A 72089-nucleotide genomic window follows, 5' to 3' on the forward strand; every position below is an offset into this window, starting at 1 on the left:
TCTGATATTAATTTACTGCCCCCTTAACTGTCAGCCAACTCCTGGGGAAAAGAACCCTTCAATTGTGAACATTAGGGAAGAGACCATCCTTTTAGCCAGACAAATAAATGTGAATGAGAAAAGAAATGGAAAGGGAGAGAAAAGAAAGTGTTTTACTGACAGATGTTGGAGACAGGAGGAAGTTTCAGTCTGTGTGAAGCTCAATCATTCACACAAAGCCCGCGCGCTGATTGGCTGGAGGACGAGAGTCCTTCCGGTCCCACAACTCTTTCCAATTGTCTAAACCTCAGAAGGAAGGTCAGGAGGCGGGCTCTCCCATGCACCTGTGCAACTTCCCCTCTTCCTTGGGACATGCGCAGTCCCGGGCCAGGGGGAGCTCACCGAGTTGCTTCTCGATCTGGCTGCATCCATCAGCCGGTTTTTTGGAAACCTTTGTCTCGAGGAGGTACAGGGGAAAACTGGTGGGGGTGGGGCTTCGGGGCTCCCGTGTCCGCGTGCCGAGCATGCGCACTGAGACCCGAAAACGTCAGTTGAACAGAGTGATTCTTATTGGTTGATTCAGATCCGGTTCTCGTGACGTCACGAAGCGGGCATTGGAAGTGAAACTTCCTCCTGTGTCTCCAACATCTGTGAGTAAAACACTTTCCTTTCTCCCCCTTTCCATTTCTTTTCTCATTCTCGCCTTCAATTGGTCACTTGCAGCAACTGAAGGGAAAGGAAGTGAATCCAGGGAGGGTGCAGACTCTGCAAAGCTCAGTCCAGGTCTCTCTCTCTCTCAAAGACATTGACATCCTTTGTTCCCTCAGCTTGACACATTTATTTGTCTGGCTAAAAGGATGGTCTCTTCCCTAATGTTCACAATTAAAGGCTGGTTTCCCCTGGAGATGGCTCACATTTAAGGGGTCAGTAAATTAATATCAGACAGAGATATGTCTAGTATTTTTAAATGGTACAGATTAGATATATTACTTATGGTCTGTAATAAAGTACATTTATTATTAACTCCAGTTGTGTAATATTGTACTGTAGCTACGTTATATATTTCCAGTCATCTCTTCCCTCAGTGGGTTGTTAGTTTCTGGATTTCTCTTTCACATGGACCAGTGGAGTTTGAGAGTCAATGAATATATTCATTACGAAGTCTTACAACACCAGGTTAAAGTCCAACAGGTTTGTTTCGATGTCACTAGCTTTCGGAGCGCTGCTCCTTCCTCAGGTGAATGAAGAGGTATGTTCCAGAAACACATAGATAGACAAATTCAAAGATGCCAAACAATGCTTGGAATGCGACCATTAGCAGGTGATTAAATCTTTACAGATCCAGAGATGGGGTAACCCCAGGTTAAAGAGGTGTGAATTTAACCTGGGGTTACCCCATCTCTGGATCTGTAAAGATTTAATCACCTGCTAATGGTCGCATTCCTAGTATTGTTTGGCATCTTTGAATTTGTCTATATATGTGTTTCTGGAACATACCTCTTCATTCACCTGAGGAAGGAGCAGCGCTCCGAAAGCTAGTGACATCGAAACAAACCTGTTGGACTTTAACCTGGTGTTGTAAGACTTTGTACTGTGCTCACCCCAGTCCAACGCCGGCATCTCCACATCATGAATATATTCATGGATGAGTTGGACAGATTTTTAATATTTCTTTTGTTATTTTTAAAAACTTTTTAAAATAATGAATGCAACAGACTAACAGAAAAATTGATGGAAAATGGGTACAGTGTAGAACAACTGATATTGCTGCATAAATACAAGCAACACATTGCAGAATTAATTTGTAGCAGGATATTTTAGGGACCAGAGCCGCTATATGAAATGCCAGATCAATTGAACAACCGGTTAACAGAGTGAGTGGGGAAAGAGGGTAAGATTATATAAAAACAGACGGATACCAATGCACACCCCAAAACAGACTAACAGCATAGTTGAATTAAAATAACATAGATGACACAGAATCTCTATAGTGCAGAAGGAGGCTATTCGCTTCTTCAAGTCAGCACTGACCCTCAGAAAATGCACTCACCGAGGCAGACTCCCCGCCCGATTCCCATAATCCGGTGCATTGATCATCGTCAACCCACCTAACCTAACATCTTTGGACACTAAGGGGCAATTTAGCATGACCAATCCACTTAACCTGCACATCTCTGGACTGTGGGAGGAAACCGGAGCACCCAGAGGCAACCCACACAGACACAGGGCGAATGTCCATGTCCACACAGATAGGCACTCAAGGAATCAAACCTGGTTCCCTGGCTCTGTGCTAACCACTGTGCCTCACTGTGCCCTACTCTGGGCTCAGTTGAATTGAATTCACTGATGGAAATCCCTGGAGGAGCAAGTCTGTCAAATTGGAGCACATATATTTGAGACAGGGGTCTCATTATTTAACAAATGCATCAGACTTAGAATGAAGTACAGACATTACAATTGCAATGGGATACATTCTGTAATCAATCTGTGCCAGTTTTGGATAGAGGGAGAACTGATTGGCCTGCTTCCATATCGAGCCTGATGGATGTTGGGTCTATCGTAACCAAATTCCGTGTGAAACTAAGATGAGAGGCCCATTGATAAAGCCTGATATTCCGGAGACACCCACCTTTAGCTCCTGGTGATTGGAGCTTAACTAAGTTGAGGTGAGGTTTATTTTTATTCCAGATAAATGTACTAATCATTCCATTAATTTCCTGAATGACCATGGTTGACAGCAGCATAGGCAGCATCTGCAGAGGGTATGCAGTCTGGGCAACACATTCATTTTAATGAAGGTGATCCTCCCTCGCCATGAAATCGGAAGAGCCGACCACCGGGCAAGGTCCCACCTAATAGTCACCATCAGCTGTGGACAGTTGGCCCCATGTAGCTGTCTGAAAAAGGGTCATTGATATTCCCAGATATTTAAATCCCAAGGGGGGAGCATCTGATTGAGAACTTAGCAAGAGGAGGGGGCTTACCCTGCAACACCCTCCCCCCTCCCCTCACCAGCATGGCCTCTGACTCAGTAAAATTCATCTTATAACCAGAGAAGGCACTAAATCTATCCACAATCGGGTGCAGCTGGTTAAGATGAACATTTTGTGGTTTTTATTTTTATCTCGGTGCCTAATGGTCTTTTTGCCAAAATTGGTCTTTATGGGGGTGGATTGGTTGGTTTAATCGTTTGTGTGGGCAGATAAGGTGGCAAGGATTAGGAAGACGGTGATTCAGAGAGGGCGACAGTCAGGCGGCTTGGCCCTGCTGAACCTGTTATACTATTATTGGGCGGCGAACGCAGAGTACGTGTGGGGTTGGAGCAGGGAAACGGAGGCTTTGTAGGCTTCCATTAAAGGGTAGGTGGGGTTAATGGGTTACAGGGATAGGGTGGAGACACGGGCTTATGTAGGGTGCTCTTTCAAAGAGCCGGTGCAGACTCGATGGGCTGAATGGCCTCCTTCTGCACTGTACGGATTCTATGTTCTATAATTTCAAGGAACTGCTAGGTGGGAGGGGAGGGAGGTGAAGAGTTTGGTTAGGGAGTTGGGGTGGGTTTAGAGGTTTTGTGTTGGTTTTACTTTGTAATGTTATGTGTTGCAAATGTTAAAATCAGAATGAAAATACTTTAAAAAAAATCTATCCACTACTCCAATAATGTCCAGGACTGAAACACTGGGGTTCAACACAAACAGCAGCCCGTCATGTGCACACAGAGTGATCTTGTGCTGCCTCACCCCACCCCCCAGTCCCGATATCAGAGACTCCGATCTGATAGCCTCTGGCATTGGCTCAGTGGACAAGGGGGACAGAGGGCAGCCCTGTCTAGTCCCTCTCTGAAGCTGAAAATTCGATGCCCGCAAACCATTGGTGAGCACCGCCGCTGCCGGTCTGTGATGTAACAATTGAATCCACTCAATATAATCCTCACACAACCCGAAGCCTCGCAGCGGATACACCAGATAATTCCACTCAACTCAAGCAAAAGCTTTTTCTGCATCGAAGGAGATCACCAGCCCATCCAATGCATATTTCTGAACAGCCTGAATCAAATTCAGCAACCTTCCAACGTTGTTACTGGAAAATCTTCCCCGTATAAACCCAGTCTGGTCCTCCCATACGATTGTCGGAAGGATGTCCTCCAGCCTTATCGCCAAAACATAAGATCGCAGTTTCAAGTCAACATTCAAAAGAGAGGGAACTTGTGACGGGGATGTGCAGAGCAGTCACACATCAGGTGGCTCTCCTCCATACAACAGAAAAATAGGCACTGTCGGCCGAATTTAGCCGCAAAATCAGACTTCAACATCCCCTCACCATCAACAATAGTGCGGACAACAAAATGCTAGGAAGCAACAGCTCGAAAGGCTGCAGGGTCACAAACTGCAGCAAGGGACAGGAGCGGCGAGCAAGCGGGTCGGCGGCCCCAATCGACTACGTGGCCCAAATGCTGGGCAATCTGATTGGGAGGGACAGCTTCCCCAAACCGCCAGACATCGACAGGGCATCACCTCGCAATGAACAGGGGAGCCAGCTCATAGGAGGGAGGGGGCGAGGTCAGCAGAGCGCAGGAGAGGGTGAGGAGGAGGCAGCAGGGACACAAGCAGAGCGGGTGTAGGATGGGGGTCAGATCGATCCTGGGTGGGGGGGCCACACACCAGCGGGAAAGCTAGTGCCAGGAAGTACGGGAGAGAGAGGGCCCGTGGCACATCTCCCACTGGGAAGAGAGTGTCTGTGTGTGTGTGTGGGGGGGGGGGGGGGGGGTGAGAAAGAGAGGATAGAGGAGGGGGATACGGTGGGGTGGGGGGCAGAATAGAAGAGGGGGGGATACAGTGGGCTGGGAGGGAGATAGAAGAGGGGGGGGATACGGTCTGATCATGAGCGGGGGAACTTCACACCTGTTTAAGGATCCATTTACTGACAGATCAATCCCAGAACAGGGAAAATGACAGCCATGGTGAGGGAACTGGGAACGTTCATGGAGCAGTTGGGGGCAGTGGATCCCTGGCGGTTCATGGAGCAGACGGGGGCAGTGGATCCCTGGCGGTTCATGGAGCAGACGGGGGCAGTGGATCCCTGGCGATTCTTACACCCGGATGAGAAGGAATTCTCGTTCTTCTCACCAGTACACAAGGTCTACACTCACATCGGCTTCTTTGTTGTGGGGAAATCGGTGCTTCCAGAAATAGTCAGAGCGGAATAATCCATGATTGTAATCTCAGACCACGCTCCACATTACATGGATGTGAGGTTGGAGACGGGACAAACCCAATGCCCCACATGGAGGTTGGACACGGCCCTCTTGGCCGACAAGGTCTGCCAGAAAACATCACCGGCCATCGGCAAGTACATCACTAACAGCCAGAACGGGGAAGTTTCACCTTCCACATTCTGGGAGGCACTGAAGGCTGTGATTCGGGGAAAAATAATCGCCAAAAGGCTCGTAGAGACAGGGAAGAGAGAGCGGTTAGGCAGCAACTGATCAACTCCATTCTGGAGGTTGACAGACGATACTCCGAGGCCCTGACCATAGAGCTTCTGCTGGAGAGGAAGAAGCTGCAAAAGAACTTTGACCTGCTCCCCACCAGGAAAGCAGTGACCAACTCCACCAGGCACGGGGGACCTTTTATGAGCACAGAGAGGGCTAGCCGCCTGCTGGTTCACCAGCTGAGAAAGAAGGCAGCCACGAGGGAAATAGCCCAGGTAAAGGATAACAGAGGCAGACTGGTAGAATAATTTTTATAATTGTCACAAGTAGGCTTACATTAACACAGCAATGAAGTTAGTGTGAAAATACCCTAGTCGCCACACTCCGGCACCTGTTCGGGTACACTGAGGGAGAATTCAGAATGTCCAATTCACCTAACATTATGCCTTTCGGGACTTGTGGGAGGAAACCGGAGCTCCCGGAGGAAACCCGCGCAGACATGGGGAGAACGTGCAGACTCCACACAGACAGTGACGGGAATCGAACCTGGGACCCTGGCGCTGTGAAGCAAAATTGCTGACCACTGTGCTACCGTGCCGCCCAACCATAGCCGTCCCGTAGCCCAACCAAAAAAGGTCAACCAAGCGTTCAAGGCCTTCTACCGGGGACTGTACACCTCCGAGACCCCCCTCCTCCCCGGAGAGAGTTCGGAATCTTCTTGGGCCACAAACTCAACCTGGGCAAAAACAAAGATTTCCCGGTGAGGGGGAGGGGCAGAGCTGGAGGGCCTCCCAGTTAAAATAGCCCAAAACAAATCCCGCTACCTGGAGATCCAGGTTTCCCACGAGTGGACACGGATCCACAAGTGGAAGCTGACCAGTCTGGCGGAGGAAGTCAAATACGTCCCACAGAGATGGGATGGATTCCTGCTTTCCCTGGCGGGGAGGATGCAGATGATCAAGATAAATGTACTGCCCAGGTTCCTCTTCCTGTTTAGATCCTTACCGATCTACATCCCCAAGGCCTTTTTCCATTCAATAGATAAGGTGATTATGGCGTTTGTGCGGAGGGGCAAGAATTCCAAAATCCCTAAAACAGTACTACAATGGAGAAGAAACATGGGAGGCCTGGCCCTCCCGAACTTGCAATACTATCACTGGGCAGCCACGGCCGAAAGAGTGAGGAGATGGGTAAAGGACCCTGACATGGAATGGGTGATGATGGACGAGTCCTCATGTACAGGAATGACCCTCCGGGCCCTCGCCACGGCAACACTCCCATCCCCGCCAGCACCAGTCCAGTGGTGGCAGCTACCCTGAGAACCTGGAACCAGATGTGGCAGCATTTCAGTCTGACCGATGTGTCCTTCATGGCCCCCATCTGCGGCAACCATAGGTTTGCACCAGCCATTCTCAACACCACCTTCAAGAGGTAGAGACAGGACGGGGGAACACTGATGGTTAGGGACTTTTACACGGGAAATAGACTAGCGACCTTAGAGGAGCTGACGGAGAGACTGAACCTACCAAACAGGGATGAGCTCCAGGTCAAACACTTTCTCTGCAAGGAGACACCAGCACACCCAGGAACCCTGAGAAGCACAATGCAAGAGGAGTTACTGGACGCAGACAGTCTGGGGAAGGGAAACTGTGGGGACCTGTACGGACAACTCTTAATAAGGATGCGCTCCTTACTTGACGAAACCCAGGAAAAATGGGCAGAAGAGCGAGGGACGGAAATAGGGTGGGGTCTCTGGAGCGAAGCACTGAACGGGACCAACTCCACCTTCTCCTACGCAAGGCTAAGCTTCATGCAGCTGAATGTTGTGCACAGAGCACACCTGACAAGAACCCAAATGAGCAGGTTCTTCCCGGAGATGGAGGACAAATGTGAATGGTGCCAGCGGGGCCCGGCAAACCATACCCACATGTTCTGGGTATGCCCCAGACTTGTCGAATTCTGGACAGCCTATTTAGAGGCAATGTCCATGGTTATGAAGGTGGAGCCGTGCCCACAAATGGCAGTCTTCGGGGTATCGGACCAGACAGAACTACTCATGGGGAAGAGGGCGGACGCCCTTGCCTTTGGTTCTCTAATCGGCCGCTGGAGAATCCTGCTCGGCTGGCGATTAGCAGCACCACCCACAGCTGCAGACTGGCTGGCAGACCTATCGGGATTTCTCCACCTGGTGAAGATCAAGCTCACCGTCCGAGGGTCAGAGGATGGTTCCCACAAAGTGTGGAGGCCATTCACCAACTTGTTCCAGGACCTGTTTGAAGCCAGCGGCCAATGGAACACTGGGGAGGGAGGTGGGTGTACGGGGGCCAAAGGGATCACAGGGAGCAGGCAGGAAAAGAGGTGGGGGGGGGGCTACTGGGACAAGGTGGGAGAACCAGAAACCAACTGACACAGAGACCAGAGAGCCGAGAACAAAAACACAAGAGGAGGAACCCCCAAGGGAAGGTTTAAAACAGGACAGGGAGTGCGCGGGGTGGAAGGGGGGAGGCCCATCAATGGGTTGGGGGGGGGGGGCACCGTCCACTTGTAAATAATAGATAACTCCCATTGTACAGTGAAGGGCCCATGAAAGGACCCAGAAACAACGAGTGAAGGGGCGGAGGGGAGGGACGGGAGATGGGGGGACCGGCACAAAGGAAATTGACATGCACATTGTAATCGGCAGAGTTACCCTGACTGCTTGGATAGTGTATAATAAGCATTGCCACAAGTCTGTTACTGGATGAAAAAGAGGTGAAAAAAACTTCCCCATCCAATCCCGCCTCAATTTAAAGTGTTCCTCATAATCCAGATGGGTTTCCTGTAATAAAGCGATGTCGACTTTCTCCTTTCGAAAGGAGAGGATATTTTTCCTTCTGATAGGGTGATGGATGCCCCGTACATTCCCTGAGAAAATTTGCAGATTAACTGCCGCCATTAGTTAGGTGACAAGAGAGAACAGGAACAGATTTTCACACCACAATCGTGCGTGCGCCATTACCCCCTCCTCCAACTCACTTTACACCAGAGGCACCAAAGTTTCTCCAAATTGCTCCTTTCACAGATAAAAGCCCCGTCTGTACCAGAGTAGGATAAAGTCAACAACACATAAACCCTCCCATAATAACAAAAATACAAAAGAATCACCACCACAATAGACCCAAGGGGACATTCCTCAATAAGACTGAGGACCCGGAGGATTAACCTCACGGCCAGACTGTCGTTACCCTCAGGAAACCTTCTCCAAAATGAGGAGAAGAGAAGTAACTTTTGTAAATTGTTTTTACAGGATATTAGAAGAGGAGGAATTACAGACAGAAATCTCAAACGTCACGTCTCAATCTGACTGAGTCTCCCAATTCCTTGAAACTGAATATCACCGGACTTTGAATCTAGAAGGAGAAATGTTTGTCTTTTCTGTCGGCTTCAAAACATCAGTGTGACTGGAAAAGCCCCGAGACACACACACCCGAGTGAGAGTGTTCCAGAGCACTGACTGTGGAAAGAGCTTTAACCAGTAACACAGCCTGAAAAAACATCACACCATTCACAGCGGACAGAGACTGTACACGTGTTGTGTGTGGACGAGGCTTCAACTGATCGGCAAACCTGGAGAGACACGAGGATACCCAAAACATGGAGAAACGGTGGAAATGTGGGGACTGTGGGAAGGGATTCAGGGTCCCATCTCAGCTGGAAGTTCATCGGCGCATTCACACTGGGGAGAGGCCGTTCACGTGCTCTGTGTGTGAGAGGGGATTCGCTCAGTTATCCGACCTGCGGAAACATCAGCGAGTTCACACTGGGGAGAGGCCGTTCACCTGCTCTCAGTGTGAAAAGGGATTCACTCAGTTATCCACCCTGCTGACACACCAGCGAGTTCACACTGGGGAGAGGCCGTTCACCTGCTCTCAGTGTGAGAAGAGATTCACTACTTCATCGGGACTGCTGGCACATAAGCGAGTTCACACTGGGGAGAGGCCGTTCACCTGCTCTCAGTGTCAGAAGGGATTCACTCGGTTATCCGTCCTGCAGAGACATCAGCGAGTTCACACTGGGGCGAGGCGGTTCACCTGCTCTAAGTGTCAGAAAGGATTCACTCAGTTATCCGACCTGCGGACACACCAGCGAGTTCACATTGGGGAGAGGCCGTTCACCTGCTCTCAGTGTGAGAAGGGATTCACTACTTCATCCGGCCTGCTGACACACCAGCGACTTCACACTGGGGAGAGGCCGTTCACCTGCTCTCAGTGTGAGAAGGGATTCACTACTTCATCCGGCCTGCTGACACACCAGCGAGTTCACACTGGGGAGAGGCCGTTCACCTGCTCTCAGTGTGAGAAGGGATTCACTACTTCATCCGGCCTGCTGACACACCAGCGAGTTCACACTGGGGAGAAGGCGTTCACCTGCTCTCAGTGTGAGAAGGGATTAACTACTTCATCGGGACTGCTGGCACACCAGCGAGTTCACACTGGGGAGAGGCCGTTCACCTGCTCTCAGTGTGAGAAGGGATTCACTACTTCATCTGGCCTGCTGACACACCAGCGAGTTCACACTAGGGAGAGGCTGTTCACCTGCTCTCAGTGTGAGAAGGGATTCACTACTTCATCCGGCCTGCTGAGACACCAGCGAGTTCACACTGGGGAGAAGGCGTTCACCTGCTCTCAGTGTGAGAAGGGATTCACTACTTCATCGAACCTGCTGACACACCAGCGTGTTCACACTGGGGTGAGGCCGTTCGCCTGCTCTCAGTGTGAGAAGGGATTCACTACTTCATGGAGCCTGCTGGGACACCAGCGGGTTCACACTGGGGAGAGGCCGTTCACCTGTTCTCAGTGTGAGAAGGCATTCATTTGGTTATCCAACCTGCGGAAACACCAGCGAGTTCACACAGGGGAGAAGGCGTTAACCTGCTCTTAGTGAGAGAAGGGATTCAGATATCCATACACCCTGCAGGAACCCTAGTGAGTTAACACCTGGAAGAGGCCATTCACCTGCTCTGAGCAGGGGAGACATTCAATGATCCGTCCCATCTCCGGAGACACTAGCGAGTTAATTCTGGGGAAAGTCCATTCTTCTGCTCTCAATGTGGGGAGGGGGTTTTGTGATTCATCGCACCTAATGTGACTACAACAAGTTCACAATAAATTACAGATGTTGGCTCCGTTGTTATTGGTTCTGCTCTCACTGACATCCAGGACTGCATTCTGTTCATTCTGACATCTGGTGAATGGTGATGATTGGAGGGTTTCTTTCTGCTGGACTGGCCGGTCTAACACCTCTGCCTCCGGTGGGCTGACCATTTTTGAGGTTAGTTGCGATTATCTGGTTCCAGGTTGGCGAGGAGCACAGAATGAAAAGGTGTTTGCACGTTGGAAGATATTTAGTTCCCAAAGCAGCCACGTTGCCATGAAGATGGGCTATGGTGGTTACAGGGTTCTTTTGCCTAATTTATCTGGGTGTTTCTCACAGAAGGAGACTGCCATGGTATGAGGGGCAAGTTGTCTGTGGTAGATTGGGAAATTACAATAAACGTATCACTGAAAGTGGCAACGCAGGTGGATAAGGAGCTAAGAAGGCAGAGGGCATGCTTGTCTTCATTGGTCGGGACATTGAGTATAAAAATTGGCAAGTCATGCAGCCGCTGCACAAAACCTTAGTTAGGCTACACGTGGATATTGCCTACAATTCTGGTCACCACATTACCAAAAGGATGTGGAGACTTTGGAGAGAGTACAGAGGAGGTTTACCAGGATGTTTCCTGGCCTGTAGGTTATTAGCTATGAGGAGAGGTTGGATAAACTCTGATTGTTTTCACTCGAGCGACAGAGTTGAGGGACGACCTGATAAAAGTTTACAAAATTGACTGGCACGGACAGAGTGCAGAGTCAGAAGCTTTTTCCCAGGTTGGAAAAGTCAATTACCAGGTGACAGAGGTTTAAGGTGCGAGAGGCAAAGTTTAGAGGAGATGTGTGAGGGAGTTTTTTTTACACCGAAGGCGGTGAGTGCCTGGAACTCGCTGCCGGAGGAGGTGGTGGAAGCAGGTACGATAGTGACGTTTAAGAGGCATCTTGACGAATACATGAATAGGATGGGAATAGACGGATACAGACCCTGGAAGCACAGAAGGTTTTAGTTTAGACAAACATCATGATCCGAGCAGGCTTGGTGGGCCGAAGGGCCTGTTCCTGTGCTGTACTGTCCTTTATTCTTTGTTGTTCTTTGTATGACGATAGACAATAGACAGGCAACCACTCGCATTTTATTTACATAAAATATAGATTCCTTTAAGAAGCAAAAATTGGACTTCCGGGTGCGGCGATGACCAGCTGAGTCGCACGTTTCGGCAGCTCCCGGTGAAACGGACTTTTGGGCTCTTGATAGGAGCCCCAACGGCAATTTTGACGGCTAAAAACACTGTGCGGTAAACCAGAAGGGAATCCCCCCTGGATACGGATGAAAAAAGGAGGAGAAAGTGGCCGGATTGCAGTGGATCCTTTAGAACAGCGGCAAGGAAGGCAAGCAAAAACCAAGATGGCGTCGGAAGGTGGCAGTTTAACATGGGGCCCTGAACAACAAGAGTTCTTGAAATGCTGTGTGGAAGAGCTCAAAAAGGAAATGAAGAAAGAGCTGTTGGCCCCGATACTACAGGCGATCGAAGGGCTAAAGGAGGAACAAAAGACCCAGGAGCGGGAGCTTCGGGTCGTGAAGGCAAAGGCAGCCGAGAATGAGGACGACATACAGGGCCTGGTGGTGAAGACGGAGACGCATGAGGCACATCAGAAACGATGTGTGGAAAGGTTGGAGGCACTGGAGAACAACGCAAGGAGGAACAACCTGAGGATTCTTGGTCTTCCTGAAGGTGCGGAGGGAGCGGACGTCGGGGCATAAGTGAGCACGATGCTGCACTCGTTAATGGGAGCGGAGGCCCCGGCGGGTCCATTGGAGGTGGAGGGAGCATACCGAGTGATGGCGCGAGGACCGAGAGCAGGAGAAATTCCCAGAGCCATAGTGGTGAGATTCCTCCGTTTTAAGGATAGAGAAATGGTCCTTAGATGGGCAAAGAAAACACGGAGCAGTAAATGGGAGAACGCGGTGATCCGCGTTTATCAAGACTGGAATGCGGAGGTGGCGAGAAGGAGGGCGAGCTTTAATCGGGCCAAGGCGGTGCTTCATAAAAAGAAGATAAAATTTGGAATGCTGCAACCGGCAAGACTGTGGGTCACATATCGAGGGAGGCACCACTACTTTGAGACGGCGGATGAAGCGTGGACTTTTATTGTGGAAGAAAAACTGGAATGAGCGGGTTATTAAAAAGAACGTTTGAACAAAGTGGTGGGGCGAATGTGGGGGGCGAAGAGGGGGGTTAAAAAGGGGGGAAAGAGGAGTTTTATGTACTAATCCTGCGATGTGGTAACTTTTCTCTCTTCCACAGGTGGTGATGGGGGGGAGGAGGGGAGGTGGAGGAGATGGGGCGTTGGCCATTGGGAGCGGGGCCAAGGGAGAAGCGCAGGCTGGGTTCCCGCGCTATGATAATCATGGCGGGAATAGAGAAGCAGGAAGGAGGGGGCGTCGCACGGTGCAGGCCGAGGTCACGGGGGGAAGCCGAGGTCGGCCAGAGTTTGCTGACTTCTGGGAGCAACATGGGGGGAGTAATTACGCTAGCGGGGGATCTAGCGGGGGGGGGGGGTGGGAGGGGGGAATTGCTGGGTTGCTGCTGCTGGGGAGAGGGGGGAGCTGGTATGGGAGGGGATGGGCGGGGGGGCACCGCCTGGGGGAGATACAGCTGCGTGGGAACCGGGTGAGGAGCTGGAAAAAGGGGATGGCTAATCGACAAGGGGGGGTGGGGGGTAGGAAGCCCCCCAACCCGGCTGATCACGTGGAACGTAAGAGGGCTGAACGGGCCGATAAAGAGGGCACGGGTACTCGCACACCTTAAGAAACTTAAGGCAGATGTGGTTATGTTACAGGAAACGCACCTGAAACTGATAGACCAGGTTAGGCTACGCAAAGGATGGTTGGGGCAGGTGTTCCATTCGGGGCTAGATGCGAAAAACAGGGGGGTGGCTATATTAGTGGGGAAGCGGGTAATGTTCGAGGCAAAGACTATAGCGGCGGATAACGGGGGCAGATACGTGATGGTGAGTGGCAAACTACAGGGGGAGACGGTGGTTTTGGTAAACGTATATGCCCCGAACTGGGATGATGCCAATTTTATGAGGCGGATGCTAGGACGCATTCCGGACCTAGAGATGGGAAAGCTGATAATGGGGGGAGATTTTAATACGGTGTTGGAACCAGGGCTGGATAGGTTGAAGTCCAGGACTGGAAGGAGGCCGGCAGCAGCGAAGGTACTTAAAGATTTTATGGCGCAGATGGGAGGTGTAGACCCGTGGAGATTTAGCAGACCTAGGAGTAAGGAGTTCTCGTTTTTCTCCTATGTCCATAAAGTCTACTCGCGAATCGACTTTTTTGTGCTGGGAAGGGCGTTGATCCCGAAGGTGAGGGGGACAGAGTATACGGCTATAGCCATTTCGGATCACGCTCCACACTGGGTGGACTTGGAGATAGGGGAGGAAACAGGAGGGCGCCCACCCTGGAGAATGGACATGGGACTAATGGCAGATGAGGGGGTGTGTCTAAGGGTGAGGGGGTGCATTGAAAAGTACTTGGAACTCAATGATAATGGGGAGGTCCAGTTGGGAGTGGTCTGGGAGGCGCTGAAGGCGGTGGTTAGAGGGGAGCTGATATCAATAAGGGCACATAAAGGGAAGCAGGAGAGTAAGGAACGGGAGCGGTTGCTGCAAGAACTTTTGAGGGTGGACAGACAATATGCGGAAGCACCGGAGGAGGGACTGTACAGGGAAAGGCAAAGGCTACATGTAGAATTTGACTTGCTGACTACGGGCACTGCAGAGGCACAATGGAGGAAGGCACAGGGTGTACAGTACGAATATGGGGAGAAGGCGAGCAGGTTGCTGGCACACCAATTGAGGAAAAGGGGAGCAGCGAGGGAAATAGGGGGAGTGAGGGATGAGGAAGGAGAGATGGAGCGGGGAGCGGAGAGAGTGAATGGAGTGTTCAAGACATTTTATAAAAAATTATATGAAGCTCAACCCCCGGATGGGAGGGAGAGAATGATGGGCTTCTTGGATCGGCTGGAATTTCCCACGGTGGAAGAGCAGGAAAGGGTGGGACTGGGAGCACAGATCGAGGTAGAAGAAGTGGTGAAAGGAATTAGGAGCATGCAGGCGGGAAAGGCCCCGGGACCGGATGGATTCCCAGTCGAATTCTATAGAAAATATGTGGACTTGCTCGCCCCGGTATTGACGAGGACCTTTAATGAGGCAAAGGAAAGGGGACAACTGCCCCCGACTATGTCTGAAGCAATGATATCGCTTCTCTTAAAGAAGGAAAAGGACCCACTACAATGCGGGTCCTATAGACCTATTTCCCTCCTAAATGTAGATGCCAAGATCCTGGCCAAGGTAATGGCAATGAGAATAGAGGAATGTGTCCCGGGGGTGGTCCACGAGGACCAAACTGGGTTTGTGAAGGGGAGACAGCTGAACACGAATATACGGAGGCTGTTAGGGGTAATGATGATGGCCCCACCAGAGGGGGAAACGGAGATAGTAGTGGCGATGGATGCCGAGAAAGCATTTGATAGAGTGGAGTGGGATTATTTGTGGGAGGTGTTGAGGAGATTTGGTTTTGGAGAGGGGTATGTTAGATGGGTGCAGTTGTTGTATAGGGCCCCGATGGCGAGCGTGGTCACGAATGGACGGGGATCTGCATATTTTCGGCTCCATAGAGGGACAAGGCAGGGATGCCCTCTGTCCCCATTATTGTTTGCACTGGCGATTGAGCCCCTGGCGATAGCGTTGAGGGGTTCCAAGAAGTGGAGGGGAGTACTTAGAGGAGGAGAAGAACACCGGGTATCTTTGTATGCGGACGATTTGCTACTATACGTGGCAGACCCGGCGGAGGGGATGCCAGAAATAATGCGGATACTTGGGGAGTTTGGGGATTTTTCAGGGTATAAATTGAACATGGGGAAAAGTGAGTTGTTTGTGGTGCATCCAGGGGAGCAGAGTAGAGAAATAGAGGACCTACCGTTGAGAAAGGTAACAAGGGACTTTCGTTACCTGGGGATCCAGATAGCCAAGAATTGGGGCACATTGCATAGGTTAAATTTAACGCAGTTGGTGGAACAAATGGAGGAGGATTTCAAGAGATGGGATATGGTATCCCTGTCACTGGCAGGGAGGGTGCAGGCGGTTAAGATGGTGGTCCTCCCGAGATTCCTCTTTGTGTTTCAGTGCCTCCCGGTGGTGATCACGAAGGCTTTTTTTAAAAGGATTGAAAAGAGCATCATGGGTTTTGTGTGGGCCGGGAAGACCCCGAGAGTGAGGAAGGGATTCTTTCAGCGTAGCAGGGATAGGGGGGGGGCTGGCACTACCGAGCCTAAGTGAGTATTATTGGGCCGCTAATATTTCAATGGTGAGTAAGTGGATGGGAGAGGAGGAGGGAGCGGCGTGGAAGAGATTAGAGAGGGCGTCCTGTAGGGGGACTAGCCTACAGGCTATGGTGACAGCCCCATTGCCGTTCTCACCGAGGAACTACACCACAAGCCCGGTGGTGGTGGCTACACTGAAGATTTGGGGACAGTGGAGACGGCATAGGGGAAAGACTGGAGCCTTGGGGGGGTCCCCGATAAGAAACAACCATAGGTTTGCCCCGGGGGGAATGGATGGGGGATATGGAATGTGGCAAAGAGCAGGAATAACGCAACTGAAAGATCTGTTTGTGGATGGGAAGTTCGCGAGTCTGGGAGCGCTGACCGAGAAATATGGGTTGCCCCAGGGGAATGCATTCAGGTATATGCAACTGAGGGCTTTTGCGAGGCAACAGGTGAGGGAATTCCCGCAGCTCCCGACACAAGAGGTGCAGGACAGAGTGATCTCAAAGACATGGGTGGGGGATGGTAAGGTGTCAGATATATATAGGGAAATGAGGGACGAGGGGGAGACTATGGTAGATGAACTAAAAGGGAAATGGGAAGAAGAGCTGGGGGAGGAGATCGAGGAGGGGCTGTGGGCAGATGCCCTAAGCAGGGTAAACTCGTCGTCCTCGTGTGCCAGGCTAAGCCTGATTCAGTTTAAGGTATTACACAGGGCGCATATGACTGGAGCACGGCTCAGTAAATTTTTTGGGGTGGAGGATAGGTGTGCGAGGTGCTCGAGAAGCCCAGCGAATCATACCCATATGTTTTGGTCATGCCCGGCACTACAGCGGTTTTGGATGGGGGTGACAAAGGTGCTTTCAAAAGTAGTGGGGGTCCGGGTCGAACCAGGCTGGGGGTTGGCTATATTTGGGGTTGCACTTGAGCCGGGAGTGCAGGAGGCGAGAGAGGCCGATGTTTTGGCCTTTGCGTCTCTAGTAGCCCTGCGCAGGATATTGTTAATGTGGAAAGAAGCCAAGCCCCCGGGGGTGGAGACCTGGATAAATGACATGGCAGGGTTTATAAAGCTAGAGCGGATTAAGTTCGTTCTAAGGGGGTCGTCTCAAGGGTTCACCAGGCGGTGGCAGCCGTTCGTCGAATACCTCGCAGAAAGATAGATGGAATGGGAAAAAGAGGGCAGCAGCAGCAGCCCAGGATCGGGGGGGGGGGGGGGGGGGGGGGGAGAAACCAGAAGGACTCTCAGGGTTGTTAATATATACTGTATAATATGTATAGGTCGTTGCGACAGATAATTATATATTGGACTGTTAAATTATATTTTTGGAGAGTGTTACTTGTGATAAGGCAGTTGCCAATTAGGGTTAGTTTTCATTTTTGTTATTTATTATTTATTCATTTTTGTTTATAAAATAGGTCATTGTTATTTGTGTTGTTATAATATTGTGTAAAGGATGCACAATGTACTGTGTTGGTTGACCTAAAATTTTCAATAAAATATTTATATTAAAAAAAAAAGAAGCAAAAATTAAACAGCAAAATGAAGCTATCGTGGCTAACAAGAAAAGTTAGATTCTATTAAATCAATGGAGGAGACTCAAAGTGGGTAAAATATTAGTGAGCCTGAGGATTGGGAATTTGGTTTAGAATTCAACAAAGGACCAAGAAACTGATAAAGAGAAAATAGAATATGCGAGCAAACTGGGGAAAACATAAAAACCAACAGGAAAAATTCCTACCGGAATGTGAAAAGGAAAAGATTAGCAAAGACCAATGTGGGTCCATTCCAGGCAGAGACAGGAGAGTTTATAATGGGGAATAAGGAAATGGCAGAGAAACTAAACAATGTGTGTTTGTCTTCACGGAGGAAGATACAGAAATCGTCCCCAAAACACCAGAGAACCAAGGGACCAGTGAGCACAAGGGAATGAAAGAGATTAGTATTCGTGAGAAAGTAGTACTGGAGAAATTAATGGTATTGAAAGTTAATAAGTCCCCAAAAGCTGCTGCTCTACATCCCAGAGTGTTGAAAGAGGCGGCTGTGGAGATAGTGGATACATTGGTGATCACCTTTCAGTATTCTTTTGATTCTGGAATGGTTCCTGCAGATTGGAAGGTGGTAAATGTAACCCCAATATTTAAGGAGGGAGAGAGAAAACAGGAACCACAGATCCATTAGCCTGACATCAGTAGGAGGGAAAATGCTACAATCTATTCATAGAATAGAATTTACAGTGCAGAAGGAGGCCATTCGGCCCATCGAGTCTGCACCGGCTCTTGGAAAGAGCACCCTACCCAAGGTCAACACCGCCACCCTATCCCCATAATCCAGTAACCCCACCCAACACTAAGGGCAATTTTGGACACTAAGGGCAATTTATCATGGCCAATCCACCTAACCTTTATAAAGGATGTGATAACAGAGGAATTAGGAGCAGGAGTAGGCCACTCGCCCCCTCGAGCCTGCTCCACCATTCAATAAGTTCACGGCTGATCTGATTGAAACCTCAACTCCACAGAGGCTCCTTAGAAAATACATCTGAGGAGATAGTAATAATATTCTTTATTATTATAATCTTTATTATTGTTACAAATAGGCTTACATTAACACTGCAATGAAGTTACTGTGAAAATCCCCTAGTCACCACACTCCGGCACCTGTTCGGGTACACAGAGGGAGAATTCAGAATGTCCAATTCACCTAACAAACACATCTTTTGGGACTTGTGGGAGGAAACCCACGCAGTTTTGGGGCGAACGTGGAGACTCCGCACAGACAGTGACCCAAGCCGGGAATTGAACCCGGGTCCCTGGAGGTGTGAAGCAACAGTGCTAAGCACCATGTGCCTCCACGCCTCTGTGTCAGTTATGGGGAACAAGGAAATGGCAGAGGAGTTCAAAAATATATATATTTCTATTCTCCTTTTTCACATTTTCTGCCAAATTTACACCCACCAACAATAAACAATCAGCAACAAATATGTCTATCCCCATAACAATAACAACAATCCCATCCTCCCACCAACCAACAAACATCAGCCCGCATGTTTACATAAACAAATGACAAAAAGGAATCAGGGATTACCCGTAGTCACCCTTAATACACACTGTCCCCCCCCCACCCACCCCCCCAACTAATGTTCGATGTTATCCAGTTTTTGAAAATGCATAATGAATAATGCCCATTAATTGTAGAACCCCTCCATCCTTCCCCTCAGTTCAAACTTAACCTTTTCAAGGGTCCAGTATTCCAACAGGTCCCCCCGCCATGCCAGGGCACAGGGTGGAGAGGCTGTTCTCCATCCCAGCAGGATCCGTCTTCGGGCGATCAACGAGACGAAAGCTACAATATCTGCCTCTGCCCCCGTTTCCAACCCTTGCTGATTTGACACCCCGAATATGGCCTCCCGGAGACCAGGGTCCAGTTTCACGTGCACCACCTCGGAAATTACCCTAAAAACCTCCTTCCGGTACTTCTCTAGCTTTGGACAGGACCAAAACATATGAACGTGATTAGCCCCCCCGCCCGCAACATTCACACACATCTACTCCTTCAAATTATTGCCTCATCCTCGCCCTCGTGAGGTGTGCTCTGTATACCACCTTCAGCTGTATCAGCCCCAACCTCGCACATGAGGTGGAAGCATTTACTCTCCGGAGCACCTCACACCAGAACCCCTCATCTATAATAACCTCTCCCAACTCTTCCTCCCACTTTGCTTTGATCTCTTCCAGTGGTACCTTATCCTCTTCCAAAATAGCTCCATACACCGCTTACACTGCCCCCTTCTCCAGTCCCCTTGTCGTCAGCACCTCCTCCAGCAATGTGGAGGCCGGTTCCTCCGGGAAGCTCTGTATCTCCTTCCTGGCAAAATCTCGAACCTGCAAGTATCTAAACATTTCTCCCCGCTCCAGCCCATACTTCGCTTCCAGCTCCCTCAATCCTGCAAACCGACCCCGAAGAAACAAATCTTTTAGAGTCTTAATCCCCTTCTCTTCCCATTTCCGAAAACTTCCATCCCACCTCCCTGGCTCAAATCTGTGGTTCCCCCGAATCGGCATTTCCCTTGACCCTGCCCCCAACCCGAAGTGTTGGCGAAACTGCCTCCAGATTTTCAATGAAGCTATTATTACCAGACTTCCTGAGTATTTACCCGGAGCTATCGGGAGCGGCGCTGTTGCTAGTGCTTTCAGTCCCGACCCCCTGCACAAACTTTCCTCCATTCTGACCCACTGGGAATCAACCCCTCTGACCCAGCTCCGCACCTTCTCCACATTCGCTGCCCAGTAGTAGTACATCAGGTTCGGGATAACCAAACTCTCTGCCTGTCTTCCCCTCTGTATCAGCACCTTTCTCACTCTGGCCGCCTTCCCTCCCCATATGAACGAGGTAATCCTTCCCTCAATCTCCCTGAAAGAAGCCTTTGGCAGGAAAATCGGTAGGCATTGAAAAATAAACAGAAATCGCAGCAAAACATTCATTTTAACCACCTGTACCCGACCCGCCAGTGACAGAGGGAGACCATCCCACCTTGCCAGATCAGCTTTCACTCTCCCCACCAAACTAGTGATATTGTACCTGCAAAGCCTCCCCCACTCCCGGGCAACCTGCACCGCCAGATACCTAAAGTGAATCCCTGCCCTACGGAATGAATGGCAGAGGAGTTAAAACAGATTTTTTTGCATCAGTCTTTATGGTGCAAGATACTTTGACTATCCCATTAATACTAAAGAATACAAATGGAGCAATTAAATACCATCACTGGAGAAGTTGTATTGGACAAACTAATGGGATAAGATCAGTCTCTTGGATGGCTGCAGCCTAGGATCCTAAAAGAAATGGCTACAGGGATAGTGGATGCATTGATTGTAATTTTCCAAAAATCCTTGGATTCTGGAGAAGTACCAGAGGATTGGAAAACTGCCCATATGACAACCCCTGATTCAAAATGGGAGGGAGGCAAAAAACGAGACACTATAGGACGATTAGCCTAACATTTATTATTGAAAAAATGTTGGAATCAATTATTAGGAAGTAATAGGAGCACATTGAGAAAATCATTATCTAATCAAGCAGAGTCAGCATGGCTTTTGTGAAAGGGAAACCATGTCTGACAATTTTATCGGAGTGTTTCGAGGAAGTCTCAACCAGAGTGAATAGAGGGGGACCAGTAGATGTGTTGTATTTAAACTTCCAGAAGGCCTTTGACAAGGTACCTCACAAACCGTTAAGTCATGAGATAAGAACCCATGGTGTTGGAGGTAGTATATTGACATGGATAGAGAATTGGTTAATGAGCAGGAAACAGCGAGTGGGAATAAGGGGTTCTTTTTCAGATTGGTGACCTGTAACCAGTGGGGTTCCACAGGGGTCAGTGCTGGGATCGCAACTGTGTACAATTTATATTAATGACTTGGGGGAAGGAAGTGAATGTACTGTGCCCAAATTTGCAGACAACACAAAATAGATGGAAAGGCAAGTTGCGAGGGGGATTCAAACAGTTTGCAAAGAGATATTGAGAGGTTAAGCAAGTGGACAAAATGTTGCCACATGGAGCATAATGTGGGAAAATGTGAAGTTCATTTTGGAAGGGAGAACAAAAGAACAGTATTTAAATGGAGAAAAACTTCAGAAAGCTGCAGCACAAAGGGACTTGGGGGAACTTGTGCACGGAACACAGAAAGCTAGCAGACAGGTGCAGCAGGTAATCAGGAAGGCTAATGGAATGTTGGCCCTGATTTCAAGGGTGTTGGAGTATAAGAGTCGGGAAGTCTTGCTGCAGCTGTACAAGGTGCTGGTAGAGACCACATCTGGAGAACTGAGAGCAGTTTTGGTCCCCTTATTTAAGGAAAGATATTATTTTATTGGAGGCTGTTTAGAGAAGGTTCACGAGGATGATCCCCATTATGGAGGGATTGTGTTATGAGCAAAGGTTAAACAGGTTGGGACTCTACTCATTGGAATTTAGAAGAATGAGAGGTGATCTCATTGAAACATCCAGGATTCTTAAGGGGTTTGACAGGGTAAATGCTGAGAGGATGTTTCCCTCATGGGAGTGTTGACCAGAGGGCATAGTCATAGAATAAAGAGATGTCAATTTAAGACTGAGCTGAGGAGGAGTTTCTTCTGAGAATCTTTGGAACTGAATTGTGGGGACAGAGTCCTTGTGTATATTTAAGGCTGAGATAGATTCTTTTTTTTAGTTTAAAAAAAAATGTAAATTTAGAGTGCCCAATTCATTTTTTTCCAATTAAGGGGAAATTTAGTGTGGCCAATCCACCTACCCTGCACATCTTTGGGTTGTGGGGGCGAAACCCACGCAAACATGGGGAGAATGTGCAAACTCCACACTGACCGTGACCCAGAGCCGGGATCGAACCTGGGAACATCGTGAGGCAGCAGTGCTAACCACTGCGCCACTGTGCTGCCTGGCTGAGATAGATTCTTGATCAGTCAGGGAACCGAGGATTACGGGGAAAGGGCAGGAAAGTGAACGTGAGGAATGTTAGTTTCAGACATGATCCTATTGAAATGTGCAGCAGGCTGGAAGGGCCGAATGGCCTACTCCTATTCCTTATGGTCTTAGTGTGGTCTTATTCCCACCTATCCCTGATAAACTTTCACCCCTTGATTTTCAAGAATCTATCCAGGTCTGCCTTAAAAATATTCAAAGACTCCGTTTCCACTGCCCTTTGAGGAAGAAAGTTCCAAAGACTCCCAACCCTCAGAGAAAAAAGTTCTCCGCCTTAAATGGGGCAAGTTATTGGTTTTGTAGTGACCACAATTTCTAGATTCTCCCACAAGAAGAAACATCCTTTCCACATCCATCCTGTCAAGGCCCCTCAAGATCTTACACGGTTCAATCAAGTCACCTAAACTCCATCGTACACAAGCCCAGCCTGTCCAATCATTCCTCATAAGACCAGCCTCCAATGCCAGGTATGAGTCCAGTAAAACTTCTCTGATCTGCTTCCAACACATTTACATCATTCCTTAAATGAGAGCAATACTGTACACAGTGCTCCAGATGTGGTCTCACCAATGTCCTGTATAACTGAAACATAACCTTCCTACTTTTGTATTCAATTCCCCTCACAATAAACAATAACATTCTATTAGCTTTCCTAATTACTTGCTGTACCTGTATACTCACCTTTTGTGATTCATGCTCTTGGACACCCAGATCCCTCTGAATCTCAGAGCTCTGCAATCTCTCACCATTTAGATAATAAGATTTTTTATCCTTCTGGCCAATATGGACAAAACATTTTCTCTCGTTATTCTCCATTTGGCAGATCCTATTCCACTCATTTAACATCTACCTTTTTTTTAAAAAAAAAATATTTTATTGAAAATATTTGGTCCACCAACACCATACATTGTGCATCCTTGACACAATATTATAACAATACAAATAACAATGACCTATTTTATAAACAGAAAATGAATAAATAATAAATAACAAAAATGAAAACTAACCCTAATTGGCAACTGCCTTATCACAAGTAACACTCTCCAAAAATATAATTTAACAGTCCAATATATAATTATCTGTCGCAACGACCTATACATATTATACAGTATATATTAACAACCCTGAGAGTCCTTCTGGTTCCTCCTCTCCCCCCCCCCCCCCCAACCCCCGATCCTGGGCTGCTGCTGCTGCCTTTTTTCCATTCCATCTATCTTTCTGCGAGGTATTCGACGAACGGTTGCCACCGCCTGGTGAATCCTTGAGCCGACCCCCTTAGAACGAACTTAATCCGCTCTAGCTTTATAAACCCTGCCATGTCATTTATCCTGGTCTCCACCCCCGGGGGCTTGGCTTCTTTCCACATTAGCAATATCCTGCGCCGGGCTACTAGGGACACAAAGGCCAAAACATCGGCCTCTCTCGCCTCCTGCACTCCCGGCTCTTGTGCAACCCCAAATATAGCCAACCCCCAGCTTGGTTCGACCCAGACCCCCACTACTTTTGAAAGCACCTTTGTCACCCCCATCCAAAACCCCTGTAGTGCCGGGCATGACCAAAACATATGGGTATGATTCGCTGGGCTTCTCGAGCACCTCGCACACCTATCCTCCACCCCAAAAAATTTACTGAGCCGTGCTCCAGTCATATGCGCCCTGTGTAATACCTTAAACTGAATCAGGCTTAGCCTGGCACACAAGGACGACGAGTTTACCCTGCTTAGGGCATTTGCCCACAGCCCCTCCTCGATCTCCTCCCCCAGCTCTTCTTCCCATTTCCCTTTTAGTTCATCTACCATAGTCTCCCTTTCGTCCCTCATTTCCCTATATATATCTGACACCTTCCCATCCCCCACCCATGTCTTTGAGATCACTCTGTCCTGCACCTCTTGTGTCGGGAGCTGCGGGAATTCCCTCACCTGTTGCCTCGCAAAAGCCCTCAGTTGCATATACCTGAATGCATTCCCTTGGGGCAACCCATATTTCTCGGTCAGCGCTCCCAGACTCGCGAACTTCCCATCCACAAACAGATCTTTCAGTTGCGTTATTCCTGCTCTTTGCCACATTCCATATCCCCCATCCATTCCCCCCCGGGGCAAACCTATGGTTGTTTCTTATCGGGGACCCCCCCAAGGCTCCAGTCTTTCCCCTATGCCGTCTCCACTGTCCCCAAATCTTCAGTGTAGCCACCACCACCGGACTCGTGGTATAGTTCCTCGGTGAGAACGGCAATGGGGCTGTCACCATAGCCTGCAGGCTGGTCCCCCTACAGGACGCCCTCTCTAATCTCTTCCACGCCGCTCCCTCCTCCTCTCCCATCCACTTACTCACCATTGAAATATTAGCGGCCCAATAATGCTCACTTAGGCTCGGTAGTGCCAGCCCCCCCTATCCCTGCTACGTTGTAAGAATCCCTTCCTCACTCTCGGGGTCTTCCCGGCCCACACAAAACCCATGATGCTCTTTTCAATCCTTTTTTTAAAAAAAGCCTTCGTGATCACCACCGGGAGGCACTGAAACACAAAGAGGAATCTCGGGAGGACCACCATCTTAACCGCCTGCACCCTCCCTGCCAGTGACAGGGATACCATATCCCATCTCTTGAAATCCTCCTCCATTTGTTCCACCAACCGCGTTAAATTTAACCTATGCAATGTGCCCCAATTCTTGGCTATCTGGATCCCCAGGTAACGAAAGTCCCTTGTTACCTTCCTCAACAGTAGGTTCTCTATTTCTCTACTCTGCTCCCCTGGATGCACCACAAACAACTCACTTTTCCCCATGTTCAATTTATACCCTGAAAAATCCCCAAACTCCCCAAGTATCCGCATTATTTCTGGCATCCCCTCCGCCGGGTCTGCCACGTATAGTAGCAAATCGTCCGCATACAAAGATACCCGGTGTTCTTCTCCTCCTCTAAGTAGTCCCCTCCACTTCTTGGAACCCCTCAACGCTATCACCAGGGGCTCAATCGCCAGTGCAAACAATAATGGGGACAGAGGGCATCCCTGCCTTGTCCCTCTATGGAGCCGAAAATATGCAGATCCCCGTCCATTCGTGACCACGCTCGCCATCGGGGCCATATACAACAGCTGCACCCATCTAACATACCCCTCTCCAAAACCAAATCTCCTCAACACCTCCCACAAATAATCCCACTCCACTCTATCAAATGCTTTCTCGGCATCCATCGCCACTACTATCGCCGTTTCCCCCTCTGGTGGGGGCATCATCATTACCCCTAACAGCCTCCGTATATTCGTGTTCAGCTGTCTCCCCTTCAAACCCAGTTTGGTCCTCGTGGACCACCCCCGGGACACATTCCTCTATTCTCATTGCCGTTACCTTGGCCAGGATCTTGGCATCTACATTTAGGAGGGAAATAGGTCTATAGGACCCGCATTGTAGCGGGTCCTTTTCCTTCTTTAAGAGAATCGATATTGTTGCTTCAGACATAGTCGGGGGCAGTTGTCCCCTTTCCTTTGCCTCATTAAAGGTCCTCGTCAATACCGGGGCGAGCAAGTCCACATATTTTCTATAGAATTCGACTGGGAATCCATCCGACCTGGGGCCTTTCCCGCCTGCATGCTCCTAATTCCTTTCACCACTTCTTCTACCTCGATCTGTGCTCCCAGTCCCACCCTTTCCTGCTCTTCCACCTTGGGAAATTCCAGCCGATCCAAAAAGCCCATCATTCTCTCCCTCCCATCCGGGGGTTGAGCTTCATATAATTTTTTATAAAATGTCTTGAACACTCCATTCACTCTCTCCGCTCCCCGCTCCATCTCTCCTTCCTCATCCCTCACTCCCCCTATTTCCCTCGCTGCTCCCCTTTTCCTCAATTGGTGTGCCAGCAACCTACTCGCCTTCTCCCCATATTCGTACTGTACACCCTGTGCCTTCCTCCATTGTGCCTCTGCAGTGCCCGTAGTCAGCAAGTCAAATTCTACATGTAGCCTTTGCCTTCCCCTGTACAGTCCCTCCTCCGGTGCTTCCGCATATTGTCTGTCCACCCTCAAAAGTTCTTGCAGCAACCGCTCCCGTTCCTTACTCTCCTGCTTCCCTTTATGTGCCCTTATTGATATCAGCTCCCCTCTAACCACCGCCTTCAGCGCCTCCCAGACCACTCCCACCTGGACCTCCCCATTATCATTGAGTTCCAAGTACTTTTCAATGCACCCCCTCACCCTTAGACACACCCCCTCATCTGCCATTAGTCCCATGTCCATTCTCCAGGGTGGGTGCCCTCCTGTTTCCTCCCCTATCTCCAAGTCTACCCAGTGTGGAGCGTGATCCGAAATGGCTATAGCCGTATACTCCGTTCCCCTCACCTTCGGGATCAACGCCCTTCCCAGCACAAAAAAGTCTATTCGCGAGTAGACTTTATGGACATAGGAGAAAAACAAGAACTCCTTACTCCTAGGTCTGCTAAATCTCCACGGGTCTACACCTCCCATCTGCTCCATAAAATCTTTAAGTACCTTGGCTGCTGCCGGCCTCCTTCCAGTCCTGGACTTCGACCTATCCAGCCCTGGTTCCAACACCGTATTAAAATCTCCCCCCATTATCAGCTTTCCCATCTCTAGGTCCGGAATGCGTCCTAGCATCCGCCTCATAAAATTGGCATCATCCCAGTTCGGGGCATATACGTTTACCAAAACCACCGTCTCCCCCTGTAGTTTGCCACTCACCATCACGTATCTGCCCCCGTTATCCACCACTCTAGTCTTTGCCTCGAACATTACCCGCTTCCCCACTAATATAGCCACCCCCCTGTTTTTTGCATCTCGCCCCGAATGGAACACCTGCCCCACCCATCCTTTGCGTAGCCTAACCTGGTCTATCAGTTTCAGGTGCGTTTCCTGTAACATAACCACATCTGCCTTAAGTTTCTTAAGGTGTGCGAGTACCCGTGCCCTCTTTATCGGCCCGTTCAGCCCTCTCACGTTCCACGTGATCAGCCGGGTTGGGGGGCTTCCTACCCCCCCCCCTTGTCGATTAGCCATCCCCTTTTTCCAGCTCCTCACCCGGTTCCCACGCAGCTGTATCTCCCCCAGGCGGTGCCCCCCCGCCCGTCCCCTCCCATACCAGCTCCCCCTTCTCCCCAGCAGCAGCAACCCAGTAATTCCCCCCCCCCCCCGCTAGATCCCCCGCTAGCGTAATTACTCCCCCCATGTTGCTCCCAGAAGTCAGCAAACTCTGGCCGACCTCAGCTTCCCCCCCGTGACCTCGGCTCGCACCGTGCAACGCCCCCTCCTTCCTGCTTCTCTATTCCCGCCATGATTATCATAGCGCGGGAACCAAGCCCGCGCTTCTCCTTTGGCCCCGCCCCCAATGGCCAACGCCCCATCTCCTCCACCTCCCCTCCTCCCCCCATCACCACCTGTGGAAGAGAGAAATGTTACCACATCGCAGGATTAGTACATAAAACTCCTCTTTCCCCCCCTCTTCGCCCCCCACATTCGCCCCACCACTTTGTTCAAACGTTCTTTTTAATAACCCGCTCATTCCAGTTTTTCTTCCACAATAAAAGTCCACGCTTCATCCGCCGTCTCAAAGTAGTGGTGCCTCCCTCGATATGTCACCCACAGTCTTGCCGGTTGCAGCATTCCAAATTTTATCTTCTTTTTATGAAGCTCGCCTTGGCCCGTAGCCCTTCGATCGCCTGTAGTATCAGGGCCAACAGCTCTTTCTTCATTTCCTTTTTGAGCTCTTCCACACAGCATTTCAAGAACTCTTGTTGTTCAGGGCCCCATGTTAAACTGCCACCTTCCGACGCCATCTTGGTTTTTGCTTGCCTTCCTTGCCGCTGTTCTAAAGGATCCACTGCAATCCGGCCACTTTCTCCTCCTTTTTTCATCCGTATCCAGGGGGGATTCCCTTCTGGTTTACCGCACAGTGTTTTTAGCCGTCAAAATTGCCGTTGGGGCTCCTATCAAGAGCCCAAAAGTCCGTTTCACCGGGAGCTGCCGAAACGTGCGACTCAGCTGGTCATCGCCGCACCCGGAAGTCTCACATCTACCTTTTTAACCTCCTTATGTCCTTGTCACAATTTACTTTCCTGCTTATCTTTGTATCATTGGAATATAGGGGCAGGACTTGGCCATTCAGCCCGTCGAGCCTGCTCCACCATTCAATACGATCATGGCTGATCATCCACTTCAATGTCTTTTCCCCACATCCTTTGTGTTATTGGGATTTAGAAATCTGTCAGTCTCTGTCTTAAACACACTCAATGACTGAGCTTCCACAGCCCTCTGGGGTAGAGAATTCCAAAGATTCACAACTTGTAGATCAAACCATTGCCCCGTTCTATCCTCATTTTCCTGTCAGTTTATTTCCCTCAAAAGCCCATCCAATTTCCCTTTGGAAACATTCCAACATCTCTGCTTCTACCCGCATCGTAGGAAGTGGCTTCCAGGTATTTCCCACTTTCTTCAAATGCAAATGAGTCTCAGTGAGCACAGAAAGAGGCCATTCTGTCCATTGTTCCCATGCTAGCTCTTTGAATGAACTATCTAATTACTCCTATCGCCCAGTAAGTTCTTTTCCTCAAGAATCTGTCCAGTTCCCTTGTGAAAGTTACAGTTGAACTTCCTTCCTGCAGCTTTGTCAGGCAGTGAATCCCAACAACTCGTTCTGTTTTAAATTGAATAATTTCACAATACGCTGTGTTTGGATTTTTACAGGGGATTTGAAATGGCATCCCCCGTGTCTTCATATCTAACCCTGAGTGAGAGACGTGGCCTACCCACCCTTTCCTTAGCCTAGTCTGGTCCTCGATCTTCAAATGTGTTTCCTGTAAAAATGGCACATCCGCGTTTAAGCTCCTCAAGTGGGCGAACATGCACGACTGTTTGACCGGCCCATTCAGCCCTCTCACTCTCCATGTGATCAACTGGTCAGGGGGCGTGCCCCTCCCCCTCTCCACTGATCAGCCATAGCTTCTCTTGGGCCAGCCCCGGCCCACATCACGCAACTCTCCAGGCCCGCCCTCTGATGCCCACCGTCACCAACCCCCTCCTTATCGCACTTCAACAGCACCACCTCCGTCAACACCCTGAACAACACAATCTCAATACTCTGATCACCTGCTCACCCCCCACTGCGCTCCTGTGAACTAGCTCGCCCAGCTAGCCTGGCTGACCCGCCCACAGCGGCAAACTTCCTACCCCCCACTGATCCCCCCCTCCCCCCAGCACTTCCATGGTGCAATCAACAATAACAATAAGAAAATAAAAGATGCCCTCACCCCACCTGATCCTCCAGCCTCCCAGCAAAGAACCTCGCAAGAAAGACAAACGATCCCTGAGTGAAACGAGGTTCTTCCCTGACCGTCACCCCAAACAAAACAATACAATAAAAAAGCAACAATCACAATGGGACAGAGAGAATCAGCATCTCCTCACACCTCCTCCAAAGTTCAATGTCCTTCTCCTGCCAGTCCATTGTCTCTCTCAAACTCCATCGCCTCCGCCGGCGCTCCAAAATAATCCTCACGACCATTGTGGGTCACCCAGAGGTGGGCAGGGTACAGCATCCCGAACTTCACCCCCTACTTATAGAGGGCAGCCTTGACTCGGTTGAATCCCGCTCTCTTCTTGTCCACACACAGGTCCTGGTATACCCAGGGCTCATTACCCTCCCAGGTACATCTCGTCTGCCTGGCCCCCCTCAAGATCTTCTCCTTATCCAGGAATCGGTGTAACCTCGCCACCATAGCCCTCGGCAGCTCGTTCGCCTGTGGTTTCCTCATCAGCGCCCTGTGCGCCCGATCAACCACCGGGGCCAGTCAAAGGCCCCTTCCCCCATCAACGTCTCCAGCATTTTGGCGACACGAGCCTGCACCGCTCCCTCAATGCCCTCTGGCATCCCCACAATTCTTAAATTCTGTCTCCGGGAGCAGTTCTCCAGGTCCTCCACTTTCTCCTTAAGCCGCTTCTGGGTCTCTCGCATCATCCCGATCTCGGCCACCAACGAGGTAAGCTACACCTCGTGCTCCCCCACCTTCTGGATCGCCTGGCTCTGGATCTCAAGCCTCAGCTCCACACGATCGATCCCCGCTCTCAGCGGGTGTACCACCTTCTCCAGATCCTCCAGAGCCTCCACCCTCTGTTGGCTGAAAGTTTCATTCAGAAAGTCAACCAGCTGCTCAGTCGACCATTGAGCTGGTCGGGCTGACCCCTAGCTCTCCACCATCTTTCCCTGTGTCACACAAAGAGCTTCTTGCTCTTGCAGCTCCTTTCTTCTAAACCCACTTCTGGTCCACAAATCCATTCACCGATGGAGTAAAGTCTTCCTCCACCACTCTTAAACCATTTTCCTTCAAAACATCCGCCCAGCAACTGGGGAGAAGGACCAAAAATTCCACCTCGAGCAGGAGCTGCCAAATGTGCGACCACTCACTCCATGGCCGCTACTGGAAGTCCGATTATTTCCAGTCTTGTAATATTATTCGTCACTCAGTGCTATAGAACTTGTGTGTTGCTAAAAAGAGGGACCAGCAGTCGAGGCTTTTCATCCTCACTCATCCGGACAGATCCAAGAATAGCAAATTTCAAAGGGAACAATTTTTTTGAAAACAGGTCCTGATTGTTTGGCAAGTCAGAATTGATTGGGCAATTCTTTGCCATGTTGATTGCAACACAGAGCAATTGACTCCCAATATTTTTGTGTAACTAAAGGGGTGAAAAATGTCCAGCTACTTTTATTCCAGTAATACCAATGATTTATCAGGCCTCTACTTTCTTGGGCAGGAAGTGGTGAGCATGGATCTGTGAAGCTGGATGAATCAGCACCTTTAGGAGAATTTGGAGGGTGTATATTATGTTTTCAGAATAACTAGCTACGGAAACAGACAAAAGTCTGCCTTGGTGCACCACTAGGTGTGAGAAGAGAATTGGAATGGAATATTAGGTACTGCACAGTGACACTGGCCAGAGGGATGTGGATGGAAATTTACTTTTGGGAAATGAGAGAGGAAAGAATGTTCCATAGAAACTGAAATTGTCTGTTCTATGTTTCTAGCTTGTAATGACAGGAATGAATTTTGTGATCTCCTTTTACAGGATATTAGAAAGTTGAGGATTTACAGAAAGTAAATCTCAAACCAAACATCACATCAAGATCTGACAGAGTCACTCGATTCATCTGGACCGGAATATCATTGGCATTTGAAGGTGGAAGGAGAAATGTTTATCTGTTCTGACTGCTTCAAAAGATTTTAAACATCAGTGTGACTGGAAAAGCACCGAGACACACGCACCCGAGTGAGAGTGTTCCAGACTGTGGAAAGAACTTTAACCGGTTCCACAACCTGAAAAACATTGCACCATTCACAGCGGAGAGAGGCCTTATCTCTGTTCTAATTGAGGAAAAGATTTCAACTGACCAGTAAATCTGGAGGGAGACCAGGATACCCACATCATGGAGAGACCATGGAAATGTGGGAATTGTGGAAAAGGATTCAAAGTCCCGTCTGAGCTGGAGATTCATCGACGCAGTCACACTGGGGAGAGGCCGTTCACTTGCTCGGTGTGTGGGAAGGGATTCACTCAGTCATCAACATTACTGAAACACCAGCGAATTCACACTGGGGAGAAGCCATTCACCTGCTCTCAGTGTGAGAAGGGATTCACTCAGTCATCCCACCTGCGGACACACCAACGAGTTCACACTGGGGAGAGGCCGTTCATTTGTTCACTGTGTGGGAAGGGATTCTCACTCTCATCTCACCTTTTGACACACCAGCGGGTTCACACCGGGGAGAGGCCATTCACCTGCTCCGAGTGTGGGAAGGGATTCTCTCAGTCTTCCACCCTCCTGACACACCAGCGAGTTCACACCGGGGAAAGGCCTTTCATCTGCTCCGGTGTGGGAATGGATTCACTCTCTCATCCCACCTGCTGATACACCAGCGGGTTCACACAGGGGAGGCTCTGTTCACCTGCCCTGACTGTGGGAAGGAATTCACCCGATCGTCCAACCTGCTGACCCACCAGCGAGTTCACACCAGGGAGAGGCCGTTCACCTGCCCTGACTGTGGGAAGAAATTTATTCAGTCATCCCACCTTCTGACGCACCGGCGAATTCACTCCGGGGAATTTTAACAGGGATGTCTCTGTAGGGTGGACGCTTGACTGAATCCCTTCCCACACTGAGCACAGGTGAATGGCTTCTCCCTAGTATGAACTCGCTGGTGTGTCTGCAATTTGGATAACTGAGTAAATCTCTTCCCACATTGAGAGCAGGTGAACGGCCTCTCCCCAGTGTGAACTCGCTGGTGGAGCAGCAGGGTGGATGACTGGCTGAATCCTTTGCCACACTGCAAACAGGTGAATGGCCTCTCCCCAGTGTGAATCCGCTGGTGTATCAGCAGGGTGGATGACTTTTTAAACTTCTTTGCACAGCGAGAGCAGCTGAACCATCTCTTCTCCTCAGTGTAAATGTGCTGGTGGAACATCTGATCCACAGAGTTCTTAAAGCCACCACCACTGTCAGAGCATTAAGTGTTTCTCACGGTTATGACTGTCCTGGTGTTTCAGCAGGTTGTATGACTGACTGAATCCCTTCCCACACACTGAGCAGGTGAACGGTCTTTCTCCAGTGTGAACCCGTTGGTGTCTCAGCAGGGCGAATAACCTAGTGAATGTCTTTTCACAGTCAGAGCAGGAGAATGCCCTCTCCCTGGTGTGAACTCGCTGGTGGGTCTGCAGGTTGGTAACTGACTGAATCCTTTGCCACACTCAGAGCAGGGGAACGGCCTCTCCCCGGCGTGACTGCGTCGATGAATTTCCAATTGCGATGGGCCTTTGAATCCCTTCCCACAGTCCTCGCATTTCCACGGTTTCTCCATGGTGCAGGTTTCCACGTGTTTCTCCAGGGTCAACGATTTATTCACGCCTTGTCCACACACACGACACGTGTAACTGGTTGAAGCTCTTTTCACAGTTAATGGTCTGGAACACTCTCACTCGGGGGTCTGTGAGTCTCAGACCCTTCCCAGTCACACTGATGATTATAATATTTTTAACCAGGCAGGACAAACAAACAACTTATCCTGAAGATTCCAAGGCCAATAATATTTCCGTCTCAATGAATCAAAAGATTCTGTCAGATCTTCCTGTGACGTTGCATTTGAGATTTGTCTCTGAATCCTCCCCTTCTAGTATCCTGTAAAATAAGTTGACAACAATTCAGCATTGTCTGTATAGGATAGAAATTTAGAATACACAATTCTAGTTTCTATGGAACATTCTTTCCTCATTCGTTCCCCAAAAGTAAATCTCTGTCTCACACACTCTTCTTCCATACACACTTTGTTTTATCTAACACACAGCCTCCCAAATCTCCAAAAGGTGGCAGGACATTCTGGTGGACAGGCCAATTCGCACCACTTCCGGTACAAGAAACAGAGTCCTGATAATCATATATAGAACTGGAATAAAATTAGTTGGATATTTTGCACCTTTAATCAATACTCAAAAGACTGATGATCAAACTGTTTTATTCACAATAGCAAAGCATCACCCAATCAATTCTGATTTGTCAACCAATCAGGACCTACTTTGAAATGAATGAAAATCGCTTATTGTTACAGGTAGCCTTCAATGAAGTTACTGTGAAAAGCCCGTAGTCGCAACATTCTGGCGCCTGTTCGACGAGGCTGTTACGGGAATTGAACCGTGCTGCTGGCCTGCCCAGTCTGCTTTCAAAGCCAGCGATTTAGCCCAGTGTGCTAATGTTCCCTTTGAAATTTGGTATTCTTGCATCTGTCCTGATGAGTGAAGATGAAAAGTTTCAACAGAAGTCCCTTTTTTTTTAGCAATGCTTAGTTCAGTAGTACCAAGTAATGAATAATATCACAAGACTGGAAATAATAATCATTGCATCTTACAGAGAACTGTAAATAATATATTGAGTCAGTAATATGTAACAACACTGAACATGAATCTGTTCAGTGTTAATTTACTGTCCCCTTAAATGTCAGCCATCTCCTGGGGAAACCAGCCCTTTCATTGAACATTAGGAAAGAGACCATCCTTTTAGCCAGACAAATAAATGTGTGAAGCTGAGGGAGCAAAGGGTGTCAATGTCTTTAATGGAGAGAGAGACCTGGGCCAAGCTTTCCGGAGTCTGCACCCTCCCTGGATTCACTTCCTTTCCCTTCAGTTGCTGCAAGTGACCAATGTCACCCAGAATGAGAAAATAAATGGGGAAGGTTGAGACATTAATTTTCTGCTGTTGCCCAGAGGAGGAAGCTTCAGTCTAAAATTCTTGTCCAACTTCCGCTTTCTGACCTCACAGTGGAGTCCTGCCTGAATCAACCAACGGGAATCACGCTGCTCCGCAATGACGTCTCCAGATTCCAGTGCGCATGCCCGGTACGGACACGGGAGCCCCACCCCCATCCATTGCTCCCCTTCCCCCCACACCACCGAAATGCAAGGTTTCCCAGCAACGGGTTGATGACTCCGGCCAGAGCGAGAAGCCGCTCGGTGATCTCCCCGCGGCCCGGGACTGCGCATGCCTAAAGGAGAGGGACAGGTGCGCACGTTCGGGAGGGAGCCGCCTCCTGACCTTTCTGCTGAGATGTTGGCCAATGGGAAGAATTGGAGCGCCGGAAGGATTCTTGTCCTCCAGCCAATCAGAGCACGAGCTTTGTGTGAGTGAAGATTGTCTTCACTAAAATTGTCTGACTAAAAGGATAATATAATAATACAATAATAATCACTTATTGCCACAAGTAGGCTTCAATGAAGTTACCGTGAAAAGCCCCAGGTCACCACATTCCAGCGCCTGTTTGGGGTGGCCAGTACTGGAATTGAACCCGTGCTACTGGCATTGTTCTCCATTGCAAGCCAGCTGTTTAGCCCACTGTGCTAATCCAGACACTGGTCTCTTTCCTAATTTTCCCAATTGAAGGGCTGGTTTCCCCAGAAGATGGCTGACATTTAAGGGGACAGAAAAGTAATATCAGACAGAGATATATCTAATGTTATATGGCACAGATTAGATATATTAGTGATGGTTCTGTAATAAAATACATTTATTATTTCCAGTTGTGTAATATTGTACTGTCGCAACATTATATATTTCCAGTCGTCTCTTCCATTAGAGGGTTGTTTGTCTCTTGAATTCTCTTCTGCAGGGACCAATGGAGGCTTTGGGGGAGGGGGGAGGGGGGGGGTCATTGAATATATGCACAGATGAGCTGGATAGATTAAAAAACATTTTTATTGGTTTTTAACAATGAACACAAAGTTACAGAAACATTGGTGGAAAATGGGTGCAGAGAACAAGGGATATTCCCAGCATAAATACACGGAACACATTGCAGAATTAATTTGGGACAGGATATTTGAGGGACCAGAGCCTCTCGATGAAATGCCGGATCAATTTAACAACCAGTTAACAGGTTAACATAGTGAGTGGGGAAAGAGGGTAAGATTATATAAAAACAGAAGGATAACAATGCAGGTTGCATATCCTTTAATATTGTGAAACAAACTAACAACATTGTCCAATTAAAATGAAGCATAAAAAGCTCATGGAAAGCCCAGGACGAGCAGGTCAGATAAAATGGAGCCTGTGTATTTGAGATGGGGCTTCCATACTCTGTGGAATACATCAGACTTAGAACGGAGTACAGACATTAAAAATTCCATTGGTATGCTTTCGATAATCAGCCTATGCCAGGTTTGGACAGAGGGGAAATTGTCGCTAATTCAGGAGTAGAGGATATTTTTACGAGTGGCAACAGTCAAGATATTACACAGCCTTTTTTAAAATAGAATCAGTGATTCGTCCATGTAGGACACCCAGGATCAGGAATAAAGCGTTCAACTCTAACACTCTGTCTAAAATCCTCTCCAGTTCCCTGACCACATTTCGCCAATAGGCTTGGATCTTGACAAAGGTCCATAAACAACGTACATAGTTGCCCTTGACTATCAGGCACTTGAGGCACATCGCGGATATAGTCTAAGACTAGACGTAATTTGAAGATGGTGCAGTATCTTGAACTGGATCTCCTTCATTTTATTGCAAACCAAAATTTTTACAGACATAGTCCCATTTGTTATCCCATATCTCCTCAGCAATATTGACTGTTAAGTCCCTTTCCCATGACTGCAATGCTCTCAACGTTGAAATGCAACATCTGGAATTTAGAGTATCATGGAACTTGCTAATCAATTGTTTCAGCTCCACAGAATTCAGGATTCTTTCCACGGGGGAAATTGAGGAATCATGAGGCAAGGATCCCTTATTAAGAATAAAGTGCCTGAGCTGTAAATACTTAAAAAGGGTTTGTCTCAGGATATCACATTTCTGACAGAGTTGCTCAAATGATGATATGGAAGCATCTCTGAACTTGTTTCCCAGCCTACAAACACCTCTATCTCTCCAGGTATCAAATCCATGGTCAATGAGACTGGGTGGAAAATCTAGACTGCCGTGGAGAGGAGAGTGGAAGTCAATGTCGATCTCCCTTCTAATTGGTGGGCCAACCTCCACACTCTGAGAGTATTAATAATAACAGGATTATCACACTTAGCAGAACCTGTCTTAATATCACCATAAACAACAAGACCTGTAGAGGGAGAACTGACTGGTCTGCTTCTACATTCAGCCAGGTGGATGTTGGGTCCATCCTAACCCAATCCCTTATGAACCTCAGATGAGAGGCCAGTTGATATAGCCTGATTTTTGGAAGACCCAACTCTCCCTTAGCTCTGGGTGATTGGAGCTGAACAAACTTGATGCAAGGTCTCTTTTTGTTCCAGATAAATGTACTGGGTTCTATTAATTTCCTTAACGACTCTGGTCGACAGCAGTATAGGCAGCATCTGCAGAGAGTACAACATTCATTTTAATGAAGGCGATCCTCCCTCGCCATGAAATCGGAAGAGAGACCATGTGGCGGCATGGTGGCACAGTGGTTAGCACTGTTGCCTACGACACTGAGGACCTGGGTTCGATTCTGGCCCCGGGTCATTGTTCGTGTGGAGTTTGCACATTCTCCCCGTGACTGTGGATCTCACCCCCCACAACCCAAACATGCGCAAGGTCGGTGGATTGGCCAGGCTAAATTGGCCCTTCATAGGACAAAAAATAATAATTGGGTACTCTAAATTTATTTTTTTTAAAAGAAGGAAAAAAAAAGAACTAGTTTTAGAATTCAGCAAAGGAAGACCAAGAAACTGATAAAGAGAAAATAGAATGTGAGATTAAACTGGCGAGAAACATAAAAAAACCACCTGGAAAAGCCCCTCTCGGAATGTGAAAAGCAAAAGATTAGCAAAGACCAATGTGACCCAGGGCTGGGAGTCCAATCCGGGTCCTCAGTGCCATAGTCCCAGTGCTAACCACTGTGCGACGTGCCATCCCCTAAAACTAGTTCCCAATCCTCCGGCTTACTATAATTTTTGCCACTGGAAAAGCCTCTTCCTTTTATCTAATGGAATCTTTAACTTTTCTTGTTAGCCACGATTGCATCATTTTTCCTGGTGGATTTTTGTTCTTAAAGGAATTTATATGTTATGGAAATATGTAATAATTGCTGAACTGCTAGCGAGTGCCTCTCTTTTGTCTTGAGTTTAATTGTAGTGACCCAATGTGACACAAACAACTTGCCCCTCATACCTTGACAGTTTCCTTCTGTGAGAAACACCCAGATAAATTAAACAAAACAACCATATAACCACCATAGCCCAGCTTCATGGCAACGTGGCATGCTTTGGGGAGCTCCAAACAGAAATGGGAACCAAATATCTTTCAACTTCCAAACACCCTTTCAGTCTTTGTCCTTGTAAAATTTAGGTCAGATATTCGCAACAAGGCTCAAAGAGCATCAGCCCACTAGAAGCAAAGTCGTGAGACCGGCCAGTCCAGCAGAAATAAACCCTCCGACCCTCCCACTTCACCAAGTGTCAGAATGAACACAATGCAGTCCTGGATGTAATTAAGAGCAGAAACAGTAACAGAATCCAACCCCCGTAATCAATTGTGAACTTGTTGGTGTCTCACCGGATGCCATGAATCTCAGGATCCCTTCCCACATTGAATGGTATTCGCGGGAATGACTCTGAAAGAATCACTCAACACTCGGGTCTACCCCAAATGTTAAACAGTTTATTGATTTAACACCGGCAGGGAGCCAGTCATGGGTCTCACCATGCGCTTCTCTTAATGCATAACAAAAATCATCAATAATTATACAATTCGAACAGTTACACAGCCCACCTCGGCTGGACACAATCCAATTCTAATAATTATTGGTTACTATCTACATGGGGCTGTGTGGTCAGAGGTCATAAACAGACAGAGGCCCCCTCGTGGTGTATTCCAGACCACTTATCAGCTGTCCTTGGGTCTTTTTGATAGACTCTCTTATCTTAACCTCATTACAGACTGGTGCTACAGGCAGCATTCCTCACAGGCAGCTGCCTGGGAGTTACAGGCAAGGGGATTTCAGCTCTCTGTGTGAACTCCTTCACAAGGAATGTGGCCAAGTCAGCTGGCTATCCATGATGCCTCAGAGGCTGCTACATGACATTTTAAACAAGGATTATACACGGTTAGGGAGAATCTAGAAAATGATCCGTATTTGAAATATTATACGTTTCATATACATATAGATGTATATTGCAGATACCTCCACTTTGGGTCCATTTCTACAATTGCCTATCCCAAGTGTGAATTCGCTGGTGTGACTTCAGGCTAGCTAACGTAGTGAATGCCTTCCCACACTGAGAACAGGTGAACTGTCTCTCCCCAGTGTGTACTTGCTGGTGTGTCTGCAGATGGGGAAACTGAGTGAATCACTTCCCACAGTCAGAGCAGGTGAATGGCCTTTCCCCAGTGTGAACTCGCTGGTGTCTCCGCAGGATGGGTAAAGAAGTGAATCTCTTCCCACACTGAGAGCAAATGAACGGCCTCTCTCCAGTGTGAACCCGCTGGTATATCCGCAGGCTGGATAAAGTAGTGAATTCCTTCCCACACTGAAGACAGGTGAGTAGCTCCCTCACAGTGTGAACTCGCTGATGTGTCTTTAGGATGCATAAATGAATGAATACCTTCCCACACACAGAGCAGGTGAATGGCCTCTCCCCAGTGTGAATGCGTCAATGAGCTTCCAGTTCAGATGAGACTCTGAATGCCTTCTCACAGTCCCCACATTTCCACGGTTTCTCCATGTTTTGGGTCTCCTCGTGTCGCTCCAGGTTGGACAATCAGTTGAAGCCTCGGTCACACACAGAACACGTGTACTGTCTCTCTCCACTGTGAATGGTGTGATGTTTTTTCAGGCAGTGTATCTCTTTCCACTGTCAGTGCTCTGGAACACTCACTCAGATGTGTGTGTCTCAGTGCTTTTCCAGATACACTGATGGTTAAAATCTTTTGAAGCCGACAGATGAGGCAAACATTTCTCCTTCTAGATTCAAAATCTACAATTCAAAGACCACGGATTCGATACCTGGAGTGATAGAGGCGTTTGTCGACTGGGAGACATGTTCAGAGACACTTCCTTGTCATCCTTTGAGCAGCTATGTCAGCAACTTGACATCACAAGACAATCCTTTAAGTATTTACAGCTCAGCGATGTTATTCGTAACAAGACATCTTTGTGTCTTGATTCCTCAATTTCCCCAGTGGAAAGAATCCTGAATTCTGTGGAGCCTAAACAATTGATTAGCCAATTCTATGATATACTAAATTCCAGATCCTGTATTTCAATGATGAGAACCTTGCAGTCATAGGACAAGGACTTAGCAGTCAATATTGATGAGGAGACATGGGGTAACATATGGGACTATGCCAGTGAAATTTTGATTTGCAATAAAACGAAGGAGACTGTGCAATACTACACAGTCTTCATATTACGTCTAGTCTTAGACACCGGGTTGAGCCCACTCTACTCCAATGTGCCTGGTGGTTGAGAGTGACTATACACGTTGTCTATGGAGCTGTGTAAAGATTCAATCCTATTGGTCAAATGTAGTCAGGGAACTGGAGAGGGGTTTTGAGAGAGCTTTAGAATCTAAACCTGTATTCCTGATCCTGGGACTCTAAGGTGGGCAAATCACCAATTCTAATTTTAAAAGGAAATATAATATCCTGACCTTTGCCACTCATAAAAATATCCTCTGCTCCTGGATTACCGACAACTTCCCCTTTATCCAAAACTGACATAGGCTATTTATGGAATGCATCCCTGTGGAATTTTTAACATCTGTACTCTGCTCTAAGTCTGATGTATTGTGTAAAGTACGGGAGCCATATCTCAAATACATATGCTCCGATTCAGCTGACTTACTCCTCCTGAGCTTTCCATGACTGAATTCAATTCACCTTATTCGTTTTAAGTCGACTATGTTGTTAGTCTGTTTCATAATACTTTGGGGTGTGCAACCTGCATTGCTGTCCTCCTGTTTTTACAAACTCTTACCCTCTTTCCCCTCTCACCATGTTAACCTGTTAGCTGGTTGTTCAATTGATCCAGTATTTCATCTAGAGGCCCTGGTCCCTCAACTATCCTGTTCCGAATTAATTCTGCAATGTGTTCCTTGTATTTATGCGGCAATATCTCTTGTTCTGCTCTGTACCCATTTCCCACCAATGTTTCTGTTACTCTGTTGTGTTTATTGTACTGCTGTGTCTATGGTTAAAAAAAAAATGCGTTCAGAAAAATCTGTCAAACTCATCCGTGAAAATATTCACCAACTCCCAGACTCCACTGGTCCCTGTGGAAGAGAAATCCCACCCTGAGGGAAGAGATGCCTGGAAATATATAATGGAGATACAGAACAACATTACACAACTAGAAATAATAATAAATGTACTTTGTTACAGAACCATCAATAATATATCTAATCTGCCATATAACAACACTGGACATTTATGTATCTGTCCGATATTAATTTACTGTTGCCTTAAATGTCAGCAGTCTTCTGGGAAAACCAGCACTTTAATTGTGAACATTAGGAAAGAGACCATCCTTTTAGCCAGACAAATAAATGTGTCAAGCTGAGAGAGCAAAGGATGTCAATGTCTTTGAGAGACTGAGAGAGAGAGACCTGGGCCAACCTTTGCAGAGTTTGAAGAGGGAGCAGAGTCTGCACCCCCTCTGATTTCACTTCCTTTCAATTCAGTTGCTGCAAGTCATCAACTGAAGGTCAGAATGAGAAAATAAATGGAAAGGGGGAGGAAAGAAAGTGTTTTCCTCACAGATGGTGCAGACAGGAGGACGTTTCAGTCTGTGTGAAGCTCAATTATCAGCCGCACAAAGCCCGAGCTCTGATTAGCTGGAGGACCAGAGTACTTCCGGTCCTCCAACTCTTCACATTGGTTAATACGTCTGCTGGATGGTCATGGGGCTTGCCACCGGCCGCATATGCGCAGCTTCCCCGCACATGCGCAGTCACGGGCCGGGGGAGGGGAAGGTCACGGACTGGGTTGTCCCCGCGTCAGACCCGCAGCACCGACCGGCGACACCGAGCAGTGAGTCCCGAGGCTCTCGGCAGCTTGACCAGGCTGCACGGAAAGAGCTGAAGCGGCTCCCTGACTCCCTGTCGGAAGGGAAGCCGCGCACCTCCCGCCAGACACCCGCAAATGTCAATATTTTTATACTTTTCACCATTTTTCAAACAATGAAAGCAGCAGAAAAACTGGCGGGAAATGGGCCCAGAGAACAAGAGATATTGCCGCAGAAATACAACCAGACATTGGGAATTCATTCAGAACAGGATATCTGAGGGAGCACAGCCTCCAGATCAAATGTCAGCAATTCAACAACCAGTCACCATGTTCACACAGTGAGTGGGGAAAGAGGGTTAGATTCTATAAAAACAGGAGGATAACAATGCAGCTCACACACCCCAAAGTATTGGCAAACTGACTAACAACATAGTCAACTTGAAATGGATAAATTGAATTCGCTCATGGAAAGCCCAAGAGGAGCAAGCCAATGAAATTGAAACATCTGAATTTGAGGTTGGGTCTCATACGTTGCAGAATGGGGAGGTCAGATTTTTCAAACATAAGACAGGATCTGTACAAAATCAACTGGGAGCAGCCACTTGTCGAAAAATCTATATCCGAGCAGTAGGATTGATAGCGCACAAGGAGGCATGATAGCACAGTGGGTAGCACTGTTGCTTCACAGCTCCAAGGTCCCAGGTTTGATTCCCGACTTGGGTCACTGTCTGCACGTTGTCCCCATGTCTGCGTGGGTTTCCTCCGGGTGCTCGTGTTTCCTCCCACAGTCCAAAGATGCGCAGGTTAGGTGGATTGGCCATGCTAATTTGCCCTTAGTGTCCAAAAAGGTTAGGTGGGGTTACGGGGATAGGGTGGAGGTGTGGGCCTCAGTGGGGTGCTCTTTCCAAGGGCGGGTGCAGACTCGATGGGCCAAATGGCCTCCTCCTGCACTGTAAATTCCATGTTCCCATGATAGTGAAGGATGGGAGCAATAAGTCCAGGGAACCCTGGATGTAAGGGATATCCAGGGTTGGATAAGGAATTAAAGGTGACTCTTGTCACAGATACCGAGGGCTCAAAGCGGAAGTCCCAGAGGAACATAGAAAGTGCAAGGGATTACTTAAGAAAGGAATTAGGAGAGCAAAGAGGAAGCATGGAAAATGGGGCAGGGGGTTGACCAGGGTAAGAGTACGGACCAATGTGTGCATGGAACTGGAAGGTTTTAAATGAGCACTTTGCATCTGTGTTCACTACGGAGAAGGATAATGTAGGAACAGAAATCACGGAGGCACATTGTGATTTGCTTGAACAACTTAACATTGAGAGGGCGACGGTATGAACAGTTTCACCAGGTCTGAAAGCGAATAAATCCCCAGCGCCAAATGAGATATATCCCAGGCTGCTGTGGGAGGCAAGGAAGGAGATTGCAGTTTCTGACAAAAAAAATTCAAATCTTCTCTGGCCACAGGAGAGGTGCCTGAGGACTGGAAGACAGCTAATGTGGTGCCATTATTCAAGAAGGCAAGTAGGGACAAACCAGGAAATTACAAGCCAGTGAGACTAACTTCACTGCCAGGGAAACTACTGGAAAACATTCTGAGGGACAGAATTAATCTCCACTTGGAAAGGCAAGGATTAAACAAGGGAGAGCATGTCTTACAAATTTGATTGAATCTTTTGAAGAGGTGACTAGGTGTGTAGATGAGGGTAGTGCAGTTGATTTAGTCTACATGGACTTTAGAATCCCCAAATTAAGGTTTTTATACTCTTATCTCAGATACTCTGCCCCTCCGAGTCCGTTCCCTGGAGACTAGGCCGTGAATCCCGAGGTAAGGTTGTTGTACTTACTGCTCCAATACACCATCCCTCCCTGGAAACTAGATGTGGGGAATGGGTATTGAAGACGAGGTATTGGGGAATGTGACAGAATGAATGTTGTACAGAAACTAGAATTGTTTGTTCTGAATTTCTATCCGATACTGAGTTGAAATTGTAAACTCCTTCTGTAGGATATTACAAGAGGAGGAAATACAGACAGAAATCTCAAACGTCACGTCTAGACCTGAAAGAGCCACTTGATTCGTTAGGATCTGAATATCATTGGCCTTTGAATCCAGAAGAATTAATGTTTACCCGATCTGTCGGCATCAAAACATTTAAACCATCAGTGTGACTGGAAAAGCACCGAGACACACACACCCGAGTAAGAGTGTTCCAGATCACTGACTGTGGAAAGAGCTTTAACCAGTTACACAGCCTGAAAACACATCACACCATTCACAGCGGGGAGAGACCGTACACGTGTTCTGTGTGTGGACGAGGCCTCAACTGATTGTCCAACCTGGAGAGACACGAGGACACCCAAAACATGGAGAAACCGTGGAAATGTGGGGACTGTGGGAAGGGATTTAGAGCCCCATCACAGCTGGAAGCTCATCGGCGCATTCACACTGGGGAGAGGCCGTTCACCTGCTCTCAGTGTGAGAAGGGATTCACGCAGTTATCCAACCTGCAGTCACACCAGCGAGTTCACACCAGGGAGAGGCAGTTCACTTGCTCTCAGTGTGGGAAGGAATTCACTCAGTTATCCAACCTGCAGACACACCAACAAGTTCACACTGGGGAGAGGCCATTCACCTGCTCTCACTGTGGGAAGGGTTTCACTCAGTTATCCAACCTGCAGACACACCAGCGAGTTCACACTGGGGAGAGGCCATTCACCTGCTCTCAGTGTGGGAAGGAATTTGCTCAGTTATCCAACCTGCGGGCACACCGCCGAGTTCACACTGGGGAGAGGCTGTTCACCTGCTCTCAGTGTGGGAAGGGATTCACTCAGTTATCCGGCCTGCGGAGACACCAGCAGGTTCATACCAGGGAGAGGCTATTCATTTGTTCTCAGTGTGGGAAGGAATTTACTCAGTTATCCCACCTGCAGTCACATCAGCGAGTTCACACTGGGGAGAGGCCGTTCACCTGTTCTCAATGTGGGAAGGGATTCACTGTGTTATCCAACCTGACGTCACACCAGCGAGTTCACACTGGGGAGTGGCCTTTCACCTGCTCTCAGTGTGGGAAGGGATTCAGTCAATTATCCAACCTGCGAAAACATCAGCGAGTTCACACTGGGGAGAAGCCATTCACCTGTCCTCAGTGTGGAAAGGGATTCACTGGGTTATCCAACCTGAAATCACACCGTCGAGTTCACACTGGGGAGAGACCATTCACCTGCTCTCAGTGTGGGAAAGGATTCAGTCAATTATCCAACATGCGAAAACATCAGCGAGTTCACACTGGAGAGAAGCCGTTCACTTGCTCTCAGTGTGGGAAGGGATTCACTCAGTTATCCAGCCTGAAATCACACCGTCGAGTTCACACTGAGTAGAGACCGGTCACCTGCTCCCAGTCTGGGAAGGGAATCCATGATTCATGGCGCCTGCTGAGACACCAAGTTCACAAGTGATTACAGGGGTTGGATTTTGCTGTTATTGTTTCTGCTTCAATTACATCCAGGACGGCATTTTGTTCATTCTGACAGTTCATCAATGGGGAGGGTCGGAGGGTTTTGTTCTGCTGGACTGGCGGTAAATGAGCAATACTGTACACAGTGCTCCAGATGTGGTCTCACCAATGTCCTGTATAACTGAAGCATAACCTCCCGACTTTTGTATTCAATTCCCCCACAATAAACAATAACATTCTATTAGCTTTCCTAATTACTTGCTGTACCTGGAAACTCGCCTTTTGTGATTCCTGCTCTTGGACACCCAGATCCCTCTGAGTCTCAGAACCATGTGAGCTCTCCTGTGTTTCTAACAGACCCACATATTCAACGAATACATCACATATCTCTGCTTTCCTAGCTTTAGCTGGCATTTCTATATTCATTTACCTGCCAATTCACCAGCTTGCCGTTTTGAAACCCTTTTCAAGAAACCAAAGACAGGCCGTCCACCTGAATAAAATCTTAGCAGCCTCCAGAGCCATCCTTATACCACTACAAACCTGGTGTGTCTTTTTAATTTATACTGTAACCCAATCATCGGCGTCTGCCATTCCAAAGATCAGGGACCTGAGCCCCCAAGTTATATTGCCACTCCCGGCCTGGTGTGTGGTCAATTCTAGCCCCGGAGGACTTTCGTAGGCGACTATGAAGGAGTAAGTCGCACATTTGGTGGTTCCCGCTCTGGTCGGACTTTTGGACCTTTTCCCACTATTTTTTAACGGAGTTGAATTGAAGAACGGACGTCACTGGCAATTCTCTACAGAATTCCCACTTCGGTACATGGAGAAAAGGACTAGAAGTGTTCGTAAGGGCAGAAACAGAAAGACAGAGAAGACTTGGGGTGAAGTTGCAACAGGAGAGAACATGGCGGAGGGGCGCACCTCTGGCTTGTCGACCCAGCAGTCTATGGAGCAGCTGATGCAAGTCATTCAGGAGGGCTTTGCGACACAGAAACGGGACTGCTTGGACCCAATAAAAGCATCGATTGAGTGGGTGGAGCTCAGATTGGACGCCCAGGATCGGGCGATCCAGAAGGTGGAGAAGGCGCTGGCTGAGCAGGGGGAGCATCAGACTGCAGTGGAACTGGAGGTGGGGATGCTGAGGGACCAGCAAAAGAAGCTTCTGGAGAAGTTGGAGGACCTAGAGAATTGGTCCCGCCGGCAGAACCTAAGAATTGTCGGGCTCCCGGAGGAGTCCGAAGGAACGGCGCTGGGACATACGTCGCAGGCATGTTTGAGAAGCTGCTGGGGGAATGGGGCATTCTCCCGGCCCTTGGAGGTGGATAGGGTTCACAGAGCACTCGCGAGGAAGCCGCGGATGGGAGACCTTCCGAGGGCTATGGTGGTGAGATTCCACAGGTTCTCAGATAAGGAGTATATTCTGCAGTGAGCCAAGCAGACACGGAGCTATAAATGGGACAATAGCATCCTGCGGGACCTGAGCGTGGAGGTGGCCAGGAGGAGGGCAGGCTTCAATCAGATCAGGACGATCCTTTTCAAGAAAAAGGTGAAGTTTGGACTGTTATACCCAGCCCGTCTCTGGGTCACGCATGAGGATCAACACTTTTACTTCGAGTCGCCTGAGGACACGTTGGACTTTGCAAGAAAGAAAGGGCTGGCGAAGGACTGAGAACTTTTGAACTTGGCTGCAATGTTCATGTTTTTGTTTCTCTGTTTTTGTAAAAAGTTTCTCGTTCTGCGTTTTATGGAAGATGGGTTTGAGGTGCCGTTTGCATTGATTTGGAACCAGGAGTAGAGCTGAGTGAGTTAAGGTTTTCTTTTGCACTGTTGGGGGATGGAGGTGTGCTTGTTTTGATCTTGGTGTTTTTTCTGTTGGGCAATTGTGTGGGGATTGTTTGATGTTGGAGTTTGTTTGTATGAGCGGGGGGGGGGGAGGGGAGGGGGGGGAGAACAATAGGTGGAAGACTATCTGCCGCCGGGGATGGGGGCCGCCAAGCTAGCTCGGTGAGCTAGCTCTCGGAAGTGCAGTGGGGGGTGTGCATATGTTTGGTTTAGGAAAAGGGTTGGGTTACAGGGTGTTGTTGCTGGGGGGGGGTGAATGTTCTGCTGACAAGGGAGGGACTTGGGCTGAGGGACAGAGAGGAGGTCGGGGGCTGCCTGGGGGCGGACCGGTGGAGGCGCGGAACACGGGCTGGAGGTGGGCCTAAAAAAGGGGGTGGCTGAGCAGCGGAGGGTGGGGGGATGAGCCCCCCAACTAGGCTGATCACCTGTAATGTTCGAGGGTTAAATGGACCGGTTAAAAGGGCACGTGTGCTCGCGCAACTTAGGAGATTGAAGGTGGACGTGATAATGTTGCAGGAGACGCACCTTAAGATAACGGACCAGGTTAGATTGGGGAATGGCTGGGTCAGCCAGGTGTTTCACTCGGGACTAGATTGAAAGACTAGAGGGGTCACGATCCTGATCAATAAACAGGTGGTGTTTGAGGCGGGTAGAACAGTCTCGGACGTGGGAGGTCGGTACATGATGGTCAGTGGGAAACTGGAGGGGGTGTAGGTGGTATTAGTAAATGTATATGCGCCAAATTGGGACAATGTGGAGTTTATTAGGAGGATGCTGGGAAAGATACCGGACCTGGTCTCTCACAGGTTGGTCATGGGAGGGGACTTCAATACAGTTATGGACCCTGGCTTAGACCGGTCAAGCTCAAAAACGGGCAGGGTTCCAGCAATGGCAAAGGAACTAAGAGGGTTCATGGAGCTGATGGGCGGGGTGGATCCATGGATATTTAGGCAACCGAGGGTGAAGGAGTTCTCCTTCTCTCACGTGCATAAAGTGTATTCCCGGATTGATTTCTTTATTTTGAGCAGGGTCTTTCTGACTGGGGTAGTGGACACGCGGTATTCGGCGATTACAATCTCAGACCATGCACCGTACTGGGATGACCTGCAGGTTAGCAAAGACAGTAACCAGCGCCCGCACTGGAGTGGGACTTTTGGCAGATGAAGGGGTGAGCGAGTGGCTGAGGAAATGCATTCAGAACTACCTGCAGGTCAATGACACGGGGGAAACTTCGGCAGCAGTGGTTTGGGAAGCACTGAAGGCGGTGGTAAGGGGGGAGCCGATCTCGATCCGGGCTCATGGGGAGAAGGTTGACAGGGCAGAGACGGACAGACTGGTAAAGGAGATACTACAGATTGATAGGAGGTATGCGGAGACCCCCAGAGGCAGGACTATTAAGGGAACGACGGAGGTTGCAGGCGGGGTTTAGTTTGCTGACCACAGGTGGAGCAGCTGAGAAAGGTGAGGGGGGCGATTTATGAAGATGGGGAGAAGGCCAGTAGAATGCTCGCACAGCGGCTTAGGAAGAGGGAGGCAGCTAGGGAGATAGGGAAAGTAAAGGACGTAGATGGGAACCTGGTTGGTGATTCGGTCGGGGTGAATAAGGTGTTCAGAGATTTTTACAGCAGGCTGTACAGGTCGGAAACCCCTGCGGGGCCGGAGGGGATGAGGCACTTCTTGGAGGGGCTGAATTTCCCAATGTTGGACGTGGAGCGGGTAGAAGGGCTGGGGGCCCCAATTGGGCTGGAAGAGATAGTGGACGGCTTGAAGGCCATGCAGGCGGGTAAGGCCCCGGGTCCGGACGGGTACCCAGTAAAGTTCTATAAAAAGTTCTCGGGGATATTGGGGCCAGTGTTGTTGCGGATGTTCAATGAGGCAAGGGAGAGAGGGGTGCTGCGCCCGACGATGTCACAGGCAATGATTTCGCTGATTCTTAAGCGGGACAAGAACCCGGAGTTGTGTGGGTCCTACAGGCTGATCTCCCTGCTGAATGTGGATGCCAAGTTGCTGGCCAAAATCTTGTTCTCCAGGATTGAGGATTGTGATCCGGACATTATTGGGGAGGACCAGAAGGTTAAGGATAGGCAGTTGATGGCCAATGTAAGAAGGCTGTTAAATGTGATCATGATGTCCCCGGAAGGTAGGGAGATTGAGGTAGTGATCGCAATGGATGCAGAAAAGGCTTTTGATGGGGTAGAATGGGATTATCTGTGGGAGGTACTGGGACAGTTTGGATTTGGGCGGGGCTTTATTGACTGGTTCAGGTTACTGTATCAGGCTCCTGTGGCAAGTGTGTGGATGAACAGACAACTTCGGACTATTTTGGACTGCACCAGGGGACGAGAAAGGGATGCCCCGTCTCCCCACTGCTGTTTTTGCTGGCTATAGAGCCACTGGCAATTGCTCTGAGAGCTTCAAGGAGCTGGACTGGTTGGGGGTGGGGTGGAGCACAGGGTTTCGCTCTATGCGGATGATCTGCTTCTGAACGTTTTGGACCCAGTAGAGGGGATGGAGGAAATCATGAAGATTTTTGGGGAATTCGGCCGGTTTTCGGGGTATAAGCTAAACATGGATAAGAGTGAGATGTTTGTGGTTCAGGCGAGGGGACAGGAGGGGCGACTGGGGAGCTGCCGATCAGGTCGGTAGGGAGTCGTTTTAGGTACCTGGCATCCAAGTGGCACGGGAATGGGACCGGCTGCATAACTTGAATCTGGCCCGGCTAGTGGACCAAATGAATGACGATTTTCGGAGATGGGACGCGCTCCCGTTGTCTCTGGCCGGGAGGGTGCAATAGGTGAAAATGACGGTCCTCCCGAGGTTCCTATTTATATTTCAATGTCTCCCCAATTTTATTCCGCGTTCCTTTTTTAAGTGGGTCAACACGGTGATCACGGGCTTCGTCTGGGCGGGCAAGACCCCACGGCTAAGGAAGGTAACGCTCGAGCGGACCCAGGGAGAGGGCGGGTGGCGCTGTCAAATTTTAGCAATTATTACTGGGCAGCTAACATAGCCATGATCAGGAAGTGGGTGGTGGGGGAGGGGTCATTGTGGGTGCGTAAGGAGGCGACTTCTTGTAAGGGCACCAGTCTGGGGCGTTGGTAACTGCATCTCTGCCATTCCCGCTGGCACAGTACTCTTCCAGTCCAGTGGTGGTGGCGGCCCTGAGAGTTTGGGGCCAGCGGACGTGGCATGTGGGAGCAATGGGAGCATCGGTCTGGGCCCCAATTTGTGCTAACCACCGGTTTGCCCTGGGGAGTATGGATGGGGTGTTCCGGGTATGGCGGAGAGCGGGGATTGAGAGGATGGGGGATGTGTTCATAGAGGGGAGTTTCCCGAGTATGAGGGTGCTGGAGGAAAGGTTTGGGCTGGCGAGGGGAAACAAATTCAGGAATCTGCAGGTGTGGGACTTCCTTCGTAAACAGGTGTCAACCTACCCGCTCCTACCGCTGAGGGGGATTCAGGACAGGGTAATTTCCAGGGTGGGTAGGGGAGGGGAGCGTCTCAGACATCTATAAGGAGCTTATGGGGTCGGAGGAGATGCAGACCGACGAGCTGAAGCGTAAGTGGGAGGAGGAGCTGGGAGGTGAGATAGAGGATGGTTTATGGGCAGACGCGTTTAGAGTCAACACGTCTGCAACATGTGCCAGGCTCAGCCTGATACAATTTAAGGTTGTGCACCGGGCTCACATGACAGTGGCCCGGTTGATCAGATTCTTTTAGGTGGAGGACAGGTGCACCATGTCCACATGTTTTAGACATGTCCAAAGCTTCGGGGATTCTGGCAGGGGTTTGTGTACATCACGTCCACGGTGTTAAAAACAAGGGTGGCGTCCAGAGGTGGTGATTCTCGGGGTGGCGGAAGTTCCGGGAATCCAGGAGGAGAGAGAGGCGGATGTTCTGACCTTTGCTTCCCTGGTAGCCCGGAGACGGATACTTTTGGCATGGGGGGACCCAGAGTCCCCGAAGTCGGAGACCTGGTTATCGGACGTGGCTAGCTTTCTCTGGATGGAGAAAATTTAGTTTGCCTTGAGAGGTTCACTATTCGGGTTCACCCGGAGGTGGCAACCGTTCGCGACTTCCTTGCGGAAAATTAATTGTCAGCAGACGGGGGGGGGGGGGGGGGGGGGGGGGGGGGGGTGGGGAGAGTAGGTTAGGTTAGAGTCGGGGGTCAATAAGGGTGAGACCTGTACCAAAGGTAAACGGTTTTTGCACGATGTTTATGGTTTCATGTATCTTTTCTATTTTGTTGTTGTTTCTACATGCGCACGAACAGACTCAAAAACAGCTTCTTCCCCACTGTCACCAGACTCCTAAATGACCCTCTTATGGACTGACCTCATTAACACTACACCCTGTATGCTTCATCCGATGCCAGTGCTTATGTAGTTACATTGTATATGTTGTGTTGCCCTGTTATGTATTTTCTTTTATTCCCTTTTCTTCCCATGTATTCAATGATCTGTTGAGCTGCTCGCAGAAAAATACTTTTCACTGTACCTCGGTACATGTGACAATAAACAAATCCAATCCAATCCAAAATACCTCAATAAAATGTTTATTAAAAAATAAAATTAGGGCTGGACCGTTCAAGAGAGATGTTAGGAAGAACTTCTTCACTCAAAGAGTTGTAGAAGTTTGGAACTCTCTCCCACAAACTGCAGTTGAAGTTAGATCAGTTGTTTATTTTAAATGAGATAGATAGATTTTTGTAAATCAAAGAGGTTAAGGGCTATGGGCCAAATGCAGGTATATGGAGTTAGGTCACAGATAAGCCATGATCTCATTGAATAGCGGGACAGGCTCCAGGGGCTGAATGGCCTGCTCCAGTTCCTATGTTCCGAAAAGTTGTAAATCTCCATCCCACACACTCTCCCTCCATTCTCATTCTGCTGTTTTTAATATCAACCTCTCAATTTTCCTGAAGGTGCTGATTCAGGCTGTTTGACAGATCCATGCTCACTGCTTTATAATAATAATCTTTATTGTCACAAGTAGGCTTACATTAACATTGCAGTGAAGTTACTGTGAAAAATCCCGCATCGCCACATTCCGTCGCCTGTTCGTGTACACAGAGGGAAAATTCAGAATGTCCAAATCACTGAGGGACTGGTTTAGCACAGGGCTAAAAAGCTGGCTTGTAAAACAACAAGGCCAGCAGTGCGGGTTCAATTCCCGTACCAGCCTCTCCGAACAGGTGCTGGAATGTGACGACTAGGGACTTTTCACAGTAACTTCATTTGAAGCCTACTTGTGACAATAAGTGATTTTCATTTCATTTTTCATTTCACCGAACAGCAAGTCTTTGGAGACTTGTGGGAGGAAACTGGAGCACCCGGAGGAAACCAACGCAGACACGGGGAGAACGTGCAGACTCTGCACAGACCGTGACCCAAGCCGGGAATCAAACCTGGGACCTTGGAGCTGTGAAGCAACAGTGCTGATCACTGTGCTATCATGTGTTTCAACAGAATAAATAGGAGCTGCATTTGGCCCATCAAGCCTGCTCAACCATTCGATAGATAATTGGCCCCTCTACCTCAGCACCATTTTCCCTGTGTTGCAACCCTACAGGAGACCAAGGAATCTGCAACCTCAGATTCCCTCAGGCCTCACCCGAGTACCACCTACCTGGATGAGGCGGGCAGAGCTACACCCTTAACCCAGGGGCCTTTGTGACAAAAACACTTCAGCCCAAGTGTGGGTCGTGGACAGGAGACCCATCAGGCGACCGCCGGGCCAAGCACATCGGAACCACCCAGGGGTTCAGTCCAAAAATCTGGTCCCACCGTCTGTGCGGCGTCTGCACGTTCTCCCCGTGTCAAGCTGAGGGAGCAAAGGATGTCAATGTCTTTCAGAGAGAGAGAGAAAGATCTGGGCCAAGCTTTCCAGAGTCTGCACCCTCCCTGTATTCACTTCCTTTCCCTTCAGTTGCTGCAAGTGACCAATTGAAAGTCAGAATGAGAAAAGAAATGGAAAGGGGGAGAAAAGGAAGTGTTTTACTCCCAGATGTTTGAGACGGGAGGAGGTTTCTGTCTGTGTGAAGCTCAAACTTCGTTCACACAAAGCCGGAGCTCTAATTGGCTGGGGGACCAGAGTCCTTCCGGTCCTCCAATACTTCCTATCGGTCCAAACGTCACCAGTAAGGTCAGGCGTGGGCGCTCCGCCCCACGGACGCGGCTTCCCTTCTTCCCCGCACATGCGCAGTCCCGGGCCGGGGGAGGGGGAGGGTCACGGACTGGGTTGTCTCCCGTCAGACCCGCAGCACCGACCGGCGACACCGAGCAGTGAGTCCCGAGGCTCTCGGCAGCTTGACCAGGCTGCACGGAAAGAGCTGAAGCGGCTCCCTGACTCCCTGTCGGAAGGGAAGCCGCGCACCTCCCGCCAGACACCCGCAAATGTCAATATTTTTATTACTTTTGTTTTCATCATTTTTCAAACAATGAAAGCAGCAGAAAAACTGGCGGGAAATGGGCCCCGAGAACAAGAGATATTGCCGCAGAAATACAACCAGACATTGAGAATTCATTCAGAACAGGATATCTGAGGGAGCACAGCCTCCAGATGAAATGTCAGCAATTCAACAACCAGTCAACATGTTCACATAGTGAGTGGGGAAAGAGGGTTTGATTCTATAAAAACAGGAGGATAACAATGCAGCTCACACACCCCAAAGTATTGGGGAACTGACGAACAACATAGTCAACTTGAAATGGATCTGTCCTGTGTCTTGTATTTTTGTGCGCCCTTTCTTTTAATTTTAAGCTGTCCCTAACCTCTTATTTGTCCGTGGCTGTTTTTATTTGTGAAGCGGAGCCTTTTCCTCTCGGGGATATACTTGCTCTCTATCTCGTTAAATGTTTCTTTAAATATTCTCCACTGATCTTCAGTTGTTTGACCCAGTAACCGATCTCCCCAGTTTACCGTGGACAGTCTCTGTCTCATCCCGTTAAAGTCAGCCTTACCCAATTCTAAAATTCTACTGTCTGTAACGTGCTTTTCACTTTCAAACACTACAGTGAATTCAATCATGTTGTGATCACTATTTGATAAATGTTTGCGCAGTTAGGCTACCAACTAAATTAAGGTTATTACTCATAATTAAATCTTTTTTCAAATATATTTAGAGTAACCCAATTCTTTTTTCCCCAATTAAGGGGCAATTTAGCGTGGCCAATTGACCTACCCTGCACATCTTTTTAGGTTGTGGGGGTGAGACCCAGACAGACGGGAGAATGTGCAAAGGCTTTTATACTCTTAGCTCAGATTCTCTGCCCCTCCGAGTCCCGTCCCTGGAGACTAGGCTGTGAATCCCAAGGTACGGTTGTTATACTTACTGCTCCAATACTCCATTCCTTCCTGGAGACTAGGTATGGGGGAATGAGAGAGGAAAGAATGTTATGCAGAAACTAGAGTTGTTTATTCTGAATTGTTATCCGATACTGAGTTGACTTTGTAAACTCCTCCTGCAGGATATTACAAGAGGAGGAATTACACACAGAAGACTCAAACGTCACGTCTCGATCTGAAAGAGCCACTTGATTCGTTAGCATCTGAATATCATCGGCCTTTGAATCCAGAAGAATTAATGTATACCCAATCTGTCGGCATCAAAACATTTAAACCATCAGTGTGGCTGGAAAAGCACCGAGACACACACACCCGAGTGAGAGTGTTCCAGAGCACTGACTGTGGAAAGAGCTTTAACCAGTTACACAGCCAGAAAAAAAACACACCATTCACAGTGGGGAGAGACCGTACACGTGTTCTGTGTGTGGACGAGGCTTCAACTGGTTGTCCGACCTGGAGAAACACTAGGAGACCCAAAACATGGAGAAACCGTGGAAATGTGGAGACTGTGGGAAGGGATTCAGAGTCCCATCTGCACTGGAAACTCATCGACGCAGTCACACTGGGCAGAGGCCCTTCACCTGCTCTGTGTGTGGGAAGGGATTCAGTCAGTTATCCCACCAGCAGTCACACCAGCGAGTTCACACTGGGGAGAGGCCGTTGAACGGCCCTCAGTATGGGAAGGGATTCAGTCTGTTATCCACCCTGCGGATACACCAGCGAGTTCACACTGGGAAGAAGCTGTTCATCTGCTTACAGTGTGGGAAGAGATTTAGACAGTTATCCAGCCTGAAGTTACACCAGCGAGTTCACACTGGGGAGAGGCCATTCACCTGCTCTCAGTGTGGGAAGGGATTCAGTCAGTTGTCCACGCTGCGGATACATCAGCGAGTTCACACTGGGGAGAGGCCATTCACCTGCTCTCAGTGTGGGAAAAGATTTAAACATTTATCCAGCCTGAAGAAACACCAGCGAGTTCACACTGGGGAGAGGCCGTTCACCTGCTCTCAGTGTGGGAAGGGATTCAGATATTCATCCAACCTGCGGAAACACCAGCGAGTTCACACTGGGGAGAAGCTATTCACATGCTCTCAGTGTGGGAAAGGATTCAATCGGTTAACCCACCTACGGACACACCAGCAAGTTCACACTGGGGAGAGGCCGTTCACCTGTTCGCAGTGTGGGATGCGATTCATTCACTTATCTAGTCTGAAGACACACCAGCGAGATCACACTGGGGAGAGGCCATTCACTTGCTCTGTGTGTGAGAAAGGATTCACTCGGTTATCTAACCTGAAGACACACCAGCGGGTTCACACTGGGGAGAAGCCATTCACCTGCTCTGTGTGTGAGAAAGGATTCACTCGGTTATCTAACCTGCAGTCACACCAGCGGATTCACACTGGGGAGAGGCCGTTCACCTGCTCTGTGTGTGAGAAAGGATTCACTCGGTTATCTAACCTGAAGACACATCAGCGAGTTCACACTGGGGAGAAGCCGTTCACCTGCTCTCAGTGTGGGACGCGATTCACTCACTTATCTAGTCTGAAGACGCACCAGCACGATCACACAGTGGAGAGGCCATTCATCTGCTCTGTGTGTGGGAAAGGATTCACTCGGTTATCTGACCTGAAGACACACCAGCGGGTTCATACTGGGGAGAAGCCATTCACCTGCTCTGTGTGGGATGCGATTCACTCGCTTATCTAGTCTTAAGACACACCAGCGAGATCACACTGGGGAGAGACCATTCACCTGCTCTGTGTGTGAGAAAGGATTCACTCGCTTATCTATTCTGAAGAGACACCAGCGGGTTCACACTGGGGAGAAGCCGTTCACCTGCTCTCAGTGTGGGAAGGGATTCAGTGATTCATCCAACCTGCAGACACACCAGCGAATTCACACTGGGGAGAGGCCATTCACCTGCTCTCGGTGTGGGAAGGGATTCACTCAGTCATCCAACCTGCAGAGTCACCAGCGAGTTCACACTGGGTAGAGGCCATTCACCTGTGGGAAGGGAAAGCATGATTCATTGCATCTGCTGAGACACCAATAAGTTGACCAGTGATTACAGGAGTTGGATTCTGCTGTTATTGTTGCTACTCTCAATTACACCCAGAACAGCATTTTGTTCATTCTGTCAGTTGGTCAATGGGGAGGGTCAGAGGGTTTCTTTCTGCTGGACTGGCTGGTCTCACGACTTTGCCTCCAGTGGGCTGATGCTCTTTGTCTTGTTGCGAATACCTGGTTTCAAATTTCACAAGGATCACAGAGTAAAAGGATGTTTCGCAAGTGAGAAGATATTCAGTTTGCATTTCTGTTTGGATCCCCCAAAATCATGCCACATTGCCATGAAGATGGGCCGTGATGGTTACATGGTTTTTTTTCTCGTTTAATTTATCTGGGTGTTGCTCACAGAAGAACGCCATCAGGGTATGTGGGGCAAGTTGTCGGAGGTGGACTGGGAAACTGATGGGAGACGTAGAATAGCTAATATTTAAGGAATGATTACATATTTACCAGGGGCTCTCTCTCTATTGATTTTTTTGTGGTATACAAAAGAAGGATCAGTGTGTACGTACAGACACGGTTGTTCTTTCTTTCGCATTATTCACAGTGGTGGTTGTGGTTTCCTGTTTTTCGTTCCCCACTGTTTATTTTTGTTCCGGCTGTTGCCCCGGCCCACCCTCCCTTTTTCTCTTTTCTTGCGCCCCCCCCCCCCCCTTGTTTCCCATGCATCTTTTGTTGGGCATGGTTGGGTTCCATGTCTTCCTGCCCCTCTCTCATTCCCCCCCCCCCCTTCCTTACTGTGTCATGACTGCCTTCAATGTTCTTTGTCTTCTAAGCTGTTGGCTATAAACAGATCTCGGAACAACCAAGTGAATGGCTCCCACGTTTTGTGGAATTCCCCTTCCGACCTCGGAAAACTTTTGCTTGACCCTTCCGAATTTTATTAACTATTACTGGGCGGCCAACATATCGATGGTTAGTCCGATTTAGAAAGAAGATTTTAGATAAAGGTACCCTGGCTTAGATGCCTGTACAAGAGGCAATTTGTAGGAATAGATAGTGGATAAAATGCTTGTGATTTTATACACTAAGAATTACTAATATCAGAAAGGACACAAAATGGCTGTTAGCTGAGCTAGGCACATTGCTGAACAACCATTAGCTGGGTTACTTGCAAACATCATTTAATTACAGACAGCAGAGTTAGTCAGGGAGGCAGGAATGATTAATATCAAGGAATTGAATGTGAAACAGACATGGGAGTTTTTAGGGAGGATTTTACCAGCACTGATAACAGCTCCACAGGACAAAGAGCAGAATGTATCCTCACCAGCTCAAGGTCTCCAGGTGCAGGCAGGAGACAGAACTTTAAGTTGGTTTTGAGTGACTTCTTCATGAAGTTAGGGGCTGGTAAGACACCAACCCACTTTGCGTAATGTCAAATTTACTTGGATATATATCTAATGTATGTAATCTATAATCAGTATTATTGGACAAGGTCCGGCTGGAATGGGCTGTGTAGCTGTTTTGAAAAATATAAGAATGGATGTTTTCCTTTGTTCAGTGGAGGTGGTCTGGGACTGTAACAGACGCCATCTCCCCGCCGGCGAAATGAACCGTTTGGTGCGAGAACCAGTAACCCTGGGCGTTGAGTGATTTCTTTGAGATTCTCTCCCGATAACAGTTAGGAAGTGGGTAGTGGGGGAGGGGGTCGGTGTGGGAACGAGTGGAGGCAGCATCTTGTAAGGGTACGAGTTTGGAGGCTTTACTAACGGCGCCTCTGCCATTCTCGCCGGCGCGGTACTCCACAAGCCCAGTGGTAGTGGCAGCCCTGAGAGTGTGGGGGCAATGGAGGCAGCACATGAGACTGGAGGGGGTGTCGGTGTGGTCACCGATCTGTGACAATCACCGTTTTATTCTGGGAGGATTGGTCGGGGGCTTTAGGAGATGGCAGCGGGCAGGGATCGAGGGATTTGGGGATCTCTTCATTGAGGAGGGTTTCCCGAGCCTGGAGACATGAGGAGGAGGAGTTAGTTGCCGGGTGGGAACGGGTTTCGCTCCCTGCAGGTACGAGACTTTCTCCAGAGACAGGTCCCAAGTTTTCTCCGCCTCCCCCGAAGGGGATGACAGGATATGGTGATGTCAAAAACAGGGGTTAGAGAGGGGAGGGTCTCGGAAATATACAAGGAATTGATGGAGTGGGAAGGGGTCCCAAACGGGGAGGTAAAGAGGAAGTGGGAGGAAAAGTTGGGAGGTGTGTTGGAAGTCGGACTATGGGAAAGGGCCTTGATGAGAGTCAATTCATCCTCGTTGTGTGCCAGGCTTAGCCTGATCCAGTTCAAGGTGGTTCATGGGGCTCATATGACTGTGGCCCGGATGAGTAGGTTTTTTGAGGAAGTGGAGGATAGGTGAAGGCGGTTTGGGGGTAACCCGGCGAACCACGTACACATGTTCTGGGCATGTCCGACGTTGAGAGGATTCTGGCAGGGATTTGTGGACGTCATGTCAGAGGTCCTGGAAGGGAGGGTGACTCCGAGTCCAGAAATGGCAATATTCGGGCTATCGGAAGATCTGGGGGGTGGGGGGGGAAGAGAAGCCGACGTTTTGGCCTTTGCCTCCCTGGTGGCCCAGAGACAGGTTTTGTTGGGATGGAAGGACTCGGAGCCTCCAAAGTCAGGAGTGTGGATCAGTGACATGGCACGGTTTCTCAGGCTGGAAAAGATTAAGTTCGCCTTGAGAGGTTCAATTCAGGGGTTCGCTCGGAGGTGGCAACTGTTCATCGATTTCTTCAAGGAAAACTGACCGTCAGCAGTAAGAGACGGAAGAGGGGGGGGGGAATGGGAGGCCTGGCAGTGTAAAATAAGGACGGGGAATCTAATATATGGGTAGTTAGGAGCTCGGGGGGGGGGGGGGTAGTTGGGTATTTTATGGTGATGTTGTTGCGTGAGTCCGTCCACTCGGTTGTTTAGAATGTTAAACTGAAAATTACAAATGCTTCAATAAAATGTTTTCATAAAAAAAAAAGGAAGAAGAACCTGGGCAATACATTCATTTTGATCATCTGCACCCTCCCCCCAGGGTGAGTGGGAGTGTGTCCCATTTCTGCAGGTCCTTTTATACTTCCTCCACCAGGCTGGTCAGATTCCACTTGTGCATCCCAGTCCAGTGATGAGCGATTTGGATCCCCAGCTAGTGGAATTTGTACCGGGCCTGTTTAATCGGCAGCCACTCCAGCTCTGCTCCTCCCCCTTGCAGGTTCACCGGGAAGATCCCGCTTTTGCTCGGGTTTAGTTTGTAGCCCAAAAAGGTTCCAAACTCTTTCAAAAGCCCCTTAATTCCTTCCATGTGGTTTGCAGGTCCGAGATGTAGAGGAGGTCATCTGTATAGAGCAAAGCTCGGTCTCCCCGCTCCGGATATCTTTCCAGTTCTTTGCCATTCTAAGCGCGATCTCGAGTGGTTTGATCGCCAGGGTGAACAGCAGCAGGGATAACGGTCATCCCTGCCTTGTGCCTCTGTGCGGCTGGAAGTATTTAGAGCTGGTGGGGGTGTTATACAGGGGTTTCATCCAGGCAGTGAACCCTGTTCCAAGCCCGAACCGCTCCAGTACCTCTATGAGGTACTTCCACTCAACTCTGTCAAAGGTCTTTTCTCTGTCCAGGGAGAAGATCACCTCAGGTTTTCTCTCCACGGATGGAGTCATGATCACGTTCAGCAGGTGCCTGATGTTCATATTTTTAAGCTCCTTATGTCCTCTTCACAACTTACTTCCCTGCTTATCTTTGTATCATTGGAACATAGGAGCAGGAGTTGGCCATTCAGCCCGTCGAGCCTGCTCCACCATTCAATACGATCATGGCTGATCATCCACTTCAATGCCTTTTTCCCCACACTATCCCCATATCCCTTTGCGTTATTGGGATTTAGAAATCTGTCAGTCTCTGCTTTAAACACTCTCAATGACTGAGCTCCCACAGCTCTCTGGGGTAGAGAATTCCAAAGATTCACAACTTGTGGATCTCGGTAGATCAAACCATTGCCCTGTTCTATCCCCGTATCCCTGTCAGTTTATTTCCCTCAAATGCCCATCCAATTTCCCTTTGGAAACATTCCAACATCTCTGCTTCTACCCGCATCGTAGGAAGTGACTTCCAGGTATTTCCCACTTTCTTCAAATGCAAACGAGTCTCAGTGAGCATAAAGAGGCCATCGTTCCCATGTTAGCTCTTTAAGTGAACTATCTAATTCGGGCCATAGCCCGGCGAGTTTCTTTTCCCACAGAATCTCTGCAGTTCTCTTTTGAAAGTTACAGTTGAATTTCCTTCCTGCACCTTTGTCAGGCAGTGAATCCCAACAGCTCGTTCAATCTTCATGAATGGGCAGAGTGTGATATACCAATGTTTTCAGTGCCAAGGTGCCATCCGGCAGTGCCAAGGTACCCATGTTTCCAGGGAAGGCCAAGGGTCCACCCTGACCATTCAAGGGCCTCCAATGGCCCGGGAGGCCCCTCGGGTGCCTGGTCCATGTCTGTGTGGACCAGTAACACTCGGCGCCCGCGTGACCGCTTGCTGGGGAGCTAGTTAGATCACCGGGGGCTATTAGAGGGACCTTCCGTTAATGGGATGGAGATTGGCCTTTATTGGAGCTCGACCTCGCCAACGGGAATGGGCCGGTTAAGTTGGAAACCGATTAGCGCTTGGCGTGTATCCCAATTCTGGACTCTCCAGCGGCCTAACCGGCTCGCCTGGCTGAATATGGCCATTAGATCACGGCTTGAGTTTTATTTGCTGTAAAAATGTAAAAGCTTAATTGCTGTGTATGGAAAGAATGTGCAATGAGGATAAATGTACTGGCAAGAGAGACTTTCAAGTTCTGATTCGCCTCAACATTTGAAACTGTCTGAATAAGGGATTGTATAGAATCAGATAAAGGGATAGTATGAAACAGTTCTATTGTATTCCTGTCTAAGATAGTGAGAGAAGGTAGTGTCAGTAATTGGGGATCAAATTAAATTAATCCAATGACCAAATTGACCAATTATCATGTTACAACAGGCCCAACTCTGACGTGAGGTATTGGTCAATTTGGGGATAAAAGTGGAAGTCCCGAAGGTCTTCCTTGCTGGCCAAGTACTGAAGACTCCCGAGGCTGAGTTCCAAGGAAATTACTGTGAACGAAGGAGCCAGACTCCCGAGGCTGAATTCCACAAGAATTACTGTCAAAGAAGGAGCCAGAGAGGGTTACGCTTCTACAGAAGATCACCCGCATGAAGTTGTAAAAGTCAATGGGCTGGATTCTCCGATCGCCGCGTTTGGCGATTGGCCGGAGAATCCACTTTTACGGCAGAATCGGGGGCGGCGGCATTTTTGCCATTCTCCGCCCACTCAAAAACGGCGAACTCGAAGAGGTCACCTGAGACCCTCCCCAGATACTCCGCCCCTGATGGGCCGATCCCCCGATGGCGTCGCTCGCCTGTGCTCACACCGTTAGGGGACCTCGTGTGGCAGCGGTGGACTGAGTCCAGCGCTGCCAGTCACGGGGGGGAGGGGGAGCTGTTCTGCTGCCATAGGAGGCTTCGGCGGGGGCTGGTGGGGGTGGTGAGGCTGGTTACAGGGGCGTAGTTCGGCAAGTTTAGATCCTATCAAATTAAAGATTCTCTACACTTGGCGTAGTCGGCAGCTGGGGGGGAGTACTGAGAACGACCTTCGGAGGAGGCCCAGGTGACGACAGAAAGCTTCAAAGATAATCGGAGGAGGTCGGGAAGCTTCGGAGATAATCGGAGGAGGCCCAGAAGACAGCCAGAATCCACGGCGAGACGAGGATAAGAAATATCTTTTTCACCCACTAAAAGTCTTAAAGCCGCATCAATCAGTACTTTGACCCTTGAAAAGAACATTTTTATGGACTGTGTTAAATCAATCAGGTGCCGGTCGTTGAAACTAAAATAAAACGGGACTGAAAAAATAGTCACGGCAGTCAGCGATCAAGGAAAATTTATGGCTGATCCAAATCAAAGTGTAGATTCAGAGCCTTTAGCAGGCAGAAAATTACTCCCCACTACATCCAAGGGGGGTGCTGGAATACCAGATGTTTCTGTTGAAGATACGTTGGGGGATTTTAGATCTTTAATTCGTAGACAATTTGGACTGTCTGAAGTTGCCACAAAAATTGAATCAAAATGTGATATCCCCAAAGGACAGTGGTCCCTTCAAGAAGGCATGGGGTAAGACCACACGGTTAAACGGTGGAAGACGTATGAAATGGTCTTTTGCAGTAATGACACAGCTCCAAAAACATCAAGAGGCAATTGCAAAAACTAAATTTGATCATGAGTATAGGTCCACTAAAGACCAACTAATTGCAGTTGTTGAAGAATTGCGAGATGCAAAATCCAAACTTGAGCATTATGATGAAATTATTAAAACAGATTAGCAAAATAAAACCTCTGAACTCCAGCAGTTATCTTTTCAAAAAGTAGAATTCCAAAATCAAGTTTTTGAAGTGGAGTCAAAATACCGACAGTTGCAATTAAAAACTGAGCAAATTGAACTTGCAAGTTAATCGAGGAAAGATATGTTTTAGAAAGAGATATAAACAACGTTACTGAACACTGCAAATTTTTGAGTCTTTCTGTGCAGAAATTTGAACAAACAGCACAAACTTAGAAAGCAGCCCAAGCACCCCACCTAGTGGCACAATCGGCAATTGTACAGCAGAGATCAATTGTCAAGAATAAATCAATTCCTTTGTCAGATGAATCAGACGAAGATAGTGTTCCTACAATGCAAAATACTAAAGTAATTCGACTAGCCCCTTTAAAACGCAAACGGGTTAGAGTTGGAAGCAAAAAAATAGAAGATGGTGAAACTATCACTCGAAACATATTTGACCACCAATGGATTCATGAACAAATAGATCCTTCAAAAATCGATGAATGGTCCAAAGATCTTCCACACCCTAAAAAAGGTGGTATGACCACATGGGATGGAATTCACAGATTACAAGCCATTTACAGTCTCCACCCATTTGATGGAGTACAAATTCTGACTATCATGCTTGGTACTCGTGTAATTTCAACCCTTAGAAATTAAGTAGAAATTGCCCTTGGAGACGATTTGCAAAATTTAGAAGCTGGTTGGCTAGCAGTCAAGAGTTGGCTATTAAAATTTTGCTCCCCGAGGACCAATTGGTCTAAGATCACATCTTGCATTCAAAAAAAAATGAAGATATTCAGGATTTTGAGGAAAGATTTTTACATACTTGGATGGAATATTCAGGGATGACACTCGACCAGGAAAATGACACATGGGATGCAAGCACTTTAAGTCCATTAAAAACGGCTTTTATAGCCGGTGTTAAACCTGAAGTTTCTGCTGCCTTGAATTTGGTTTTACCAGCTTGGGCCACAGCTGGCACATACTGAGACATAGTTGACCGATGCATTCAGATAGATCGTGGTTTGCACAATCAGGCAACTTATAACACTGCAGCTGCTCAAATGCAGCCTATTGCTCAAATCCAGCCTATGTTACCTGCTGCTCCAGTGGCGGCTGTTGCAGCACCTGCAGGAATATCAGCAGTAACTACAATTTCACCACCAGCGCCAGGGCAAACATGTACCGTTGCTCCATTAAAATCATGTAAGAAAATACCACAATGTCTTTTCTGTGGTAGAGTAGGACACTGGATGGCAAAATGCGATCATAAACAACGGATGGATTCGAGAGATGATAATGAAGTAGACAATGTTCACTACAATACATTTCCACCTCGTGGTCAACCATGTAACACGTACCAACAAGACACACCCAGTATGGCTTCTGGTCAGTACCGCTGGCTAAGCAACTAAGCAACAGGCAACTGCCTGTTCGGCCTTCCACCATTATCCAATATGAAGATGATGTTCTGATAACCTCCATCAATAAAGATGATCATGACAAAGACTTACGGGTGGTCTTGAACCACCTCAGTACTAATAGTCACAAAGCTAGCTTTCACAAAGCACAAATTGCCCAGAAAGAAGATGTTTACTTGGGACAGAAAATTTCCAAGCGAAAAAGGGAACTTTCTCAGAACAGAACAGCTGCCATCAAAGCAGCTAAAGAAACCGGAACGTATTGCTAAAAAGTTGCCAAGAACTGTCAACTTAAGAAAACTGTCATTATTCTGAATGTTGCTTTATTAATTTAAAGAAATTAACATATCTTGTTAGCTGTGTTTCCTTTAACAGAATCGACAAATTCATCTACAGAAAATCAAGATACAGCACAAGATTGGTTCAGTTATATATTTAATAAGTTATTGTATTTGATATTTTAAAATAAATGTTTAAAATTAGCCTGGATATTAAAACTTCAAACAATGTGGAAGCTGGTTTTTAAAAAAACAAAACCAAATCTATATTCCAAAAGAACAGATCGTTCAAAGACATTTGATAACGGGAATTTGGCAGCAATCCGATTTTTACTCCCAGTCCATTTGAGTGACAAATAAATAAAAAAATGTTTAGAGATGCGAATGGCATCATTCCAAGCTATACGCCCCTTTTTTGTCTCTGCAAGAAAATTAACCCTTTCAACAAGCTTTTGTGTACAAAATCGAATGGCACTTGACTATGTGCTAGCTGAAAAAGGTGGCACCTGCACCCTGATTGGTGCAGAATGTTGCACTTTCATTCCCGATAACTTTAAAGAAGTTAAAGATTTGGCATTACATATCCAAAAAGAAATCAAAAAACTTGATCCACCCCAATTTATCTCTCTCTGGGATAAAATTTGCGGGTGGCTTGGACACACTGGAATGTCCACAATAAGAATAATCCTATTCTCCTGTGTAGCTGTATTCATCATTTACATAACATACCAATGTGCCAAGTGCATTAAAAAACAATTCGCTAAAAGCAGGGGACCAACTATCAGAATGATTCAAACTAACCCAACTGTACCCCCAATTGATGAACTTGAGCTGAAATACTATTATTGAAATGTTACTGATCAATCAACGATTTGACTGTATTATTAACATATTGTATAATTTATTAATACTGAATCAGTAGGATCAAATTTGATTAATTTATTAATTATAATTATTATTTTGAAAATGCCTGTTGCAATGCTAAGTGTCCATTCTATTTTTTAAAACTGCAAGGACAATATGAATGAGTTATTCTTTGCGCTTTTACCTATCCTATCGCATTAATGATGTATTTTATCTTATGGTGATATATTTCACATAATCTTTCGATTTATCAAAGGGCCGACTGTAGAAGCCAGGTATTTCTAATACAAATAATATAGGTAAAAGATCGCTGTTTAAGCATAAATATTAAGCCCCAGTTTTAAATACCCATTTATACAGCATAATTCATTTTTACTGAGGTCCATTGTTCTGGCAAATGCATATTTTCAAAGTCAGTGTGACATTAAAACACAAGCTGTACCAGTAATCAGATCAAGGACGAAGCAGGCACCATAGCAACATGAAGGCACCATTGTTCACAATGCAGATAACAGCTAAGTCAGCAGAAGACCAGTTTTGTTGGTAACGATTAGCAGAATATCACATTCCATAACATGCAGACATGAAACAATTAAAAGCTAATGTTGCACATTGAAGATGGACGGCTTGCCATCAAATCAAATGTGTTTGAGTCTAACCCAAACCAATTAGGATTATATTGGGGTGTGATTAGATGACTTAAGACAGATATGAAAGTGTATAACTGAAAGGTTTCTCCCTGCCATTTTAGTCTTTCTGTTAGTTTTTCAGTCTTTCTGTTAGTCTGTCTGTTAGTCTGTCTTTCTTTTGTGGGTTCTGTCTTTGATTCTCTGAGTCTTGTCAGTCTGTTTTAGTCAGTCTGTCTTTGTCGTGATGTAGTGTATTTTTGACTTTGAGTTTGAGTTTAGCTGAAGATTAGCTCTCTCTCTCTCTCTTCATGTTTCATTTCCAGACTTTGACCTTTTAAAAGTTACTTTCGAGCTGTCTGCCTAAGCAAAAAGATAATGTCTGTAATTCTCTGAAAGCTTTGAATTGTCTACGAATTGCCTTTTAAATGACTTTCAAATTGTAATCAAGCAACTACAAATAAAACAATTCTTTTTGGCACCTGAGAAGTTTTAACGGCAAATTTCTGCTGAGTCCCAGTAATCGCAAAGTGCTACTGGTAACCGAATAGTAGAAATAATATAAATTCCTTCAACAGTCGAATAATACTAGGAATCCAACAACTTGGCATAGTCCAAAAATATTATTAGATCTTTCAACTTGTCGTAGTGCACTAGGACTTTGATTCATCAACTAAGCTTCCCCCAACTTGGCGTAGTTCGGCAGGTTAAGATCCTTTCAAATTAAAGATTCTCAACAATCGGTCACTCAGAGCTAAAGAGAAACCGCCTCTTTAAATATATATCTTGGGAAGAGGCTGCAATGAAATCTGTCCCTTTTAACCTGCACAAAAGCAGGAGGCTCAGATTCACAGGTTGCAGGAGGAGACCATTTGGCCCATTGTGCCCCTGCTATCTCTTTGAGAGGACTCTCCCATTCATCCAACTGCTCTGATCTTTCCCCAGAACTCTGCAAATTCTTCCCATTCAAGTATTTCTCCTTTGGAAAGATACGATTGAATCTGCTTTCAAGCAGATCAGAACAATTCGCTGTGCGAAATAAAATAAAATCTCATCTCCCCTCTGGCTCCTTTGCCAATTACTTTAGAGGGACTCACTTTCTGTTAAAGAGCCTGTCAACACCCCTCCCCCACTTTCCCTAAAGTACATCAATGTAACATGAAAAGGTTGCACAGTGGTTAGCACTGGGACTACGGTACTGAGGGCCAGGGTTCAATCATGGCCCTGGGTCACCGTCCGTGTGGAGTTTGCACATTCTCCCCATGTCTGCATGGATCTCGCCCCCACAACCCAAAGATGTACAGAGTAGGTGAATTGGCCACGCTAAATTGCCCCTTCATTGGAAAAAGAATTGGGTACTCTTTAAAAAAAAAATAATAATAATAATTTTAATCAGTCTTGAAAAGTCCAGAAAAATCTAATAATTTTACTGAGAACATTTTATTGATGAAACAACATGGTTTAAAAAAAACAGAAAATAACTTGATAATCAAAGACAACCAGAGTAAAAGGATGTTCACAATATTCTGGACACAAATGGTTTCTCTGCTGCTCCTCTGCACCCTGCTCCCGTGCCTCCCCGCTTTGGACACAGGGAAACTGAGCCCCGGGGGTCATGTCACCATCAGCGCCGGTGTCTCCCCTCCTGGGCCCCGATTGGTTGGCGGCTCATTCACTGCTCCAGCACCTTCCTGTCTCTAGTGGGACGCACATGGCAGTTTCCCAACTGGGGCACAGGCCCCCAGCTCCGTCGCCTGGCTGTCACTGACACGAGCAAACAGAGAGACAGAAAAACAAGGCTGAAATAGGAAGCCAAAACTTGTGTCCCAAACATCTGTTAAGATCTCTGTAAAAATCAGTAACATCTCCAAGAATTTCAAATTCCCAGTGATAGAATTACATCGCGGGATTTCATATTTTTAAACAAAAATAAACTTCAAAGCATACATAAAACAAAAAAAATTAAAAACCAGCACTGTGAACTTCACACTGTAGTTTATAAAGACTCCTGCTGTAACCTCAGTTTCACAGGATTCCCTTTAATTCTCCTCAGTATTCCAGCTATTCCCCAAGCTCCAAGATTTGATGGGGATCCTTCCATTAGCTTTCGGTTGAACAACCCTCCAACTTTCCGTCAAGACCTCAAAACTGTGGACTTCTCAGTCCAAGCGTGAGCTTTACTGCCTTCTTGCTGAGGGATTTAAACATTAGAAACACCCCTGGTTCCTCATTACCCTCTCGGCTTCTCGTCCCACAGCTGGTTCACAGCCCCTGCTCCCACAGCTGGTTCACAGCTCCTGCTCCCACTGCTGGTTCACAGCTCCTGCTCCCACAGCTGCCTGCTTCCAAGTTAACTGCAGAATCTGTGAGAAACGCCCAGAATTCCAACCAAGGCCCCACCCTGAATCACTTATCCCCATGGTAACACAGCACAGTAGCATAGTGGTTAGCACAATTGCTTCACAGCTCCAGGGTCCCAGGTTTGATTCCCGGCTTGGGTCACTGTCTGTGTGGAGTCTGCACGTTCTCCCCATGTGTGCGTGGGTTTCCTCCGGGTGCTCCGGTTTCCTCCCACAGTCCAAGGATGTGCAGGTTAGGTGGATTGGCCATGATAAATTGCCCTTAGTGTCCAAAATTTCCCTTAGTGGGGTTACTGGGATAGGGTGGAGGTGTGGGCTTGGGTAGGGTGCTCTTTCCAAGAGCCGGTGCAGACTCGATGGGCCGAATGACCTCCTTCTGCACTCTAAATTCTATGATTCTATGTCCAACAGATGCTGAAATTAATGGACATCCAGCTTCAAAACTAAACCTTCTGACCCTGAGGTCTGCATGAAGAATTCACCTCTGGAACCAAGGCAGGACAGTAATTGTCAGACCTGATGTCTCCAGCTAAAAGAGCCCAGCTGCCCTTTTACAGATCTTACCCTTCCAGCTTTGACTTCAAGTCAACATCGGCCACACTTTGTGATTGTGAATTCCCCGAGAGTGTTTCTGCAAGATTCTCAACCCAGATTTTCCATTTATCTTCCTTTAAAAAAAAATCTAATTCCCAAGCTAAAAGTTATATTTCTGAAACATGAATTATGAAACGAGGTATTCGCAACATTTCCCCAGCAACAATGAAAATGTATCACGTTCGTAATATCCTATTTTGAATATTCCACCTTACAACGTGCTGTATATATTCACAACAGCCATGATCTTATTGAATGGTGGAGCCGGCTCAAAGGGCCAAATGGCCGACTCCTGCTCCCAATTTAAACTCTGTAAATTTTCCTGTGTTTAAATATCTGATAACCTGCAATAGACAGAATAATCCCTCCATTGTCCCCATCACATTCACCAGTCTATCTTGCTATCAGCACACTGCTGAATTCCATGTCCAGGAACCACAGTCCACTGAAGATGGAAACATTACTTCTTGCTGTGTTTTCTGAAAGTTTTCTTCCAATAATTATCGTCCAAAGTTCCTTCTGCGAGAGGAGAGTCCTCGTTGCTGCTCAGATGTGAGTTTTCAAGTTCAGTTTTGAAAACAGTCTGTTCAGAGTTCACCTTTTGAACTTTATTTTCTTCCATGTGTGTAGTTTCCCCATTGTTTCAATCCAAAGTGAATGTCCTGGTCAATCCCACATTTAAACTCTCTTCTTCTGGCTCAGTTGTAGGCGGAGCTTCATTTTTCAGTTCATTTCCCAGACTCCAACATTTTGGATTCTCTTCTGGAGACAGCAAGTTCAAAATGGCTTGTTTTGTGTCAACAACTCCTTCCTTCATTGGTCAAAATCTTCTTCAGCCACTTTAAGAATGTCATTCAAATGCTTTTTATGTGCAAGCAGAAAAGGTTCTGATATTCCTGTTTGGAGAAAATGGGATCTTGGACTTCAGAAATAGAGGATTGAGAACAAAAGCAGGGCAGTTATGTTGAACCTTTCTAAAGCTCTGGTTCGGCCACAACTAGAATATTGAGTCCAGTTGTGGGTAACCACACTTTAGGAAGGATGTGAGGCTCCTCGAGAGGGTGGAGAGCAGATTTACCAGAATGGTTCCAGGGATGAGGGATTTTAACCATTAGGTTTGGCTGGAGAAGCTAGGGTTGTTCACATTGGAGCAAAGGAGGTTGAGGGGAGGTTTGATAGAGGTGGATGTGAGTATGACAGGTTTAGATATGATGGTTAAAGAAAAGCTGTTGCCATTAGCTGATGGTACACGAATGAAAGGGGGAACATATTAAAAGTTTTACTCATTGATTCAATGAGCTGATTGGCCTCCTTGCCTGCCGTAACGACTATGATCAGCTGCTCCAGTCTCCCCAACTCACGACTCCCTCATCCCTGGTGCCATTCTCGTAAATCTCCTCTGCACCCTCTCTGAGAACTTCACATCTTTCCTAAAGTGTGGGGTCCATATCTCGGGTTCCATTCTAGAGGGATAGAATTGAAAAGCAGGGAGGTTATGTTCAACTTGTTTAGAACCAGGGTTAGACTACACTGGGAGCACTGTCAACATTTGTGATCTCCATTTAGGAAAAGGAAATAGAGGCACTGGAGAAGGTACAACAAAGATTCACAAGAATAATACCAGAACTGAGAGCATTTCACCTTCAGGAAAGGCTGGGGCTGCTTTTCTCTAGAAAAGAGAAGACTGTAGGGTGACCTGTTTTTAAAATTTATTTTTAAAATATAATTTTTTCTTAAGTTTAGAGTATCCAATTTTTTTCCAATTAAAGGCCAATTTAGCGTGGCGAATTCACCTACCCAGCACATCATTTTGGGTTGTGGGCTGTGAGACCCACGCAGACATGGGAAGAATGTGCAAACAGCACACGGACAGTGACCCGGAGCCGGAATCGAACCCGGGTCCTCGGCGCCGTGAGGCAGCAGTGCAAATCACTATACTACTGTGCCGCCCTAGAATTAAGGGTGGCCTGATGGAAGTCTTTAAGATTATGAAGGGGTTTAATAATCCAATAGAGATATGACGAAAAACTGCTTTAGCCAGCAAGTGGTGAGGATGTGGAACTCACTACCACAGTGAGCGGTTGAGGTGAACAACATGAATACATTGAAGGGGAAGCGAGAGACATACATGAGGGAGAAAGGAATAGAAGGATATGTTGATGGGGGAGATGAAGAGGGGTGGGTGGAAGCTCATGTGGAGCATCATGTGGAGCATCAATACTGACAGAGACCAATTGAGCCGACTGGCCTGGCCCTGTGCTGTAGACTCAATGGAACAGAGACAAATGTATTTATTTTAGATCTACCTGTAGTGGGGGGAAATACACTTTACTATCCAGGATCAAAGAAATGTCCTTCGTCAGCTTTTGTGGATCATTTCAGTGGAAATGTGCTCGCTCAGGTTCAAAGAGCATAAGCCCACTGGAAGCAAAGTCGTGAGAACAGCCAGTCCAGCAGAAAGAAACCCTCCGACCCTCCCACGTCATCAAGTGTCAGAATGAACATGATTCAGTCCTGGATGTTATTAACAGCAGCAATAACAACAGAATCCAACCCCTGTCATCACTTATGAACTCGTTGGTGTCTCAGCAGGTTAGATGACTGTGTGAATCCCTTCCCACACACAGAGCAGGTGAACGGTCTCTTCCCGGTGTGAACTCGCTGGTGTGTCAACAGGGCAGATGAATCACTGAATCTCTTCCCACACGTCGAGCAGGTGAATGGCCTCTCCCCGGTGTGAACTCGCTGGTGTTTCCGCAGAGCAGATGACTCACGAAACCCCTTTCCACACACAGAGCAGTTGAATGGCCTCGCCCCGGTGTGAACTCGCTGGTGTGTCTGCAGGTTTGATAACTGAGTGAATCTCTTCTTGCATTCAGCGCAGGTGAACGGCTTCTCCCCAGTGTGAATACGTTGGTGAATCGCCAGTTTCGATGAGGATCTGAATCCCTTCTCACACCCAGAGCAGCTGAATGGTTTCTCTCCGGAGTGAACTAACTTGTGTGATGCTAAGTTGGATGAATTCCTGAATCCC

General features: G+C 47.9%; 2 protein-coding genes and 1 pseudogene across 2 annotated transcripts; all 3 read left to right on the plus strand.

Moving 5' to 3' along the window:
* The first annotated feature begins 529 nt into the window (after positions 1 to 529).
* Positions 530 to 32462, plus strand: LOC140420406 (uncharacterized; annotated as a pseudogene).
* A 9294-nt stretch (positions 32463 to 41756) lies between these two features.
* On the plus strand, positions 41757 to 45520 carry LOC140420391 (uncharacterized). Its single transcript, XM_072504399.1, has 2 exons — positions 41757 to 42336; positions 43830 to 45520. The coding sequence occupies exon 2, from the start codon at positions 44189 to 44191 to the stop codon at positions 45200 to 45202; it is 1014 nt and encodes a 337-aa protein (XP_072360500.1). The 5' UTR covers positions 41757 to 42336; positions 43830 to 44188; the 3' UTR covers positions 45203 to 45520.
* A 9218-nt stretch (positions 45521 to 54738) lies between these two features.
* LOC140420387 (uncharacterized) lies at positions 54739 to 57209 on the plus strand. The gene is given in 2 exon segments (XM_072504390.1): positions 54739 to 56150; positions 56152 to 57209. Coding segments are annotated over 2 exon segments (1515 nt in total). The 5' UTR covers positions 54739 to 54951; the 3' UTR covers positions 56468 to 57209.
* The last annotated feature ends 14880 nt before the right edge of the window (positions 57210 to 72089 follow it).

This window comes from Scyliorhinus torazame, chromosome 5 (assembly GCF_047496885.1).
Source record: "Scyliorhinus torazame isolate Kashiwa2021f chromosome 5, sScyTor2.1, whole genome shotgun sequence".
Classification (NCBI taxonomy): domain Eukaryota; kingdom Metazoa; phylum Chordata; class Chondrichthyes; order Carcharhiniformes; family Scyliorhinidae; genus Scyliorhinus; species Scyliorhinus torazame.

Coding starts and splice junctions, on each gene's coding strand:
- LOC140420391 (XM_072504399.1), top strand. CDS start 44,189: ATGGAGAAACCGTGGAAATGTGGGGACTGTGGGAAGGGATTTAGAGCC.